Below are 72,089 nucleotides of genomic sequence, written 5' to 3' on the forward strand. Positions count from 1 at the left end.
GGTCCAGACTTGGAAGGTGACGTATGACAGCTAACGGTGGAGACGTATTTCTCCCACACTCCTGCTCCCGTCGTTTGATAAACTGGCGTACTTGGGCGTGGAGCTGTTTAAAGGCTATGAGGTGATCCAGGGAAGTATGCCGCTGTAGGGCTCGCCGACACTTCTTAATTGCTTCAGCGACTTCTGGCGATCAGCATGGGAGTGCTTTTCGTCAGGGGCACCCTAAGGAGAGAAGTATCGTGTTTTCTGCCATGGAAACGATTGTTGTAATCACCTGCTCAACCATCATCGATGTTCCTGTGTGGGGGAGATTCATCGGTGACAGCAGAGGTGAAAGTTTCCCAGTCCGCCTTGTTTAAAGGGCATCTTGGCAGGCGTCCACGGGCCTCACGCTGGGGCAGTGTCAGGTGATGGGGAGGTGGTCACTACCAGGATGATGGGGAGGTGGTCGCTACGACACAGGTCGACATGTGCTCTCTAGTAGATAGATGGGAGAAGTCCTGGGCTCCAAACTGAAAAGTCAGTGGCCGAGTAACTACAATGAGCCACACTGAAATGTGTGGCGGACTCAGTATTTAAGAGGCAGAGGTCGAACTGAGACAGTAAAGTTTCGACATTTCTGCCTCGGCTAGTAAGTACGGTGCCACCCCACATTGGGTTATGAGTGTTAAAATCTCAGAAAAGTACGAAAGGTTTTAGGGGTTAGTCCATCAATGCAGTTAATACATTCAGGGATACTGCACCATCTGGAGGGCGGTATACATCGCAGATTGTTGTTTCCTGCGTCGTCCTTATTCTGACAGCCACAACTTCAAGAGGGGCTTGAAGAGGCACAGTCTGAGTTTACAACAAAACGCAAACTCCACCTGACACTCGATTATAGTCGCTACGGTTCCTGCAGCATCCTTTATAGGGAAATGCAGAAAGCAGGTATAAAGCTTAACAGTTGCCTTGGCTCAGCCAGATGGTGGAAAAAACCACCGCAATTCCACTGGAGGATGACATCATCGTGAAGCTGAGAAGACATGGTACATTCAAAGAGGCAGTTTACGCCTCAGGGTCACCTGCTGCCACCGACTATTTGCCTGAGCAGTCTATGAGGGTCCAGCGAGATCTAGATCCTCAACAAACGCCAGAATCTCCACCTCATCCGCAGATGCAGAGCTTGTAGGTAACGGTGGTGTGGGTGCCACCGCAATTCCCTTGGTCTTGGGGACCTTCTTTTTGGATTTCTCTAGGTGCTTCTTGGGATTCCCTGGCTGGGAGGACTTCACTGACACAGTCTCGGGGATTGAGGATGAGCGTGAAGCCCTATGAACAGCTTCTGTTGGGCTCTTCAGCCACTGGCGGGTGTCATCTTTCCCACTGGCTAAAACATGGGAAGAGAGTGACCCAAGGGACCCCTTCCTAGCTAGAGGAGCCAAAGAAGACTTACACTTTTCCGGCTCAGAAGTGGGGACTGATATCCCCAATGGTTGGGGAGGGTGTTACACCAGAAGTAGGTGGTGCAGGAGCAACAGGTAGGGAAGTGCCCCCCACCATCAAGGGATCAGGTGTAGTCTTCTGATTCTGAGAGGAACTGATGGGGTGACAACTATTCTTGTAGCGGTGTCGTAAGAGGAGGTCGTAGCCACAATTGTAGGCACTCAAATTTCGTCTTAGCCTCAGTGTAGGTCAGGCATTCCAGTGTCTTATATTCCATGATTTTCTTCTCTTTCTGTAAAATCCTGCAGTCTGGCGAGTAATATGAATGATGCTGCCTGCAAAACTCACCCAGGAAGGTGTCCTCGCCCAAGAAATGGAGAATTAGCGGGACTGCATTGCGATGACGAGAAAGTGGGCTAAAGATCTTTAATGCACGATGGACACGATGCACCATGCAAGGCGCCTTTCCCCAATTGGTTCGCTCTTCGGGAAAATTTAGAAAGATGGAGTTCAAACCCGACAGGGGACCATCACATAAAGGCCAAAACGTGTGACTCCTTTTAGTCCCCTCTTACGACAGGCAAAAATACCTATTGTAACCCCCAGACCCACGGGGGGGGGGGGGGGGGAGGGGAGGTATCAAGAACGGAAATACATGTTAGTTACAAGTACTTACAGTATGCTTAGGAAAGCTCGTATAAATGAGCAATACAAGAGGAACATACAGCTTCATATATAATTGCTGTTACACGGTATTTAAGAATGATGTTATTTGGAGAACTTCGCATGCCAGACTGAAGATAGAGACTCAAGGACTGTATTATATCCCAGTAATTCAATGTCTGTTTCCAACTGACCACTACCCTGCCCTTCGTGCTCGCCCCTCTGCCCCCTCCCCGCAGTATTCCCACTCGTTCCTGTCCCTCCCTAGTCCACCCTGACACGGTGAGAAAATTTGCTATTCGCAATATTTTTGTTTTTTTGACAGGATCCATATGTGGTCTCAAAGGGTTGAAGCTTGCTTGATTGGAAAATTGTAATTAAAAATTGTAATGTCTTCCTTTTGCAATGGCGGTCTTCACGATACTTTTTCTTTCGATGTGCCTAATTGCCTTATGTACTGAACGATCTTGTTTGTGGCCTGTGACAGGTTTTGACTCATAAAAAAATCTTAAAAAAGACTTAATGTGGTAGAAATACTTACGCTGTTTTAGGTATTATAAAAGCTATGTCTTCTATGTCTTGGTTTGTCTCGATCTTTGACATCAACGCCATCTTGCGACAAGTTAATGTAATACGGTCCTTGAGTTTGCTATCTTCACTTTGCTATGCGAAGTTCTCCAAATATCTTTTGCAAATATCACCTAACGCCAACAGTGTATGTGACCGTACGTTTTTCTTGTATGAGTTTGCTATGTATGTTGTAAGTACTTGTACCTAGTATGTACATCCGTTCCTCTCAATACATACTACAAAGCATGGAGACTCCACCCAATTGCAGCAAAGGCAGAAGTCTGCTTATTCCATCTAAACAACAGAATTGCAGACCAGCAGTTGAATGTGAGCTTCTGCCAACAAAAGGTTAGACACAATTTCCAGCCTAAATACCTTGGTGTCAAACTAGATCGGTCTCTGGCGTATGAAAAAAACTTTGAAAAGCAAACCAAAAACTAAAGACCCGAAACAACATCGTAAAGAAACTAACTGGTACAACATGGGGTGCCGACGCATCGACTCTACGTACTACAGTACTTAACGCTGGTGTACCCAGTGGCCGAATACTGTGCTTGAGTAGGCAACATAGTGCCCACACGAGGAAGCTAGAGGTACACCTGAACCGAGTCAATGAGGATTATTATGGGCACATTAAAATCCAACCCGATAATCTGTCTACACACCATCAGCAACATCCCACCAACTGAATTACGACGCCAACTAGCAATTAATCGATAATGGAGCAAACTACGCCACCCCGACTACCCACAAGACCTCCCAATTCATACAGTCTGAAACAACCCTCCCCTAGACCTCTTAAAATCTCGCAATCCGCTGTAGCTTAATACAAGGAACGATAAGAAGTTCGACATTAAAGAAGAGTGGCGCAAAAGTTGGAATGCTGCAACAATAGCACATCGAGGTATCCACGACCCAACTGCCAGCCTACCAGGATTTCATCTGCAGAGAAGTGAGTGGACAAGGCTGAACAGAATAAGAACGCCAGGTGCAACGCTATGATGCACACGTGGGGACTCCGAGATTCTCCAGCCTGTGATTGTGGAGCCCAAGAACAAACTGTTCAACATATTATTAAAGACCGTCCTCAGAGGAAGTATCCTGGACCATATAGTGACTTTATTAATGCTACTCCCTCTGCTGTCAGCAATTGTTAGATATTAAACTATAATTAAATGTATCTGCCTTTTTAACTTGCAATAATATCCGCAAATTAGTAATATTAAGTTAGTAATTTTCGCAATTTAAAAATGTGTATAAAATTTGTGCCAAGAAAGTAAAACTAAAGTATATGTAAATACTTGCGACGGGGCGGTAAATAAAGAAGAAGCGGTTGCGAATGTTTACACGCGACTGTGCATACACAAATGTTGGTTAAAAATGTTGTTGCAAATTTTGGCTCTAGCGTAAGTCTCATGGGATGATTTTACACTTGGTGCATTAGTACACATCCACACCCGCGCATTGTTATAGTTTTTGAATTAATTATTCACTCAGGCATAAGTACAGGGAACATGAATTAGGCGATTATTATTCTAAAATAAGTTTTTCACGACACAATTGAATCACTATTTATTGGCGTTGTCCTTTTCTTTCACACAATGAAATTAGCACTGGTGAAACGGTTTACAATTTTACTTTAATAATAATTTGACTCCGAGCCCCCAGCAGCAGTAATGTAGGCTGCTATAAACGAAAGTTATTCAAATAATTCGAACAGAACCACAAGTCCCACTGTCCTCTTTGTTCTAGCAGTTTTGGCGCGAAATCACAAATGGCCGTATGTTCACTTACACCGATGTATGCCTCGTAATTCGCACTCACACAAATAATCGTAGGACTTCCAGTTCACCAAATATATGCTTGCCCACTTGCACTATTAATCAATACCCTTTGTCGAAATAAATCGGCGCAAGAAGAAATTCTCAAACGACCACATGGGCCACCCTAAAGTACGGCTTGCTCGCCACCCACCCTTCAAAACGACTGACCAACGACTGACCCCTGGCCAAGATGGCCTCTCGCTTATATAGGCTGGGACGTCAGGCCCCTGTTTATGCAAGTACCAATCTCACTAGTTAAGGTTACAAATTGTGATACATACATCCCTCAACAGAAATAAGTACACCATTGGAACCGCGCTAAAAAGTACATCTTATTTAGTATCTTACATTAATTTCTAGGATTATTCTATCGGCCATAACTCAGGTTTTAGTTTTTGCAAAAGTTCGTCACTTAGCGCAAATTTGATTGTTGACATCTGTGCTGCAAAGTTTTAACATAGAACTGCATATAGCACCGTTTTTAGACGTAATCTACAGCGATCCACACATTGCGCAGCTCAAAATCTTCATTTCTGTAATAATTAATTAATTATGGGCGAAAAATGTTAATAATAATTCGCAAACAATGAAAACTATTGCAAGTTAAGTGTATGGTATAACTTAACTAGTTTAAAATACGTGTGATGCCACCCAAAATATTACATAGTGCCGTTCTTTACGTCATGAATTTTCTATTGAATTTAATAAACAATTTTCCCTCAAAATTTGTTTATTTCTCCTTATGGGCTTAATTATTTATGAATCTTAACATATGACTACGACAATCGATCCGCTATGAGGAAACGTTTTTAACGAGTGCTCGCTCATCCCTGTAAGTTGATATTTACTATTTTTATTAATCTTTCAGTAATCGTGATATTAACCGATTTTTAGGTTACTATAACCTTTGCGTCTCGTGACTTGAAATAAAGATCGATCTTTCAGAAGCTGCATATTGCCGACCACAATCCACTGCCACATCGCTCTTCACCGTAAGTTACATAGTATTCTCGTGATGCGCGTAAAACCAAACAATGCCCCAAGCTGCGGGCCACGTGGAGACATCCCACCGACCGTTGCAAGTCTCGCGCGGGCGCGCCACGCGCTTCCGCGAATCGCGCTCGCTCTCCACAAAGCCATCCTTGCATACTACACATTTTCATCTAGTAACGGGGGTTTGTATCGTCACGTAATTAACTAGATATACGTGTAAAATTGATCTTTATGTACTTGTCAATGATTGCCGTTGTTGCCTTATGATAAATAATAACGTAAATAAAAACTTCCGTTCCTGTGGTTACTCGTAATTATTATGTAGTAGCTTTCCTAATTTGTCTTTTGTGTAAATTTTCCCGCAGTCATTTTAAGATGATGACTCGAAATGCTTCTTAAATAAAGTTTTTAGCCATAAAGACGTTTCCATGGAGTTACAGCATGCCAAAAATCGCAGTGGAGAAATGGTTCAAATGGCTCTGAGCACTATGGGACTTAACATCTACGGTCATCAGTCCCCTAGAACTTAGAACTACTTAAACCTAACTAACCTAAGGACATCACACAACACCCAGTCATCACGAGGCAGAGAAAATCCCTGACCCCGCCGGGAATCGAACTCGGGAACCCGGGCGTGGGAAGCGAGAACGCTACCGCACGACCATAAGGCAGTGGAGAAGAAAGAAAAAGAACCTAATTCAGTCGTGTGAAAATTTTGCCGCAGTTATCTGATGATGATGATGACGAGAAATGTTTTTAGCGATCAAAACTCTTCCATGGCATTACTACATACCAAAAATTACAATAGAAAAGAACGAAGAAGAATCTAATTCAGTCGTGTGTCCCAGAAAACTGAAAGAAAGAGGCAGTACATCGAAGAGGTGGCGGTAACGTTTCAAAGGAAATCGTGGCCTGAGATCTGTGGGTAATGATAATAATCAGATACTTCTTCAACCCACGTGTTGGCATTTAAATGATCGTGGTACGTAAACGTAATTAAGGATAAAAATGTAGTAAATAAGTGTATCTGTCCTTAATAATTGGAATGTACAGTCGACCATACAGTGACGAACAGTCGTGCACAAGTGATGTGTATCGTATGTTTGTGGGTGAATGATTAGCGGCCGTCGTGCCGATATCCGCCGCTACACGGCAGGGAGCGCAATGTCGGCGAGTGGGCGGACGCCGGCGCGGCAGGCGGGTAGTTAACTAGTGAAAAGGTGCAATTAGTGCGCGCCCGCGGCCGCCATTGTGAGCTGTTTAGGGGCCATTCTCTGGCCGTACCTGGGGTCAAGCGACACGCCAGACGCCGCGGGCGGCCGACAACAGAACATCGCCGTGTGTGTACCGGGTTAACACGCCGGAGAGGCACGGCTGTTTGCGTTGTCTACCGCCTCGCCTCGGCCCGGTATTCACGCCGGGATTTGCGTAATCCATCTGCAATCAGGCGGCCACCAATTAGGGCGGCTGATTCTATTTACCGGCGCGGCGGCGGCAAAGACACGGCCGCCGGCTCCACACCTCACGAGCCGCTTTCACGTCCGGCACAATGGGTCGGGCGGCGCCTGCGGGCAGCGCTCCTGGCGGCAGCGCTGATAACCACAGCTCACACGCCACCGGCCATGTCACCGTGTCCTCCACAAAGGATCGACGTCGCGCACAACTGTGCTGGTTAAATGCAATGCATTTGGTACACACGATATATGTAAGTTCAGTTTTACTATCTGCTGTTTTAGCCTAAGCTTTGTGGGTGTTGTTATTTAAGTTTTACTTATACATTCTTTTACAGAACTAGTCTCAGTTGTCAAAACTTGAAACCAAGCCACCTACATTGGTGCGTTCCCTCTAGGAGGAGGCAACCACTACCTATTTGTGAGAAGTTCAAATAATGCTCCTCTGATTCACGTGAAGGTTAAATTTTATATTGTTTTTATTGTTTCCTATTGCCTCTTGTAAGCTGGTGTTCAAATGGTTCAAATGGCACTGGGCACTATGGGACTTAAATTCTGAGGTCATCAGTCCACTAGAACTTAGAACTACTTAAACCTAACTGACCTAAGGACATCACACACATCCATGCCCGAAGCAGGATGCGAACCTGCGACTGTAGTGGTCGCGCATTTCCAGACTGTAGGACTTAGAACCGCTCGGCCACCCCGGCCGGCTAAGCTGGTCTAATTACAGCTGTTAATTGACGTGTTAACCATGCGTGTATTCATGCTTGACGTATTACTGTGAAATATTTGTTGATGGAAATATTTTACTATTCTTCTTGTAGCATCTGGGGTCATACTGTACTTTATCGAAATTAGTTTCAGACAGCACCACGTGAGTGATGTGGACCTTTATCTGAGGTCACGATTTGAAATTTTAATATAAAATCCATTAACGTAGGCGGTTTGTCAGCTACACAGGTAAAGAGATTGTACCACACTTACAAGTTCATATCAAAGCATTGCAAGCGTTAATCCTACCTCGATCATCCCCCCCCCCCCTCACCCCATTCTAAAGCTTAAACCTGGTGTGGGAGGAGGGACCAGGAGTAATTGGCCTGAGCAGCTTCATTCTTTCTTTTATTGTTGATCCCGTTTGGCCAAAAACATTAGGAGGACTGCTAAGGTTAGAAAGGCCGCTAATCTCGACACGACTAAGATGACCCCTACAGAGTTGACAGGTAGCAACATTTTTAACTCGGTGACTAACCAGGGTAGGTGTGCTGAGAATCTGACGCGGTCCAACAAAATGCGGCAACAGCCCAGCAGAAATTTCCTCTGCCCTCTTGCTCTGGACCCAGAAATTCATTATTGATACAAAAACCTCAATATTTACCGAAGCGGACTGTCTATGGTCACTATGTTTTCGGGCCACTGACCTCCATGTGCAAGATGAATGTTATTAATCACCCTGTTTCAGTTTCTTTTAATGGTCTAAGAACCAATTTTCTCAGGGAAGTGGGCGTTGGTGAACCAGATTTTGGATATTGGAAAGTTAATCAGGTACACAAGCATTAATGTAGCAGGTGCAGTCTTATGCGCCTCATGTACAGTGGAACTGAAATCGAAATGAAGCCAGTTGGTGCATTTATTTCAGTTATTCTGATATTGGCAATGATGTACTCGTATAATCAGCACTGGTTTAAGGTTCCGATTAACATGTTATGTGACATATGGTTGAGAATAATATGGGGTGGAGGTGAGATGAGATATGGCGCTTTTGAAAAAATATTTCCCAAATTCTCCAGAAGTGATGTTAGATGGAGTATCACTGACTAATGTCTTGAGGAGCCAAAGTAAGAAAATATTTTACCAAGACGCTAATCTGACAAACCTGCAGTCCCACCCATGGGGTCCACAACTCTTTTGTGGATACGTGTGCAGCGAGCACGGGACCCCAAGCTAGTGTGGCCCTCCTTTCTTTCTGGGCTGCATACCTTCCTTTTCCACATCCTTCCCCATCCCCCATCTTCCCCCCCCCCCCCTCACCTCCGCCTCTTCCTTTCCCTTTCTCCCTATCTGGGAGTATGTTTAGTGCCTACGTCTGGAGACGCTTGAAACTGTAAAACACTCTCTCTTCTTCGCTTTCTCTGCTGGCAAGTCTTTGTCCTTCCTTTGTCCTCTTTTTCCTTACCTCTTCTCTTTACCATTTTCTCCGCTGTGGCGTTTGAGACCTCTATTCTTTCCTTTCCTTTTCTTTGTTCCTCCCATTCTCTTTTTTCTTCCCTGTGCGTGTCTGAAGGCCGACCCAAGCATTCCCACACGTAGCCGGTGATGGGCAACGCCCCAGGTAGACAGGTAGGACACGTACGTACCCCCTGGTAATGGCCAGGCCCAGGGAGGGGTGATTACCCGACCTGATACCTTCCAAAAGTGCCGATTGGTCCCTCTGTCCGTTTCTTGGGAGATGTGACCTGAGGTGTGAACAATCACCTAAGGCGGGAGTGCCCTCAGAGAGGGCCCCCACAAGGAAGAAGCGCACTATCAGAGACGCTGGCAATCATGGGGGATACTTCCGCAATGGTTTCCTCATCATCTACTATGTCTGCTCACAAACTAAAGTTCAATGAGTCTCAGCCACGGACAATTCTTCCATTGTTGCTACAGTTCCTTGTTGTTTCTCGGTTGGACGAAGGTCAAGACTTCTCCACAATCAACCCTTTCATTATTCAGAAAGGTGTCGACGCAATTGCAGGTCCTGTAAAGTCTTGTTCCCGATTACGAAATGGCACCTTGTTGTTAGAAACAGTCAGTGCCCTCCAGGCAAAAAAATTGCTGCGTACTTACTGTTACGCACCTTCCCTGTCCTGGTGGAAGAGCACCACACTTTAAATTCATCGCGTGGGGTCGTTTATACACGCTCCCTCGACGGATTGTCCGACGAGGAAATTCAGAACTACCTGTCTGACCAGGGCGTAACGGCTGTTCATCGAGTCATGAAAAGGGTTGACAAGAACATCGTTCCAACCCGTATTGTCTTCTTGACATTTGACAGAGTTCAACTTCCATCGAACATAAAAGCGAGCTATGAGATATTTTCCGTTCACCCTTACATCCCAAACCCTACGCATTGCTATTGGTGTCAGCGGTTCAATCATACCAGCCAGTCAAATTCCAATCCGGCCAAATGCGTTACGTGTGGCAAGGATGCCCATTAGGGTGCTTGTCCACCTCTGCCCCTCGTTCCATCAACTGTATGGGTGACCACGCTGCTTCCTCTAGAGATTGCTCCATTTTTAAAGACGAACGGCCCATTCAGGAAATCAGAGTGAAGGAAAAGGGGTCGACCTTTGCTGCTCGAAAGTTATTCGCCAGTCGAAAGCCCACTGTGGCTCACGCAGGTAAATACAGCACTGTCCTTGCCTCTCCTCGTCCAACAAAGGAGGCAGCCACGCAGACTTGCGATCTCACCTTCAGTGCCATGGTTGTCAGATCGGCCAGCGCAAAGATCGCCTGTTCAACCTCCCCACTCTCACCTGCTCACTCTATGGCTCACCCTTCATCTGGTTCTGCTAAATCCCAAGCCCCAAAATCAGACCCTCGGACTTCCAAAAAAGAGGCTACTCGTGTAGATTTTTTACGTACCCCAACTTCACAACCATCGATTCCTCCTTCATCTCAACGTCCTGTTTCCAAGAAGGCTAATAAGAAACTCAGTTCGTCTCCTTCTCGGCCACGGCGTGTCTCATCTACAGCACCATCTGGCGGTAACCGCCCTCGGACGTCTTCTGTGTCGCCGAGGAGCACTGCTGGCGGCCGATCAACCGGCCGATCGGTGGTGGCAGGAGCTGCTCCCGAACAATCTATGGATCAGGAATTTCTGCCTCCGGCTGAATGCCGTTCCACGCTGTCGGTCGCCGGCTCTGAGCAGTCGTTGAGTTGAGGGCAACCTTGGTCACATTCTTCCCTTTTCTGTCCACCCTATGTCCATTATCCATTGGAATATCCGCGGCAATCGAGCCAATCGAGATGAATTGTCGATCCTCTTACGATCCTACTCGCTGGTCATCTTCTATCTTCAGGAAACAAAGCTGCGTCCCCACGATGGCTTTGTTTCCCCCCATTTTCAGTCAGTCCGATTTGATCTCCCCTCTGTTGAAGGCACTTCAGCACAAGGAGGACTCATGTTTCTTCTCCATGATACTCTCCATTATCACCCAATCCCCTTAAACAGTTCCTTCCAAGCTGTCCTTTTCTGGATACACGTTCTCTCTTTGTACTGTATACATTCCATCGTCTACACCAATGGCAAGAGCTGATCTCCTTCATCTACTTGGTCAGCTTCCGCCCCCCTATTTGCTGGTTGGGGACTTCAATGCCCACCACCCGCTTTGGGGATCTCCGCGTCCTTGTCCGCATTTTTGGCTCACTATTGATAGACGTCTTCCACCAAGCGGATCTTGTTTGCCTCAGCACTGGGGACCCTACATTTTTGTCTGCCTCTACGACAAATTTCTCTCATTTGGACCTTTCGGTCGGTACTGTTCCGCTAGCCCGGCGCTTCGAATTGTTCGCTCTCACTGATACACACTCGAATGACCACTTTCTCTGTGTCCTTAGATTGCAGCCACAACTTCCATATATGCGCCCGAGACGCTGGAAGTTTGCACAAGCCGATTGGACACTTTTTTCGTCTCTAGCGTTATTCGATGACCGTCACTTTCCTAGCGTCGACGATCAGGTCACTCATATTACAGAAGTTTTTCTTACGGCTGCGGAACGTTCAATACCTCGCACCTCCGATTTGCCCCGGCGCCCCCATTTCCTTGGTGGAACGAGGCATGCCGTGACGCAATACGTGAGCGGCGAAGTGCTCTTCGCGTTTTCCGGCATCATCCTACTTAGGCCAACTGTATCCGCTATAAGCAGTTCCGTGCGTGATGCCGTCGCGTCATTCGTGATAGCAAGAAGGCAAGCTGGGACTTCTTTACTAGCTCATTTAACATCTTCACTCCCTCTTCGGAAGTTTGGAGTCGGATTCAACGGTTATCTGGCGCGCCTAATTTCTCCCCGGTCTCTGGGCTCACTGTCGCGCATGATACATTCGTGGACCCCGTTGCAATTTCTAACTCATTGGGTCAACACTTTGCTGAGATTTCGAGCTCTTCAAATTACCCTCCAGCTTTTCTCCCGAAGAAACGTGCAGCGGAAGTGCGACATATTGCTTTCTCCTCTCAAAATAGCGAAAGCTATAATACTGTTTTCTCCATGCGGGAACTCCAACACGCACTCTCTTTTTCTCGCTCTTCCGCCCCAGGACCGGATGGTATCCACATCCAAATGTTGCTGCATTTACGAGTATCATACCATAGTCTGCGTTACCTCCTTCGCCTTTATAATCGAATTTGGACCGACAGTACTTTTCCCAGAAGATGGCGGGAAGCTATCGTCATTCCTGTTCCGAAACCTGGAAAGGACAAACATCTCCCCTCTAGTTATCGCCTCATTTCTCTCACGAGTAGTGTATGTAAGGTTTTGGAGCGTATGGTGAATTGCCGTTTAGCCTGGTGGCTGGAGTACCGAAGTCTTTTAACACCTGCCCAATGCGGTTTCCGAAAGCGTCGTTCTGCCGTTGACCATCTTGTTGCTCTCTCCGCTTATATCATGAACAATTTTCTCAGGAAACGCCAAACTGTAGCAATATTTTTTGATCTGGAGAGGGCATACAATACCTGTTGGAGGACAGGCGTCCTCCACACACTGTTCTCTTGGGGCTTTCGAGGTCGGCTGCCCCTTTTTCTTCGTGAATTTATCGCAGAGCGCACATTTAAAGTGCGGGTGAACACTACTTTCTCCCAAGAAAACGGGGTACCCCAGGGCTCCGTGCTGAGTGTTGTACTGTTTGCCATTGCCATAAATCCAATTACGGATTTTCTCCTTCCTGATGTCTCGGGCTCTCTATTTCTGGACGATTTTGCGATCTACTACAGCTCTCAACGGACCAGCCTTCTTGAACGACGTCTTCAAGGATGTCTCAATCGCCTCCACTCTTGGAACATCGAAACCGGATTCCGCTTTTCTCCCAGTAACACCATTTGTGTCAATTTTTGGCGTCGTACAGAGTTTCTTCCGCCTTCCTTACATCTAGGCCCTGTCAACCTTCCGTTCGCGGACGTCGCTAAATTCTTGGGTCTTATGTTTGACAGAAAACTGTGCTGGTCCATGTTTCCTATCTTTCGACTCGCTGTCTGCGATCCCTCAACACCCTCCGTGTCCTGAATGGTACCTCCTGGGGAGCGGACCGAGTGGTCCTTCTCTGTCTCTATCTCGCCTTAGTGCGCTCGAAATTGGACTATGGAAGCATAGTTTACTCTTCTGCTCGGCCGACTATTCTTCGGCGTCTCGACTCTGTCCACCACCGTGGATAACGTTTAGTGTCTGGAGCTTTTTACGCCAGCCCTGTTGACAGCCTTTATGCTGAGACTGCTGAACCTCCGCTGTCCAATTGGCGAGCTGTCCTTCTGAGTCTTTATGCTAGCCATCTGTCTTCCATGCCTGCTACTCTGGCCCATGACATTTTTTTCGACGCCTTCTTGGATTTAGGGTATGCAGGCAGCCCTTCCTCCCTACTACCACTGGGAGTTCGCTTCCGTCAACTGCTACATTCTCTTTCCTTCCCCTTTCCTAAAACTTTCTTGACGACTTGGGGTACAGCACCGCCTTGGCGCCGGCCCCTTCGTCAGTTTCCCAAGGATGGTACCCCTTCTCTTGTTTATCGTCAGGAATTTGCTGCTCTATGTGCACAAATGAAGGATGCCATATTTATTTACACTGATGGCTCAAAAACATCGTTTGGTGTTGGCTACACCCAAAATCGATTTCGGCTTCCCGACCAGTGTTCGGTTTTTACTGCGGAGCTTTACGCTGTTCTCCAGGCTGTCCAATACATCCGTCGCCATCAGAGGATACAGTATGTTATCTGCTCAGATTCGCTCAGCTCTCTCCTCAGTCTCCAAGCTCTCTACCCTGTCCACCCTCTGGTCCACCGGATTCAGGAGTGCCTCCACTTGCTCCACTTGGGGGGCGTCTCAGTGGCGTTCCTCTGGATCCCAGGACATGTTGGTATCTGTGGAAATGAGGCGGCCGATATAGCGGCCAAGGCTTCAGTCTCTCTTCTTCAGCCCGCTATTCGCATGATTCCCTTCTCCGATGTACTGAGTGTTTTATGTCGTCGTGTTGCTCTTTTATGGCACACACATTGGTCGACACTTCCCAATAATAAATTGCAGGATGTGAAAGCTCTTCCCTGTGCTTGGACCTCTTCCTCCCGAACTCGTCGTTGGAAGGAGGTAATTTTAACTAGACTCCCGATAGGGCATTGTCTTTTTAGCCATCGACATCTTTTAAGTGGCGATCCTCCCCCACTCTGTCCCCACTGCTCTCAAATGTGGACGGTGAGACACCTTTTACTTGAGTGCCCCTATTTTACTCCGTTACGCGGTCGTCTACAGCTGTCGCCTGATCTATCTTCCATTTTAGCAGATGACACGCGCTCAGCCGATCTCGTTCTCGAGTTTATTAGTGTCAGTGAGATGACGTCAGTCATTTGAAGCTCTATTTGGGGACAAACAACCCCCCTTCCATAGTGGTTTTTTAAGCTTTCCTTCTGTTTTTAGTTTCCAACTTTTTGAGTTTCGCTCCCATTGTTGCTGGTTTCCAGTCTAGTATTTTTCGATTTTTGCCAAGTTACAGACTGGGCGCTAATGACCTTAGCAGTTTTGCGCCCTAAAACCATAACAAACAAAAAAAAAACCTGCAGTCGTACTCGTACATAGGGTAAGACGCAGAAACTGGGTGAACGTCTCCATCACAACAAAACTGTACTTGTTGCCACTCTTAGTGCATGGAATCAGCCTTAAATACTGCGCAGACAATTTGTCTGTTGGTGTATCTTCCTGACTAGATTGTAACAGGCCACGATGACAATTGGGATTGTGCTTATTAGACTGACAGTCCGACATACGTTGCCTAACTTTCTCTGGTCTGTATGAATGAATGGCCAAGTAAAGTCATTTTTAACCTTCATGATGGTCTTAAAACTATCCAAATAACCACATACAAGTAGCAATGAAATAAATACAACCAGTAGTATTTTATATGGAGACAAATCCTTAACTTTCCATATAGCAGATAAAATATCGTAGGAAATGATACTCAGCTACTCACTTCCCACTAAGGAAGCTCTCTTGAGTGCTTGACCCACTCTTGCTGCCCTTTCAAATTCCTGCTCAGTGATGGAATCTCACTGTACTTACATTGTAGATTATAACCCGACTGCATTATTCCAGTGGATTTCTCATCCCCACTAAACATATGGTTCTATGCATCGTTCAGAAGGGTGGTAGAATCCTTAACGTATTTAACAGCAAAGTGAAAATCTGAAATTCGAACAGGGCAGCGTGCTATCCTGCCGGTACCCAACTTAGTGCATAATAGTCTATTTCTAATAGGAAATGTCGATGCTCTAAACAGAAGTCTCTTTATGGCAAATAAAATTGCCAGTGCTTCAAAACTGTGTATGGAGTAATTAACCTTGGCGAAAGAGTGAGTTCTTGATGCATATGTGACCGGCTGACAGTCCCCATCAGATTCTTGTAACAGGATGGAAGCAACTCCATGATGGAAGGCATCAGTCTGGAGAATAAACTGATGCTGAAGATCCAGAATGGCTATCACGACTGCATTCTTGAGAGTGTCAAAAGCTGACTGCTGTGTATTCGATTGCTGAAGTAGCTCCCTCTTACAATGAAGTTGGTTTAAGGGGTTGATAGCTACGCAAAGTTTGGAATGAACTTTCTGAAACAGTTGATCTTTACAACAAAGAATCCAACTCCCTTCTTATCCTGGGCGAGGCAGAGAATTATAAATGGTCTTAGTATGCATGTTATCAGTTTTAACACCATTTGCTGAAACTAGATGAACCAGAAAATAAATCTTGGCATGGGCTGAACTGACCTTAGTAGGTTTCAGTGCTAATCCCACTTCCTTAAAATGGGACGGCAGTTGCCTAAGATATTGGTGCTCACCAAAGGTATTGCCCTAAACAAACACATCATCATTTCATTTCTGTACACAACAACACTTCAGTTCTCCCAAGACAGAATCTAGAAGATGTGATAAGACTGCTGCACAAGTTGACAATTTATGACAAGTTGACTGTAGAACTCAGACAAGTTCCAGTCCACGCAATAGTCATTCAGAAGCTTAAATTCTTCAGATAAATGTATTTGGTTGTAAGGTTGCCTTAGATCCTAAATCATGAAGTAGCGCACTCCAGCAAAACAAGTAAAGCACATGTGAAGACCAGTCAAGGTCATCGACTCCAAAACTAGATATTTCGTTGAGGCGTATGGAGAGGTAGAAGATCTAATGACACCCTCCACGAGCAATTTATCAATACTGTATCCAGAATGAGATTTCTACTCTGCAGAGGAGTGTGCGCTGATATGAAACTTCCTGGCAGATTAAAACTGTGTGCCCAACCGAGACTCGAACTCGGGACCTTTGCCTTTCACGGGCAAGTGCTCTACCATCTGAGCTACCGAAGCACGAGTCACGCCCGGTACTCACAGCTTTACTTCTGCCAGTACCTCGTCTCCTACCTTCCAAACTTTACAGAAGCTCTCCTGCGAACCTTGCAGAACTGCATCGGTAGCTCAGATGGTAGAGCACCTGCCCGCGAAAGGCAAGGTCCCGAGTTCGAGTCTCGGTCGGTCACACAGTTTTAATCTGCCAGGAAGTTTCATATCAATACTGTACTTTAACTCATGCGTTTCTGGCATCGATAATAGATAACGAGCATGACACACTGCAACCACGTCGATGAGTTTGATTTGATTCGACTTTACAGATTACACTCAGTTCTTTTTTTTCCAGTCTTTGATCACAATATCTGTACTTTTGACGATGACCCGTTTCAGTCAGTAATGACAATCCTCAGACCTCAGTACTGATTTTCTGCTTCAGTTTACAGAGCCTTTTGACTCTTTCGTAAACCAGACATGGCACTAGTTTCACCAGCTGCGACATATTCGCGTATATGAACAGTGATCCAATACTGTCAAATGTTTTTTATTCCAGTCTTTGATTACAATATCAGTTCTTTTGGCGATGACCGGTTTCAGTCAGTAATGACCCTCCTCAGATCTCAGTATTGATTTTCTGCTTCATTTGATAATATTGGATCACTGTTCATATAAGTGACTATGTCGCAGCTGGTGAATCTAGGGCCATGTCTGGCTTACGACAGAGTCAAAAGGCTCTGTAAACTGAAGCAGAAAATCTGTACTGAGGTCTGAGGATAGTCATTACTGACTGAAACCTGTCATCGTCAAAAGAATTGATGTTGGGATCAAAGACTGGAATAAAAAACATTTGAGAGTATTGGGTTACTGTTCATATACGTGATTATGTCGCAGCTGGGTTACACTCAATCGTTTAATCAAAACATTCAGAAATTCATTTAACAAATTTAATTAGTATAGAACTTCACCTTCTTCCAAAGATCATACATCAGTTTTGAATTCAACTTGAGGAATTTGCACATGTCTACATAACACATAGCCCTTCCACACATGAAATTTAATGAAAACTTGTTTCAGGAGTAGTCTAATACACAACCAATTTTGTCTATGAATTCGCATTCAAATCGGAAGTCGCTAGAAAATTGTTCAGGAAAACAGCTTTTAACAGTCCATAAGAATTGCTGAATTTTTAAACTAACTCGTGTTTCCTCCAAGCTTAATTACAAAGAGAGACTTGGTAAAGCGATTTAGAGTGTTCTGTGTTAAAGGAGCACGAATATGATTGTATACCATAAATTTTGATGTGGAAGGCGGAACGATGATAGAGGCAGCTGGTTCCCTACTTTTCTGTCAGTCTTTTAAAAAGGGGCATATTCGCCTTTTATGTGCTGTGACAGGAACATTTTTTCGTTTGTGTAGTAACATTTTACTCTTCCAAAATACAGTTAAAGAAACGTGTCGTGAAATCCTTGCTATCAGTAAGATGAAACGTTTTAAAACTCCCCTACACTCTTTCCCTCGTTTAACTCTAAGGTAAACCAACATATGCTCGGTGATTGGTCAGAGAATCCAGGAAACGGCGAATGTTTCTCTTACGCAGTGGAAACACGTCCAGCTTGCGTATTAAGTGTACTGTTGTTACATCAATACGACCGAAAGTCTGAGAGACTCTAAAATCTAAATTCTTAAAAGCCTTCAAATTTTTCCTGATCACTATATTTATATCGAAAAAATCAATAACCAGTTGCATAAAAGAAACGGTTTCTGGCACTTAGTTCCCTTCCTTAGAAGGCTACCGCATGATTTGCGAGTGTCAACAGTAAGATGCATACAGACAACAGTTGTTGTCTTATGGTTCATAGTACCTGTACAAAAATGAAATAAAGAAGCCATACCATTTTTGTACAGGCAATATGAACCACATGAGAAAGGCATTTTGCTGTATGCATCTTATTGCTGACACTCCCAAGTAATGCGATAGACTTCTGAAGAAGGACACCAACTGCCTGGAACCGATTAAGAAATTATATTTGTTTTATGCAGCTGGTTATTGATTATTTCTATGCGAATACAGTATAGTGATCACCAAAAACTTGAAGACTGTAAGACTTTACATTTTAGAGTCTTTTAGAGCTGCATTCGTACTGATGTAACAGCAGTACACCTAATACTCAAGTTGGAAGTATTTCCAGTGAGTAATGAAATCCATTCACCTAATACTCAAGTTGGAAGTATTTCCAGTGAGTAATGAAATCCATTCACTGTGTCCTGGACTCTCTGACCAGTCATCGAGCGTATGTTTGTTTACATTAGGGTCAACCGACGAGAAGAGTCTAGGGAAAATTTAAAAGGTTTCGTCCTACTGATAAGGATTTTACTGTACGTTTCTTTAGCTACATGTTGGAAGAGTAAAATGTTATTAAACAGGCGGAAAAATGCTCCTGTCGCACTACATAAAAGGTGAATATGCCCCTTTTTAAAAGACTGACAGAAAACTGGGAAACCAGCTGCCTTAATCTTCGTTCCACCTTCAACATCAAAAATTATGGCTTGCAGTCATAATCGCACTCCTTTAACACGTAACATACTAAATTGCATCACCAAATCTCTCTTTGCAGTTAAGCTTTTATTCTCAGCATCTTCCTCTTTTTGCCATTATCTATATACGTCTGTCGCCCACTATCTCCTTTTTCTCCTACTGCTTTACAGTATATCCATCCGCCACTGTCTCCTCTCCCACACTATATCCTTTTATCTTTCTTTCCCCGTCATTGTCTCTATCACACCTCGGCAGCTCATAATTTCTTGTCCTATATCAACTTGTTTATTATTTGGGTCCAAAATTCGCCATCCCCTATACCTACGTTTTTAGTTCTCTGCTCTGGGAGATTTCAGATCCTCCCAAGCCTATGTACAGTCACCTGTATTTTTCATTTCGACTGTCTCCTCTCTATTTCGCTCCCACTCCTGTCTCGATCCATCCGTCTATCACGGACCATACTCTCACTCACCATCAACATCTCCTCTCAGTGTGGCTCTCACTGCTATTGTTTTCATCCATGTCTCATTCCCTTCCTCTTTCTCTCTCCCATCATCGCTGTCTCCTCTCTCTTTCCCTGATCAGGAATGAGGACTGAGGTAGCTGGTTCCTACATTTCTCTCAGAGTCTTTTTTGCGCTCCGACAGCAGCATCTTCCTCTGCTTCCCTTCCTTTCCCTGCTACAGTAGGGTATGCTGCTTATATAAAAAGAATTCTATAGGTCAGCAAAGTTTCGACAGTTTATTTATATACTTGTACTTCTGACAAATTCATACTCGTATACTTTGACACATATAAATAATAAATAAGTACGCATAATATAAGGTTAAAACAAATGCTTTTGCCTTACATTTTTTCTGAATACTTTGCTCATCGACTGCAATTCGTCGAAAAGTCTGACATATGATTTACATCTTATAAGAGTAAAAATGTTATTAAAACAGTTCATTCAACATATACAATTTATGCCAATAACTTTAAGTCTTTTCGGTCATATAAAGAGCCTTTTTAGCCTATTTTTTCACTGTGGGGCGCATTTGTATGGGTGAGGGGTGCCCATTATACAGGGACAATTCGTCTAAAAAATTTGTTGGTGAGAAAACGCTGCCTAAAAGTATAGTTTGGTGACCTCGGAAGCCTTGCGATGATTCTAGAATCCTTTGCCATGTACGCACTAAGTGAGTTAAAACTACATTTCTGCCTGAAACTGGATAGGCCTATAATGTGTATTTCTTCGCGGTTAAGTATGATAATTTTGAGCCTCTGGATCTTTGGAATGGATAATGACATCAAAAAACGGTTTCAAAGTTCCCAGAGAACATCATATTAATAACATATGACACGAATTTCGACAATTTTCCGTAAACAGAAATGATATAAATGGCTATCCCCACAGCTGAATTTTAGTACCCAAAATTCTTGGTTTTTCGGGTCTAGGATCAGATCTGCACGCAGGGGGAGGGGAACTACAGGGGACCGGTGTCCTCCCATGAAATGTTTGTGCTTGTACTAGATAAAATGGAAATTTTCTAGTACCAAAATGCTTTCTTAATATTATTCATTCTTTGTTATGACTGAAAGTAAAGTGAAAGGAGTTTCAGTTCTAAATAAGTTGATGAAAAACAGCAGAGTAAGTTTCATAAGCCTGAATGAGGCTTCAACTCTTGTAAAGCAGAGTAGGCAGTGAACAGTTTCATAACATTGCTAAACATGTATTTGCATAAAGATTTCCATGTAGTTGAAAATAGATCACCTAAAGACAGGTTTGAGCTAATTAGCTTTCTTTGTCCCCAGCAGCGATCTGAGGTGCCTTGTCACGGTTAGCGCGGCTCCCCCCGTCGGAGGTCAGAGTCCTCCCTCGAGCAGGGGTGTGTGTGTCGTCCTTAGCGTGAGTTTGATTAAGTAAGATTAAGTAGTGTGTAAGCCTAGGGATCGATGACCTCAGCAATTTGGTCCTATAGGAATTTCCACAGCTTTCGTCGGTTATTTAGTTATCTGCGGCCCACGGTGTAGAAATGGCTAAACACCGATTTTTGCGGGTTTCATTATACATACGATAACTTTGAACCCTTGGGGCTCGGTAACGGAAAATGATGTAGAAAAAAGTTTGAAAGTATCCCGAGAATATCATATTAAGAACACATGGGAAAAAGTTAGACGAGCTGCTAGGAATAGAATGTATAGAACCAGCCATCCTTAGAATTACTATTTTAGGTACCCAAAATTCATGGTTTTTGGGTGTTTCTCAGGAACTACCCATCAACAAAAGGTGCTTTATAAGCTGCCTAAAGTTAACTCTGCACTGAGACCCTGTGAGGCCATCTGAAGAGTTTCTTGACTGAGAAGTAGCGGTAATGGTCACGAGAACTGACAACGGGTGGGGGAGCAGGTTCAAAATCAAATGGCTCTGAGCACTATAGGACTTAACATCTGTGGTCATCAGTCCCCTAGAACTTAGAACTACTTAAACCTAACCAACCTAAGGACATTACACACATCCATGCCCGAGGCAGGATTCGAACCTGCGACCGCAGCGGTCGCGCGGTTCCAGACTCCAGCGCCTAGAGCCGCTCGGCCACTCCGGCCAGCGGGGGAGCAGGGTGCTGACCACATCACATGCCCTCTCATATCCACATCCAGGCTGAGAATGACATGGGGGGCGGTCGGTACCGCTGGGCCATCAGTGACCTGCACGGACGGAGCTAATGGAAAAGAACCAACCGATTTGCTCAATTTGCCCGGACAGGAGAATGTATGTAATATTTAAATCTTGACCCTGTACTGTACCTGTACTGTAGGATAGCTACAGCATGCCTTTTCTTCCGATAGGTATACAAGTGGTCGGTAGGGGGAAGAGGGGAGGTCACAAAGAAGCCACCTTTCAGTTTGGCATACGTGAATATACAATTTCGCCTTCAAACAATATTACATTTCGGTAATAGTTCCAAAGTGCTAGCCGTCATTTCCCTGCTAGGTGACAGTTATAATTATGCTCAGAACATACTTTTGAGAATATTTTCAATTTATATTTACCTGAAAGCAGCAAAAATTGGTAACATGATGAAACAAACTGGAAACTGTTGAATACGTTGAAATCACATAAATCCACTATGACGGTACTTAATATTTGTATCATCTCAGCGGAGAGCGAGGGGAATGAAGTTGGTTGGTCGGTTTAAAGGAGGGAGGGGGGGGGGGGGAGGGACTAAACAGCGAGGTCATCGGTCCCCTGTTTCCGGTAAAATAATTACGCGATGGAAAGAAGAAAAGAAAGGAGACGTACAGCACAATAACAGGAGAAAGGAAGAACCAGAAAAACGACAGAAGGACAACCAACTCTGCTACGGACCAAACAGAAAAAGGAAACCACAGACAGAAGCAAGAAACAGGTAGAAGGGATAAAAGCAAGAGAGCAGATGACCACGGCTGGCCGACCACGAGAATAAAAAGGGAAAGCCGGCCACTCTGTGACACATTAAAACATCCAGCCTAAAAGCATTAGAGTAGAGAACACAAAGGGACAGCCGGCCGGGGTGGCCATGCTGCTCTAGGCGCTTCAGTCTGGAACCGCGCGATCGCTACGGTCCCAGGTTCGAATCCTGCCTCGGGCATGGATGGGTGTGATGTTCTTAGTTAGGTTTAAGTAGTTCTAAGTTCTAGGGGACTGATGCCCTCAGATGTTAAGTCCCATAGTGCTCAGAGCCATTTGAACAAAGGGACAAACGACATGCACAAAAAGTTACATAGAATCATAAAACCCACTGTCACATATAAAAGGTAAAACTAAATTAGCCGATGAGGCGTTGTCAGCTAAAATTAATGGTAACGAGTTTGGTAACTGATGAGTCCGTCACAGGGCAGACAAAGGCTCAACAACATATGGGCCATTGTCAGCCTGGCGCCGCACAAACACTGAGGTGGGTCATCATGGCTCAGGAGGTAGCCATGTGTCACCCAAGCGTGGCCAATGTGGAGCTGACAGAGAACCACAGAGTCCCTGCGAGAAGCTCCCGTGGAGGTCTTCCACATATTCGTAGTCTTCTTAATGGCACAGAGTTTGTTGTGCATACTGCCATTCCGTCTCCCAAAGCTGCAAAACTTTTCGGCGTAGTACTGAACTCAGGTCAGTTGCAAAGAAGCCGATCTCTTGGCCAGCCTGTTGGCAAGTTCGTTTTCTGGGGTTCCAACGTGACCTGGGGTCAAACACCACTGAATGACTGGACCATTCCAGAGCATAGATGGACGACTGGATGATCGCTACCAAAGAATGACGAGGGTAGCACTGGTCGATAGCTTGCAGGATGCTCAAGGAGTCTGTATACAGAAGAAACGACTCCCTAGGGCATGAAAGGGAGCAGAGCACGAGATATAGCCACCAGCTTGGCAGTGAAAACACTGCAGCCATCGGGCAGGGAATACTTTTCAATATGTCCTAGATGGACATACGCGAAGCCGATGTGATCATAGCCATCGAGCCGTCAGTGTAAAACACTTCATGGCCTCGGTACACGTCAAGAATCGAGGGGAAGTGACAGCGGATAGCCACGGGGTTAACTGAGTCCTTAGGCGCATGCGAAAGGTCCAGGCGAAGCTGCAGCCTAAGTGTACACCATGGATGTGTATGTGAATGGACCTCAAGTATAGGTGGTAAAGGCAAGGACTCCAGTGCCGAAAAAACGGATCGGACACAAACTGCAATTGGAAGCCCTGACCTGGGCCTTCAATGCAGGAGATTAACCGCCGTGGGTGGGAAAAGGAGACGGTAATTCGGATGTGCAGGAGAACTATGAACGTGTGCAACGTAACTGGCCAGCAGCTGTACACGCCTAACCTGCAGTGGAGGGACTCCAGCTTCCACCAGGACGCTGGTCATCAGACTCGTCCTAAAAGCTCCTGTCGCTAGATGAACGACACAGTGGTGCACTGGATCGAGTAAACGCAATCTGAGGGCGCCAGCGAACCAAAAACCAGACTCCCATGGTCAAGGAGCGATTGAAAAAGGGCTCTGTAGAGCTACAGCAGCGTAGAGCTACCTGCACCCCAGTTGGTGTTGCTCAGCGGATGGCATTGAGGTGCTGCCAGCACTTCCACTTAAGCTGACGAAGGTGAGGAAGCCAAGTCAATTGAGCGTCGAAAACCAATCGTAAAAATCGATATGTCTCCACTACAGTGAGTGGATCGTCATTAAGGAAAAGTTCTGGTTCTGGATGAACGGTACGACGCCGACAGAAGTGCATAGCACACGACACTGCGGCCGAAAACTGGAAACCGAGGGGCTAGAGCCCATGACTGCACCTTGTGGACGGCTCCCTGTAGGCGCTGCTCAGCTACACCAGTACTGGTGGAGCAGTACGAAATGCAGAAGTCGTCTGCATACAGAGAAGGTGAGACAGACAGCCCTACAGCTGCTGCTAGACCATTAATGGCCACTAAAAATAGAGAGACACTCAATACAGTGTCCTGTGGGACACCACTCTCCTGGATCTGTGGTGAACTATGGGAGGCACCAACTTGGACACGAAAAGTATGAAGCGATAGGAAATTTTCGATAAAAATCGGGAGCGGGCATTGGGGACCCCACTCGTATAATGTGGCAAGGATACTATGTCGCAAAGTCGTGTCATACGCTTTTTGTAAATCCAAAAAGACGGCAACCAGGTGTTGGATTCTGGAAAAGGCTGTTCGGATGGCAGACTCAATGGTAGAGCGACCCTGGAAGAAGCCACCCTGACATGGAGCCAGTAGTCCACGAGACTCCAAGATCCAACCCAATCGCTGACACACCCAGATTACAAAGAATGTAGGTGAGGCTGATGGGCCGATAGCTATCCACATTAAGCAAGTTTTTACCCGAATGATGGTGCTCTCCCGCCATTGCGATGGAAAGACTCCATCGTATCAGATCTGGTTGAAGATGATGAGGAGATGTCACTTGTAGTCAGATGAGAGATCTTTAATCATCTGACTGTGGATCCGATCTGGCCCAGGAGCAGTGTCGGGGCAATGTGCACGGGGCTATGAGGAGCTCCCACTCTGTAAATGGTGCGTTACAGGATTCACTGTGGTGTTTACTGAACGAGAGGACTTTCCACTCCAGCTGCCGTTTGAGAGTGTGAAAGGCAGGGGGGTAATTCTCTGACACAGAGACTGGAGCATAGTGCTCAGCGAAATGCTCGACAATCGCGATTGCGTCGGTAGATAACACGCCATTTATGTTAACACAGGAATACCAGTTGTGGCCTGGTACCTGAAAAAACGTTTGATCCTTTCCCAGACTTGAAATGTGACGTATGTCACTCAATGGCCGACACGAATCCCTCCCAACACTCCTGCTTCCATTGTTCGATAAGTAGGTGAACGCAGGCACAAAGCCGTTTAAAGTCTATGAGGTGCTCCAAGTTAGGGTGCTGCTTATGCCGGTGTAGAGCTTTCTGACGCTCCTTAATTGCTTCAGCGACTTCCGGCTACCACCAAGGGACTGCCTTTCGCTGTAAGCACCCTAAAGAGCGAGGGATCGCCTTTTCTGCCACAGAAAGTTTTGTTCTAGGCACCTGCTCAACCAAGACATCAATATTCCCGTATGGGGGAGATTCAACGGTGACAGCAGAGGTGAAAGTTTCCCAGTCCGCCTTGTTTAAAGCCCATCTGGGCAGGCGTCTGTGGTCCTGACACCTGGGCAGTGACAGGAAGATGGGGAAGTGGTCACTACCACACAGGTCGTCATGTGCTCTCCAGTGGATACATGGGAGAAGTCCTGGGTTTGCAGATTGATAAATCAATGGCTGAGTAACAACAATGAGCCATACTGAAATGTGTGGCGGCCCCATTACTTAAGAGGCAGAGGTCGAACTGAGACAGTAAAGTTTCAACATCTCTGTCTCGACCAGTAAGCATAGTGCCACTTCGCAAGAGATTATGGGCATTAAAATCTCCTTAAAGTAGTAAATGCTTAGGGAGTTGATCAGTCAGCGCAGCCAATATGTTCAGGGGTATCGCACCATCTGGAGGGAGATATACATCACAGGCAGTTATTTCCTGCGTCGTCCTTATTTTGACAGCCTGCAGCTTCAAGAGGGGTTTGAAGGGGCACAGTTTCACGAAAAAATGGCTGACATCGAAATAAGTGTCCAAGGAATAGAAAAGCAACTGGAATCAATCAACAGAGGAAAGTCCACTGGACCTGACGGGATACAAATTCGATTCTACACAGAGTACGCGAAAGAACTTGACCCCCTTTTAACAGCCGTGTACCGCAAGTCTCTAGAGGAACGAAAGATTCCAAATGATTGGAAAAGAGCACAGGTAGCCCAGTCTTCAAGAAGGGTCGTCGAGCAGATGCGCAAAACTATAGACCTATATCTCTGACGTCGATCTGTTGTAGAATTTTAGAACATGGTTTTTGCTCGCGTATCATGTCGTTTTTGAAACCCAGATTCTACTCTGTAGGAATCAACAAGGATTCCGGAAACAGCGATCGTGTGAGACCCAACTCGCTTTATTTGTTCATGAGACCCAGAAAATATTAGATACAGGCTCCCAGGTAGATGCCATTTTCCTTGACTTCCAGAAGGCGTTCGATACAGTTCCGCACTGTCGCCTGATAAACAAAGTAAGAGCTACGGAATATCAGACCAGCCGTGAGGCTGGATTGAAGAGTTTTTAGCAAACAGAACACAGCATCCAGAATGAGATTTTCACTCTGCAGCGGAGTGTGCACTGATATGAAATTTCCTGACAGATTAAAAATGCGTGCCCGACCGAGACTCGAACTCGGGACCTTTGCCTTTCGCGTGCAAATGCTCTACCATCTTTTTTTTTAACAGACACACACACCCATGCCCGAGGGAGAACTCGAACATCCGCCGGAATCAGTCGCACAGTGTTGGGGAGCAGTTGGGTGCAAAAATTTTATTGTGCATTTATCTTATCCATGCGTCATAAAGAACCGGTAACAGCGCAGTACCATCGAGCTTGCGATATCTATGTCTGAACATGTTAAAGATACGGTCGTGATGGCAGCATTTCAACCTGAAACACATTTCTGAACGAAAACTATATGGTGCCTGTCTATTGCGTAGTCTTGTTTCATACCACTAAGAGACCTAAAGGTCTCATCATCTAAAGCGTCGAACATAAAATATCACCTCTTTGTATGGGGAATAGAATCATGACACAGTGGTAAATATGAACGAATGTGAGAAGCTGAAGAAAATTAAGCGAAATTGTGAAAGAAAAATCTCATCGACCGTGACAGGATTCGAACCTGCAATCTTCGGTCCGACGTCCGACGCCTTATCCGTTTTTTTTACCATCTTTTTTATTTGGATCTAGCATCGCTGAAACAAAAGTAGGATAGACGGGTCTCGAACCAGGGTCGCCTAGACGAGAGTCTAGCTCGCTTGCCACTTTATTTTTTTATTATTTTTATTTTTTTATTTTTTTTATCCAATGTCAGGCTTACCACCTTTGCTGACATACATTTTGTTGTACTATCGCATAAATAGTGCCTACAAAGTTCATATGTTGACAAATAGTGGCTAATTAGAAAATTAATTAATTAAGGAAATGAATAAAATTGAAAATGCCCAAATGAAAGACACGAAGACATTGCGGATAGTACAAATACAAAAGAAACATGCTCCTGTAGCAATGAAATGAAATTAGTGTCGGGGACGACACCTGCTCACGACCCGACGTTCGATAGAGCAAGAGAGCCATCTATCGACTCGTTCTCCAGACGTTGGTGTAAGACTGGGTCGTCTTCTCGAAATTAAACTAAGGGTCCGTAAGTGTGCTCGATGTCTATCTCGGCTTCTTCGTCTATCTCATCTCTCACCCGTCACACCCCATCTGGCCGGCGGGTCGGTAAATGTAAGTCGCAAGTAATTAGCGAAGTCTTGCCTATATTTCTTATGCTGTTGCAGCTTCGTGTGTCTATCTAGGAGAAAATGCCAAAAATCAATTTTGTCCTTTTCCGATTCGTTGTACACGTAGCCCACCACCATTCCGCGCACCCATGTCACTGCATTGGTTTTTTGGACCGGGAAATAAGATTCTTGGGGGAAAAAAGTGTGTCTGATGAAATTGTGTGAGGGGCGGAGCGTAACAGGAACGCCAATATCTGCTGTGCCAAGTGTCACACTGGAGCCGTCCCACTACATGCTAAACGATGTTCATCAGTGTCCACTGTTGCGCAGCCTAAACATAGTGGAGCGTCTGCCAAATGAATCGCGTGCCGCCGTGGATTCGTTGCGAACTTCCTATTTACCACCACATACCATGTTGAGCGTACCGACGTTGGGAGGTAAACGTTCCGTATGACGCGCCATATCTGTCGCCAGTTCTTGTCTGGGTACTTCTTTTCCAGGGTATTCCTGGGGCACCGGCGCAGTAAGAGTTGGTATACGTCTCGTGTCGTCGGTAGTCGTGTTGTTGGGAAGGAATCTCTGACATAGCTAAGCTCCAAAAAAAATGACTTGAAATGTGACAGCTTCGGTGAAATATGGCCCACATTGACTGGGGGCAGCATTGAAGTGGGCGCTAGTACATCGGCCAATGCACCCGAGATATTGCGGAATTGACCGCGCCACTGTCGGAAAATCGTACTGACGAATAACGCCCGTGCCTTTTCATATACGTTCACTAGACCAAGTCCACCCTCTCCAGGTGGTAGCGTAAGCGTTGTGTATCGGATCTTAAACAGGAGTCCCACACTCACGTAGGTTCCGAAAGTTGCTTGTATCCGTGATGCCATTGTGCGCGTTAAAGGCAGGACATGCGCTACGTGAGTGAGTCTCGGTGCTAGGTATACGTTAACATAGGTCACCCTCTGAATCATATCCAACGCTTTTAATTTCTGTAACAGCGCCATTGTCCGCATCAGCTTCAATATGCGTCGGTAGTTAGCCGCTGCTGTCCGCTGCACATCCGTGTGGAACGTAATACCTAGGCATTTTATGGTCTTAACTAAGATGAGCAGGCCTTCCTCCCCCGGTTGTAATCCTCGACCGACATTCATGCAGCGTGATTTTTGTAGATTAAGCACGCTTCCTGCCGCCATCCCGTATCGCTGTATCCATGCCAACGCCGTACGTACTTCTTCGCCTGTCCGTGCCACCAGCATCACATCGTCAGCATAAGCGCGGCAATGAAAGGTCAGTTGTGGCAACGGCACTCCCTCCAACCGTCTTCGGAGACCATATAGACAGGGTTCCAAAGCGCATACAAAAATATCGAAAGGGGGCAACCTTGACGAACTGACCTTGAAATAACAATGTAGTCAGTGCCCCGCCCATTCACCGAGACCTTTGATCGTACGCCGTGTAACAGTCGCATGATCACTAGGATGAAGGCCTGTGGGATTCCCAATCTGCCAATCACCGCATGCAAAAAGGTATGATCCACTCTGTCGAACGCATGATCGAAGTCAATAGCGACGAGTGCCCCACGCACTCGGCATGCCGCTGCTAATGCGATGATATCACGGTAGTCACCGAGCGCCGTATGTACGTTACTCTTGCCGCCGAGGCAAGTTTGATCTATGAGGAGTCTATCAGAAAGTGAAGACCGCAGGCGAGCCCCAAGGATGCGCGCGAAAATCTTATAGTCGCAGTTCAAGGGAGTGAGTGATCTATAATCTCCTGGATTTCTGACACCGCGTGGTTTGGGTATTGGGATGATGATACCCTCCGTGAATTCGGCAGGTATCTCAGTCTGCGGTAACAGGAGTTCGTTGTACATGTGAATCCAGGTCCGTCCCATGAGGTATGCAAAGGCGCGGTAAAATTCAATTGGGAAGCCGTCCTGTCCTGGGGACTTGTTCGGAGCCCCCCTGGCAATTGCGTCTGTCAGCTCGTCCTCTGTTATCGCTGTGGTGAAAGTCTCTGCATCCAGTGGTGGTCCTCTATCTGGCATTTCCGAGATGACATCATGTAGTGCCTCGTGGTTCACATGTACAGGTCCATATAACTGGCGGAAATAGTCGGTAAACACATGCGCAATATCACGCTGGTTCACAACTTGCTGGCCAGTTTCAGAGATTTGTTCCCTGATCAATGTCCTGCGTCGTCGTTGGCGTTCACGTTCTACGTGGTGCATGGAGGGGCTTTCGGCAGCAACTGTGTCCGCCAATCTCGCCCGGACCATTATACCTTCCATTCTAAGTCTCGTCAGCTGTAATAACTTGGCTTTTATCCTGCGCGTGGCCGTGTGCCTTTCCGGCGATGGTTGTTGGGTCATCAGCTCCCTCAGGGCTGTAAAATAAAAATCAGCCGTCGTGAGGTTCCACTGCGATTTGTCCTGCCCGTATCGTATCAACGTTCTCCGTGACGTTGGTTTTGCGCATGTAGTCCACCACTGGAGAACCGAGGTGTATGCTCGTTGGCGGCGAACGCAGGTCTCCCAGGCCGCCTCTATCGGCCGGTGACATTCAGTGTCACGTAAAAGTGCACAATTCATTTTCCAGTGACCCTTACTACGCCATATCTTCTGACGCGTTAGTGAAATCGTACAGACGTACGCCATATAATCCGTAAAAGCCGCTGGCAAGATTTCGGTATCCAGTATCGCCGTCCGTAGAGCTCGTGTCACTTACACTCTATCAAGTCTACTCGCCGAGTGTCCCGTGACAAACGTATAACCCGGTCTGCCACCATGCTGCAGTTCCCAGGTATCCAGAAGCGCCATTTCGGTAATCAAAGCACGCAGTTCCATGCATGGCACATAATGAGGTACTTGGTCCTTTTTGTCGACGACACAATTAAAGTCGCCGCCCACTATATAGTTATCATAGCGTCCAGCGAACAACGGTGCTATCTCTTCGGTGTAAAAAGTCGCCCTTTCTCTTCGTTTTGTGGAGCCAGATGGTGCGCATAAATTGATGAAACGAACGCCGTCGACAGTGATCGCTATGCCACGTGCCAAAGGGAGAGACCTGACGTCCTCCACTCCTATTCCTTGCCGGGTGAGAATCGCCACACCGCATCCACTTTCATCGTGCACTGAATAATGTGCCTCGTAACCGTAGAACTCTGGCGGCGATGTGAAACGCACTTCTTGTAGGAGTACAATATCCACGTCCGCAGCGCGTAACATATCTTTCAGCATTTGAATTTTAAGCGGTGTCCGTATGCCATTAATGTTTATCGTGGCAATGCGGTACGCCTGGCTTGTGTTCATCAGTTGTAGGGCGGTGTCATTAAGCGTCTACCTGCACCCCCGGCGCTCCCCAACACAATAAGTTATTCAACATTTCCCGACCCCTCCCGGCCTCTGGCCAGGACTATCCTCAATCGTCGCGTTCGTATTTTCATCCTGTTCCTGTTGGTCCATTTCTTGCGCCCAGTTCCCCAGCATATTTCCGGAACTGGTCGAAGGATGGGAGGCAACGTTGTCATCGCTCTGGACAGTTGTCATGTCTACTTCCGCCTTCCGGTCACGAGAAGGAGAGTTCAAGTTATCGTCGCTGTGTAGTTCCTGCATCGTCATCTCGGTATCTGTTGAATCCACTGGTCTCAGGTCGATACTGTCGTTGTCGTCCACTGTCCCCTCGGGACTATGGCTATCGTCAGCAGAAATCAGTCGACGCTTCTTTCGTCTCTTCGGCGAACGCTGTTTCCGTTGCCTTGCTTCCGCATCGGCTGTTTGGGTTGCGTATCCTCCGTCTTGGGTCTGGCCTATCACGCTCTGGCAGCCACCACGGATGAGCCTGGAGCGGCCGTCAGCTGCATCTCTTGTGTGGTGTCCTGTGTCTGCTGTGGTGGAACCGGTGGTCGGAGTTCCAGTCCGTTGGTGTCCACGTTCTCTATAGGGGGCAGCTGCTGGTGCCCATCGGAAATCTCCCTCACGTCGCCTCTCAGGGCGTCCACAAAGGTTAACGGAAAGACAGTCGTCTGTTGTAGCGCCTGAACGTCATCCCGTGGAGTTTGCACTAAACGTCGCTGGAGGCATTCCGAGCGGACGTGACCTTCTTTCCCGCACCCCGAGCAAGTGCGAGGTTGCCCATCATAGATTATAATCGCTCGACAACCTCCTATGTACAAATAAGAGGGGACGTGCTTTCGCAGTTCTATCCATATTTGTCTCACCCCATTTACAACGGGGTACGTGGTAAAACTCGTCCATTTTTCAGCCACATGGGATAGAACTGTACCGTATGGTCGAAAGGCGTCGGTAACAAGTTCAGACGGGACCTCAAACGGAAGTTCGAAGACTCGTATAGTGCGGATCCCCATTCCCGCGTGATCGACTGTAACCGCACCAACATTCCCGTCGGCATGACAGAAACGATACCCGTTCGGTGATCGTTGTAGAAGTCTTTCGCAAGCAGCCTCGTCAACAAGCTTGACATAGACGACGCTTGAAACGAGCGATAAATTGATTCCCACGATTTCCTGTGGATCGATTTTTTCCTCTTCTTTGAAGAAACGTTCAATCTCGTGTGCCTTTGGTCGTGTATAGTCGTTCGCAAAGCTGAACTTCAAAGTCGTTTTCTGTAGGGGTGTGCCATCTCGTTCTAGACTCACAACACCGCACGCGCGAGGCTGCTCCGGCGTAAACAAACAGGTGCGCGTACCACAGCGCGGCCGGCAGGCAACACGGTCCGCAGTGTGTCACTGCCGAAGGCAGACTGCCATCTGAGCTACCGAAGCACGACTCACGCCCGGTGCTCACAGCTTTACTTCTGCCAGTACCTCGTCTCCTACCTTCCAAACTTTATAGAAGCTCTCCTGCGAACCTTGCAAAACTAGCACTCCTGAAAGAAAGGATACTGCGGAGACATGGCTTAGCCACAGCCTGGGGGATGTTTCCAGTTTCCACACAGTTTTGATCTGCCAGGAAGTTTCATATCAGAGCACACTCCGCTGCAGAGTGAAAATCTCATTCTGGAAACATCCCCCAGGCTGTGGCTAAGCCATGTCTCCGCAGTATCCTTTCTTTCAGGAGCGCTAGTTCTGCAATGTTCCCAGGAGAGCTTCTGTAAAGTTTGGAAGGTAGGAGACGAGGTACTGGCAGAAGTAAAGCTGTGAGCACCGGGCGTGAGTCGTGCTTCGGTAGCTCAGATGGTAGAGCACTTGCCCGCGAAAGGCAAAGGCCCCGAGTTCGAGTCTCGGTCGAGCACACAGTTTTCATCTGCCAGGAAATTTCATACCAGCGCACAATCCGCGGCAGAGTGAAAATCTCATTCTGGAAACATCCCTTAGGCTGTGGCCAAGCCAAGTCTCCGCAGTATCCTTTCTTTCAGGAGTGCTAGTTCTGCAAGGTTCGCAGGAGAGCTTCTGTAAAGTTTGGAAGGTAGGAGATGAGGTACTGGCAGAAGTAAAGCTGTGAGCACCGGGCGTGAGTCGTGCTTCGGTAGCTCAGATGGTAGAGCACTTGCCCGCGAAAGGCAAAAATTCCGAATTCGAGTCTCGGTCGGGCACACAGTTTTAATCTGCCATGAAGTTTCATATCAGCGCACACTCCGCTGCAGAGTGAAAATCTCATTCTGGAAACGTCCCCCAGGCTGTGGCTAAGCCATGTCTCCGCAGTATCCTTTCTTTCAGGAGTGCTAGTTCTGCAAGGTTCGCAGGAGAGCTTCTGTAAAGTTTGGATGGTAGTAGACGCGGTACTGGCAGAAGTAAAGCTGTGAGCACCGGGCTTGAGTCGTGCTTCGGTAGCTCAGATGGTAGAGCACTTGCCCGCGAAAGGCAAAGGTCCCGAGTTCGAGTCTCGGTCGGGCACACAGTTTTAATCTGCTAGGAAGTTTCAAAACACAGCATGTTGTTATCAATGGAGAGACGTCTACAGACGTTAAAGTAACCTCTGGCGTGCCACAGGGGAGTGTTATGGGACCATTGCTTTTCACAATATATATAAATGACCTAGTAGATAGTGTCGGAAGTTCCATGCGGCTTTTCGCGGATGATTCTGTAGTATACAGAGAAGTTGCAGCATTAGAAAATTGTAGCGAAATGCAGGAAGATCTACAGCGGATAGGCACTTGGTGCAGGGAGTGGCAACTGACCCTTAACATAGACAAATGTAATGTATTGCGAATACATAGAAAGAAGGATCCTTTATTGTATGATTATATGATAGCGGAACAAACACTGGTAGCAGTTACTTCTGTAAAATATCTGGGAGTATGCGTGCGGATCGATTTGAAGTGGAATGATCATATAAAATTAATTGTTGGTAAGGCGGGTACCAGGTTGAGATTCATTGGGAGAGTCCTTAGAAAATGTAGTCCGTCAACAAAGGAGGTGGCTTACAAAACACTCGTTCGACCTATACTTGAGTATTGCTCATCAGTGTGGGATCCGTACCAGATCGGGTTGACGGAGGAGATAGAGAAGATCCAAAGAAGAGAGGCGCGTTTCGTCACAGGGTTATTTGGTAACCGTGATAGCGTTACGGAGATGTTTGACAAACTCAAGTGGCAGACTCTGCAAGAGAGGCGCTCTGCATCACGGTGTTGCTTGCTCGCCAGGTTTCGAGAGGGTGCGTTTCTGGATGAGGTATCGAATTTATTGCTTCCCCCTACTTATACCTCCCGAGGAGATCACGAATGTAAAATTAGAGAGATTAGAGCGCGCACGGAGGCTTTCAGACAGTCGTTCTTCCCGCGAGTCATACGCGACTGGAACAGGAAAGGGAGGTAATGACAGTGGCACGTAAAGTGCCCTTCGCCACACCCCGTTGGGTGGCTTGCGGAGTATAAATGTAGATGTAGATGTAGACGTAGATGTGTTTGACGGCCAGGAAGAGATGAAGTACTATGCTTAATTGCATGTCACTCACCCTGATCCCACCCATACCGACCAGGGGCCCTCCCCACGGGCGCCACCCAACCACAGCAAAGGCCACCTGGCAGGATAGCCATTGCCGGGAGTCCTGATGCCCCAGGGTGATGGGCATCTACTCCTCAGCATACATGGGGAGCTAATGCCGCAGGCATCAGCAGAGTGCCAGCCGGGGTGGCTGAGCGGTTCTAGGCACTACAGTCTGGAACCTCGAGACCGCTATGGTCGCAGGTTCGAATCCTGCTTCGGGCATGGATGTGTGTGATGTCCTTAGGTTACTTAGGTTTAAGTAGTTCTAAGTTCTTGGGGACTGATGACGTCAGAAGTTAAGTCCCATAGTGCTCAGAGCCATTTGAACCATCAGCAGAGCGATCCCAGTGTGGTCAGGGGGCTACAACCAATAGAGAACATGACAGCCCCACCACAACAGGTGTACTGTGCTGGATATCAGATGCAACCAAGCAAACAAGTCCATTATCATTGTCAGTGTAGAAAACGATACTGCACAGTTGATGGGAAAATACGCACCAAGGAGTGTGATATCGCCCAACAGTTGGAGAATGAGCAGAAGTGCAGATCCACGTCGATGAAGGATGCAATAGGTCTCAGCACATGATAGACAAGATGCACCATGTAAGGTGCCCTTCCACAATAGGTTCGCTCCTCGGAAAAATTTTGAAAAATGGAGGTCAAACCCTACATGGGACCATCACATAAAGGCCAAAACGTGGAGATTCCTTTTATTCACCTGTTACAACAGGCAGGAATAGCTCAGGCCTGTTGTAACCCCTGGACCCGCAGGGGGTGGGGAATGAGTCGTAGGTTCAATACTATTGCCCATCGTGGCAAGAGGAATTTTGTGGGTCGAAATCTTCCTCAGTGCTGGCAATATTTGCAGCTCTCATTACAATCTGACCACTTGCTGTGATAGAAATGACACACTTAGTAACAAGGTCTCGTGAGAGCGCATTACAGCGACGTTTATGTTCACATGTGGTACTTATTTGTGGTTCGAATTTTGAAAAGAAATTAAATAAATGCCACACCACAAGGTCAAGCAGTTAACTGTGTAATGCCTAGTGCAGTGCCACTTAGTGTCAGCTCATATAGATTGGCAAGCATCACGCCAAGCTTCACGAAACTGCAACTGGTTGGCTGAATTTTCAACCTTTTCCATGAAAGCTTCCAAATTCTGATATATTTACTCCTTCCCCATCCTCCTTTCTCATGCACCTTCTGCTCCTCACCCTCCTCCCCCATTTCTCTGTCCATCGCTTCATTCCCCTCTCTCAAACCATCTCTTCCTCCCCCCCCCCTAATCTCTCTCTTTCCATGTCACTCTCCTCCACACTCTCTCTGGCTACCTCCTCTTCCCCTTTTCTCTATTTCATCCTCTCCTCCTTCTAAAAATCCTTGTTCTCGCCCCTCTTTATACTCAGCTGTGCCAGTCCTTACGTTTAGACCTGCAAGGCATGCCGATACTACTCACACAACACACCTCTACCCTCACTCTACATCCACGTCATCCTCTTCGCGCTCTCTCCTCCTTATCCTCCACACTCTTTCACAATCCAGCTGCCTTCCCCATCTCTCTGCTAACCTATGCCCATCTGCATGTATAGTCCCCGCAGGGCATGCCAATTCTACCTGTAGAACATGTCTTTTGTGGAAGGACCCAGCAGGTGGGAACTAGGAGGTTATAACTCCCAAAATGTTCTCATTTTGCAAGCAGTTTGTGTATCAAATTTGGTTGAAATCGATACAATGATGTAGGAGTACATACTAGCCTTTTCACTGCAGCTTTGCCCACACATGCGTTCAGCAAACTGCTCACACATACTCCTCCTGCCTCTCTGTGTCCACCTCCTCCTTCTTCTGTCGCTCTGTACATGTCATCCTCCCAACTATATTTCTGCATCTCCTCCTGCACACACTCTGTCTCGTAATCTCGCCCTGATCCATCTGTTCTTCCTTCTCCTCGGCTCCTCTGCCTGACCACGTCTTCCTCCCCCCATTCTCTCTGTCCCTATCCTCCTCCCTCTAACTCTGTTCATCTTCTTCACTCCATCTTTCTACTTCACTTGTCAACTACCCCACTACACATTCCACATACATCCGGCACCTACCCCTTTCCTCTGACCATCCCCTCCTCCCCCATTTCTTCCTCATCCCTGTCTACATATTCTCAACCTCACACTATGTCCACCTCCTTCCCCTCCACACCCTCTCTGTTCATCTCCTCTGACTATCCCTAGTTTACAAAATTGTTAAGGCTTTCGTGGCCACTTGTTGACAAACAGCCTATTGGCTTCTGTCTCGGGTTCTTCGGCCGACGTTCATATAATGATTTTTCTGACGTTTCGCCAGCACGAGTGGCTGGCATTGTCAAAGCTTCACCCTCCATTGCCAGTGGTGAACTGGAGCCGAGCTCGCGGGCGCAGACTATATGTACCTGGCGCGCCAACGTCCGAGGGCTTCTTTGCGGTCATTTCCGGTGCGGTTATCCTCTTTCCACCTGCGACGGTCGTTCGCTGCAGTACGGGAAGCCAGGATCCTTTTACCTTAAGGCTTTCCTCTTTCTTGTTCAAACTGTTAGCGTGTTTTTGTATTTCTACAGCTTCTCTGAACAAGCGCGTGTGATAGTGATTCTCTACAGCCAGAACTTCCGTGTCGGCGAATTTTATTACGTGGTCGGTCTCATTCAGCGCGTGCTCTGCCACGGCCGATTTCTCCACCTGCCCCAACCTGCAATGTCGCTTATGCTCTTTGATCCTGATGTTGATGGATCGTCCAGTCATTCCGACATAAACTTTTCCGCATGTGCATGGTATACGGCATATTCCCGACATTGCAAGTGGGTCTCTTTTCTCCTTCGCCGATCTAAGACACTCTTTGATCTTCCTTGTCGGTTTGAAAGTCGTCTTTACGCCATGTTTGCGCAATATACGGCCGATTCTGTCCGTCACTCTGGGAATGTATGGCAGAAAGGCTGTACCCGACATTTCTTTTTCTGGTTCCTTACTTCGCCGAGTGTTTGGCTCTGTTACACTTCTAATATAATTTGTGGAGTACCCATTGCTCCTCAGGACAGTTTCCAGGTGTTGCATTTCTCGTTTGAGGTGTTGCAGCTCACATATTCGTCCTGCTCTCGTTACGAGCGTACTAATCATGCCTCTTTTCTGGCTCGGGTGGTGGTTTGACAGTTTGTGCGGGTTTCGGTCCGTGTGTGTCGGTTTTCGATACACGCTGTGTCCCAGGTTTTTGCCGTCCCTTGTGACCAGCACATCTAGAAATGGCAGTTTCTTGTCCTTTTCTACTTCCATGGTAAATGTTATGTTGGCATGGAGGCTGTTCAAGTGTCTTAGGAAGTCACCGAGCTGTTCTTCACCGTGACTCCACACCACGAAAGTATCATCGACGTACCTATACCACACCTTAGGTTTGCAAGTCGCCCAGTCCAGTGCCTGTGTGCCGGCCGCGGTGGTCTCGCGGTTAAGGCGCTCAGTCCGGAACCGCGCGACTGCTACGGTCGCAGGTTCGAATCCTGCCTCGGGCATGGATGTGTGTGATGTCCTTAGGTTGGTTAGGTTTAAGTAGTTCTAAGTTCTAGGGGACTGATGACCACTGCAGTTAAGTCCCATAGTGCTCAGAGCCATTTGAACCATTTGAACCAGTGCCTGTGCTTCAAATTGTTCCATGAAGAAGTTGGCCACCACTGGACTGAGAGGACTACCCACGGCGACGCCTTCCAGCTGTTCGTATAAATCTCCATTCCACGTGAAATAGCTCGTGGTGAGACATGCATGGAAGAGCTTTCTGATGTTCTTCGGGAAAATTGAACCGATGTGCTCCAGAGCGTCACTGAGTGGCACTTTTGTGAATAACGAAACAACATCAAAGCTGACCAAGATGTCGTTTGGTGCAAGTTTCAGCTTCTTCAGCTTCTCAATGAAATGTCCTGAGTCCTTAATATATGTGTCAGTCTTCCCCACGTGTGGCTGGAGCAGAGAGGCCTAGTGTTTTGCCAGTTTATATGTCGGTGATCCAGGAGCGCTAACGATCGATCTCAGTGGAACGTTGTTCTTATGGATCTTGGGTAATCCATACAGCCGAGGTGGTAGGGCTTCTGTGTTGCGCATGTTTCTCTGTATGTCCGCCGGCAGAGAAGACGCCTTGATTAATTGATTCGTATTCCGTGTGATACGCTGTTTCGGATCTGCGCTTAGTTTTCGGTACGTCGTCGGATCTAATAGGTCTCGGATCTTTTGCTCATAATCTTCGGTCTTCATTACGACGGTCGCATTCCTCTTATCGGCAGGCAGTACCAATATACTCTTGTCGGCGTTGAGATTCTTAATGGCTTGTACGTCTTCTTTCTTCAGGTTGCAAGCTGGTGGTTTTGCTGGGCGCAGTATCCTGGCTGTTTCCGTGCGTATTTCCTCTGCCCTTTCACAAGGAAGGGTCCAAATGGCTGCTTCGGTGTTGGCAATGATATCCTCCATAGGTATAAATCTCGGGATGATAGCGAAATTCCCTCCTTTTTGAAGAACAGACACTTCCTCTTCGGTCAATTGTCGTTCAGTGAGGTGGACCACTGTGTGGGACATGTCGGGAATCGCCTTGTCGGTCTGCTTCCGGCATCTTTCAAACTTTTTCTTCTGTCGCTCGATGCAGCGCTCGAGTTCGTTCTGCATGCTCCTGTGAGTGATGCTGTCGATCTTGCCCCAGTCGTCTCGATGCATTCTGCTACCTAGTTGATAGAAAATGTCCAGAAGTTCCTGATCCGTTCTTGCCAAGTCTCTCCGTGTTGTATGTATTCGCTCACGAAGAAAAGCTCGTCCTATTCTGTCGTAGATACGATGTGCTTGGGCGGTGGTGAATAGGCGCTTACATCTCAAGAACTTCGGTGTAGCACATTCATCTCGGCACCGTGACAGAAAGGCGAGAGAGGACATCAGTCGCGCCTTCTTCTTCCGTCGTTGGTCAAGGCGTCGGTACAATCTGCAAATCTCCTCCCCGTAGAGGCGTAATACAAAATTGTTAAGGCTTTCGTGGCCACTTGTTGACAAACTGCCGAGAACCCGAGACAGAAGCCAATAGGCAGTTTAGCCCTATTTTATCCATTGTAACCATGCACATGCTCGTTCGTACCTATTCTGATGTCCATGCCTACCTTCAAGTGTAGACACTGTAAAACAGGTGGAGAAAGCAGGGTGCTACTATGCCCACAAATCACCTGTATTACAGGTCAGTGTATGTGGCATGGGCCGCAAAAGCACGTTTTTCCCCCTATCTTTGCTCCTACACAATCTGGGAGGCTTTTAACCTCACAGAACTGGTACTCATGAAGTTTGCTGTTTGTGTGCCACATCTGGCTGAAATCGATCGAAGGGTTTGGCAAGATATTTTAGTCATACAAGTCATCCATAGAACAATATACTTAGTATGTACATCGTCAACACTTCTTATTTATATTTATTATTTATATTTTTTATATTTAGCCTTAAAACACTTCTAGGATAAACATTTTTGTGAAGCAGTAATCCTCAGGCTGACTAACGATTTCTCATTTTACTGAGATGTGTGCTGTTTTTGTAAAGTGTTTCTTCGTAAATCAACTACGCTGAGAAGGGAAGCACTTGATGTGGACTGTCGCATAACATACAGTTTACAGACACTAAATGAGAGAACATTTAACATTGCAGCGTGTCAGCAATCGTGAATAATTTAATGATTATAAAAAATCCGCCTCGACTGCAAATGGAAACCGGATGTTGACCTAGGTTTCGGCGCGGATTGCCACGCCTTCTTCGGAACACACTAAAGCTACAGAATGCCTAAAGAGGCCTCTTTAGGCAGTTTGTAGTTTTAGTGTGTTCCGAAGAAGGCGTGGTCATCCGCGCCGAAACCCTGATCAACATCCGATTTCCATTTGCAATCGAGGAGGATTCTTTACAATCATTACACTAAATAAGCGTGGTTTATGGTGCGATTTACGTCAAAATCAACAAAGACCGTAATTTTTCTACTATTACCCTTTCATTTCCATTCACTTGTATCAAAATTTTCACTACATGCAACCTGTGTTCCAATCCTAATTGTTCAGCTGCTAATATCTTGGAATATTGCTCTGGATGAAGATCTTGTAATTGAACAGAACTGGAATCAACCCCCTCCCCCCCCCTCCCCCCCCAGTAGAAAAAAATTATCCCTGGTACTGTTTCTTGGTGTGGGGATATCGACATTTTTAAGCTGCTATTTACAGAAAGTGTGCCGACGGAGTGACTTAAACTGTTATGAGATTTGACGATGCGATCTTCCTCTTGTTCTACACAACGACATACTTTGGATGACGGACTTTTCTACGAATACCTTTAGCATCTACGAACTGGATGGACACTCTGATGTTTTATAGCCGCAGGCGTGTAGTATGGCATCTGTTGATGTGAAGTCAGCTTGATATACAGTGTATATAACACTAGTGTCGATATCAATGATACTTATTTCAGTAACTTCTTTGTCGGCTTTTATTTAATATGACGTCTGTATAACCATGTTCTTTGCTGTAACATTGATACAAACGTTTTTCTAATAACTTATATCATAAATGAGAAGCACCAATTTATATCAGTATAAATAAACTACGTAAGTAATTTTAAAAGTAATGTTCTATAAAAGTACTGAAATGTTAAAACTATACTTATAGCGATGGTTCAGGGCACAGGGAAATTAGAATTTTAACCATGTAAAACCTGGGGGGAGATCCATCCGGTACGAAACCCACATGGCACGAATAGGAAAGATGGATATGGCAGTCGAACAGCAAGGCTCCTTTGTGGCAAGAGTTAGTTCGTGGCTAGCAAGCAAAGTGTTCGCATTTTATGCGATGAATGAGACAAGAAGAGCAGCAAGATTATTTAATATTGCCTCGGATTAGAAGACTTTGTGCTCGTTATTCATGGCGGATAATGGTTAGCTGTGTACTACGAAAATATGACGCTAAAAAGAGAATTTTCAGAAATTGTTATACAGCAAGAAGCATAGATACATTTGCCGCCTTTTTGAGTAGGGACAGTAAATCGCCACGGCCACCACCTTCGTCTCAAATAATCAGTTAACTAGTGTATAAATTCAAGGACAAATTATGTGGTTTCTTATTCAATGACAAACTTGTATTCTTTAAACTTTGCACTGAGCATCCATATTTTATCCTTAGTCGTTAACCTAGAGATGGCTCTGTTCCAAGTGCTACGGTATTTATGAGTATATTACTTTGTTGAACGGAAAAGAAATTGTTTTCTGTAATAGCACTTAATAACCTTTGTGGAGTATTAGATTTCTTTAACATTCAGTAAATGTTTTTTTAAGTACGTCACGTGTTTATTTTTTATAAAATGTAGTTAACCGCAAGGAACTAATACAAAGAGTTCTGTTAACTGCCACCCTTGCTGAATCTCAGTTCAGTACTGAAGTCACCTGTATAACGCTGTGATTAGTCACAACAGTTATTGGTTACTAAACCTCACGGTCAGCTTTAGGAACAGTTAATGTACAGGTTTGCAATAATATATGTATTTAATTTGCTTGCAGTTAATCAAGTTTTTCCTACTGCGTTGTAAGAAAACTTGTTAGCCATGACCTTCGTCAATGATAGAACAGTTTCTGTGCTTTCCATGCTAGAAGTTGCGACAGCTTTGCTTTCCATATTTCAGTAACAGTACAAACGAAATGTAGCTATCAGTTTCATAACGTTTGTGTGGTGTAATAAGTAACTGGCTACTATTGTTCAAACTACTACATATTCAGGAGCCACGTGTTTATTGGTACCCAGTCTAGTAAAAAGAAATGAAGATTCTCTAACAAAACATATAGTTATCAGTCCAGGTAATATCACTATCTGCTGTCCATTTGTTACTCATTATATTTGCGTTAATGTGGCAATAATAATCAGTTTTGTAGTATTCTCTGGCTTTTGGTTTGGTTGTGGTCAGAAATAAAGCTCACTGACATTCAGTGACAGCAGCTGTGACAGACTATCAGTGAACTTGTTATTTCTACTGCTGTCTGATTGTTCACTGATTAAATTATTTCGTTGTTATTGCAGTAGTAATTGGTTGTATGTTATATTCCGGCATTTCATTAATAATACTCCTAAATACATTTAATTTTCCACTGAAATTTATTCCGACATTTCATTAATAATACTCCTAAATACATTTTATTTTCCACTGAAATTTTGTCGCAGCAATTATGTCATACGATAAGCGATATTGTATGTTTAAGTATAACAGCAAAATACTGCTGATTATCTGATATAATTACTATCTCACATTTTAGAAAGGCAATACATGGTTCTGAAAAGGTACTCGGTAAAAAGTATCAAGTTGCGAACAGAGGTGTGATCAAAACACTTCGCAAATTCAAGGGAACAGTTTTGATCTTGAAGATAAAATTGAAGACAGCCCTAGTTGTTTGACTTATAAAATACCTTATAATAAACTCTGAGATGCCGAAGAACGAATCCTGCCTAAAGACATACTGGCTGGCGTCACTGGATTACGTGAAAAATTGCGAAATGACTTTTTCTGAGTATCTAACAGACCAGGAAAAGATCAATATAGTTATCAGAGCATTAGCAGGTAATGCTAAATGATGGGTACTTAATTTGAATACGGATCAGATAAAATGTGTTGAAATCAAACAAAAATTTACTGAAACACATTGTCCAGAGGAAAAACAAGATTTTTTTATGGTGAGAGCTCATAATGGCCAGAGTATATCACAACAGGGGCAGAAACTGAAAGATTTCTGAGAACCCTAATGCTGAAAATTTACTCACTTAAGAAGTAGACGGTCCAAACCCTCACTTTTGGAAGCTATGGAAAACGCTGCCAGAGGATTCGAAGAAATTTGTGGGAAGCAGTCACAAAAGCTTTTCTGCATTTCCGGAAATAGTTGAAGATAAAGATCACTGGCGATAAAATCGTGATTGTCGCCAGAATAACAACAGAGCTAGTCACAATGGCAAGTAACAAAATGGCGACGATAGATATTGCTTGAACATGGTTCAAAGAGGAAGAGGTAAAAATGTTTCAAATGGCTCTGAGCACTATGGGACTTAACTTCTGAGGTCATCAGTCCCCTGGAAGTTAGAACTACTTAAACCTAACTAACCTAAGGACATCACACAAATCCATGCCCGAGGCAGGATTCGAACCTGCGACCGTAGCGGTCGCGCGATTCCAGGCTGAAGCGCCTAGAGCCGCTCGGCCACAGCGGCCGGCGGAAGGGGTAAAGGTTGAGGTACTTCAGCAGCTTGCGGTAAATGGTTTGCACCGTGACATTACCACGCCAGCAACATCTCTCAAAAATTAAGAACACCTATGTTGCGGACCAAACTAACGAGAACAGATTGTCGTGGCCCAAACGCAAGAAACAATACGGGAGTCTACGTAGTGAAATTAGTAGACGAGAGAGCGACAGCGAAGCACAACAGGTCGCTGCAAGGGAAGTGAAAAGCTGTGCTCACAAAGGAAACTCCCCTTCGAACCCCCTCAGATTTAGTGGTAAAATGGCCCAGTGGTCAGCGCGTCAAAAACTGAACACAGATCAAGCATGAAAGTAGGAAGAAGGTGTACTGAACTACGAAAAAAGAAGAAAAATAGAAACAATGAAAAGTCCAAGCTCAAGAAGTGCAACTTCAAGAAAATTAGAAATGCCACGGCGTCGTGGTTATGTGGTATACATCTACATCTACATCTACATCCATACTCCGCAAGCCACCTGACGGTGTGTGGCGGAGGGTACCTTGAGTACCTCTATCGGTTCTCCCTTCTATTCCAGTCTCGTATTGTTCGTGGAAAGAAGGGTTGTCGGTATGCCTCTGTGTGGGCTCTAATCTCTCTGATTTTATCCTCATGGTCTCTTCGCGAGATATACGTAGGAGGGAGCAATATACTGCTAGACTCTTCGGTGAAGGTATGTTCTCGAAACTTTGACAAAAGCCCGTACCGAGCTACTGAGCGTCTCTCCTGCAGAGTCTTCCACTGGAGTTTATCTATCATCTCCGTAACGCTTTCGCGATTACTAAATGATCCTGTAACGAAGCGCGCTGCTCTCCGTTGGATCTTCTCTATATCCTCTATCAACCCTATCTGGTACGGATCCCACAGTATTCAAGCAGTGGGCGAACAAGCGTACTGTAACCTACTTCCTTTGTTTTCGGATTGCATTTCCTTAGGATTCTTCCAATGAATCTCAGTCTGGCATCTGCTTTACCGACGATCAACATTATATGATCATTCCATTTCAAATCACTCCTAATGCGTACTCCCAGATAATTTATGGTATTAACTGCTTCCAGTTGCTGACCTGCTATTTTGTAGCTAAATGATAAAGGATCTATCTTTCTGTGTATTCGCAGCACATTACACTTGTCTACATTGAGATTCAATTGCCATTCCCTGCACCATGCGTCAATTCGCTGCAGATCCTCCTGCATTTCAGTACAACTTTCCATTGTTACAACCTCTCGATACACCACAGCATCATCTGCAAAAAGCCTCAGTGAACTTCCGATGTCATCCACAAGGTCACTTATGTATATTGTGAACAGCAACGGTCCTATGACACTCCCCTGCGGCACACCTGAAATAACTCTTACTTCGGAAGACTTCTCTCCATTGAGAATGACATGCTGCGTCCTGTTATCTAGGAACTCCTCAATCCAATCACACAATTGGTCTGATAGTCCATATGCTCTTACTTTGTTCATTAAACGACTGTGGGGAACTGTATCGAACGCCTTGCGGAAGTCAAGAAACACGGCATCTACCTGTGAACCCGTGTCTATGGCCCTCTGAGTCTCGTGGACGAATAGCGCGAGCTGGGTTTCACAAGACCGTCTTTTTCGAAACCCATGCTGATTCCTACAGAGTAGATTTCTAGTCTCCAGAAAAGTCATTATACTCGAACACAATACGTGTTCTAAAATTCTGCAACTGATCGACGTTAGAGATATAGGTCTATAGTTCTGCACATCTGCTCAGCGTCCCTTCTTGAAAACGGGGATGACCTGTGCCCTTTTCCAATCCTTTGGAACGCTACGCTCTTCTAGAGACCTACGGTACACCGCTGCAAGAAGGGGGGCAAGTTCCTTCGCGTACTCTGTGTAAAATTGAACTGGTATCCCATCAGGTCCAGAGGCCTTTCCTCTTTTGAGCGATTTTAATTGTTTCTCTATCCCTCTGTCGTCTATTTCGATATCTACCATTTTGTCATCTGTGCGACAATCTAGAGAAGGAACTACAGTGCAATCTTCCTCTGTGAAACAACTTTGGAAAAAGACATTTAGTATTTCGGCCTTTATTCTGTCATCCTCTGTTTCAGTACCATTTTGGTCACAGAGTGTCTGGACATTTTGTTTTGATCCACCTACCGCTTTGACATAAGACCAAAATTTCTTAGGATTTTCTGCCAAGTCATCCGCATAGTCCTCCTCCCACTACATTTCGCTTCGCGTAATTTTTGTTTGTCTGCAAGGCTTTGGCTATGTTTATGTTTGCTGTGAAGTTCCCTTTGCTTCCACAGCAGTTTTCTAACTCGGTTGTTGTACCACGGTGGCTCTTTTCCATCTATTACGATCTTGCTTGGCACATACTCATCTAACGCATTATGTACGACGGTTTTGAACTTTGTCCACTGATCCTCAACACTATCTGTACTTGAGACAAAACTTTTGTGTTGAGCCAACAGGTACTCTGAAATCTGCTTTTTGTCACTTTTTCTAAACAGAAAAATCTTCCTTCCCTTTTTAATATTCCTATTTACGGCTGAAATCATCGATGCCGTAGCCGCTTTATGATCGCTGATTCCCTGTTCTGCGTTAACTTTTTCAAATAGTTCGGGTCTGTTTGTCACCAGAAGGTCTAATATGTTATCGCCACGAGTCGGTTCTCTGTTTAACTGCTCAAGGTAGTTTTCAGCTAAAGCACTTAAAAAAATTTCACCGGATTCTTTGTCCCTGCCACCCGTTATGAACGTCTGAGTCTCCCAGTCTATATCCGGCAAATTAAAGTCTCCACCCAGAACTATAACATGGTGGGGAAATCTACTCGAAATATTTTCCAAATTATCCTTCAGGTGCTCTGCCACAACAGCTGCTGAGCCAGGGGGCCTATAGAGACATCCAATTACCATGTCTGAGTCTGCTTTAACCGTGACCTTCACCCAAATCATTTCACATTTCGGATCTCCGTCAATTTCCTTCGATACTATTGCACTTCTTATCGCTATAAACACGCCTCCCCCTTCACTGTCCAGCCTGTCTCTGCGGTATACATTCCAATCTGAGTTTAGGATTTCATTACTATTTACGTCTGGTTTCAGCCAACTTTCTGCCCCTAGTACTATATGAGCGTTGTGACCGTTCATTAATGAGAACAGTTCTGGGACCTTTCTGTAGACGCTCCTGCAGTTTACTATTAGCACATCAATATTGTTATCCCCTGTTGCATTTTGCCTACTCCTACCTTGCTGCGTCTCAGGAGGCGTCTTGTCGGGCCTAGGGAGGGGATTCTCTAACCTAAAAAACCCCCATGTGCACTCCACACGTACTCCGCTACCCTTGTAGCCGCTTCCGGCGTGTAGTGCACGCCTGACCTATTCAGGGGGACCCTACATTTATCCACCCGATAGCGGAGGTCGAGAAATTTGCACCCCAGATCTCCGCAGAATCGTCTGAGCCTCTGGTTTAAGCCTTCCACTCGGCTCCAAACCAGAGGACCGCGATCGGTTCTGGGAACGATACTACAAATAGTTAGCTCTGATTTCACCCCGCGAGCGAGGCTTTCCGCCTTCACCAATTCCGCCAACCGCCTGTACGAACTGAGGATGACCTCTGAACCCAGACGGCAGGAGTCATTTGTGCCGACATGAACAACAATTTGCAGTCGGGTGCACCCAGTGCTCTCTATCACCGCCGGTAGGGCCTCCTCCACATCTCGTTTGAGACCCCGCGGCAAGCAGACAGAGTGAACACTGGCCTTCTTCCCCGACCTTCCCGCTATTTCCCTAAGGGGCTCCATCACCCGCCTAGCGTGGGAGCTTCCAATAACTAATAAACCCCTCCCCCCGTGTGGCTGCTCGGACCTTGCTGAAGGAGCAGCCACATGTCCACTCACAGGCAGAGCGGGCGATGCCACACGGCCAGCCTCCACATTGACCCTCCGCCTCGTGCGCCGCGAACGCCGCTGAACCCGCCACTCCCCTTGGGGAGAGGGTGGCCCAACCGCGCCCAGTACACGCGAAGATGTCGGGACAGCAGGGACAGTGGGTGAAGCATGTAACACCTGGGGTGTACCTTGCGACGCACCAGACTCCCCACTGCCGCTACACTCCGAGGCAGCAGCCTGAAGACGGCTGACCGCGGCCATCAACACGCTCAGCTGTTCGCGAACAGTGGCCAGCTCCTCCTGCGTCCGTACACAGCAGTCACACATCCTATCCATCCTAAGGAATCAATTTACTGAAGAGAGTTAATCAACCTATAACTAGACTGCTAATTCACTAAAGGCGGCTGTTTATTCACTAAACTGTGGTTGCTAGGCACTTCTTGTAGAAAACAATGAAAACAGCACTACCTGTCTCTGGACTGTATTGCAAACAAACACTAGCACTACTGGCACTATGGTTGACTAAAGTGACTCTCTCTGACTGTATTCAAAACAAACACGAAATCTATGGAACACTATTAATAGCACCCGACAATTAAAGCTTCCTAAAAGCAAATACTCACGGAAGAAGAAGTGACAAGTGAGAAAAATACAGTTAATACTTAAATTAAGGTAGCTCGCTGCACAGCAGACGTGAAGCAGACGGCAGTTACGACGACACTGGTCTCGATGTTGAAACGCGGAAAGGGAGATACGTGTTCAGATCTCCGTTGTTCCCCATTTTTTTCACAACATTATGAACTTTCGGTCCGGTCACTGATGTGTCTGTTCACTGTATTCAAATTTGTGTGTGTGTAGTGGTGTAACGTTCCGTTTGCAATAGCGAAGTGTAAGGAAGGGCCTTTCAGGCATGAGTACCTGCGATTTGTTCTACAGAAATATGTTACGACTCTTGCGTCCCGATTTGGAAATTTTGACACTTGAATTCCTGTGTTGTAACATATTTCACACCCGTTCATGTGTTGTTTTCATTTCTAAGAGGTCTTTGCGGCACCTCGCCTGCTATCACTGTTCATCACATTTAGTTGCGTCGATAATACACTCTTACCAAGTGACTCATTCTATGAGCAGTATATAATATGACAGCTGCTAAGCCTACAGGAGGAGAACAGCCACGTCAGTGACCGGCGTAAAGTTCATAATTTTGTGGAAAGGAAAATGAGTCACGAGGGAGATGTGAACACGGATCTTCCGCTTTGCAAGCGAACACCGGGACCACACTGTCGCGACCCCATGATTCTTGCGATTCCCTCGATGTTGCACATCTTAAGCTTGAACCATTCACCGTTTCTACTTTGCTTCTTTTTTCATAGTTCAGTACAAATTCTTCCTGTTTTCATGCTTGATCTGTGTTCAGTTTTTGACGGGCCATTTTATCATTAAATCTGAGGGGAGTGTGATGGGGAGTTACCCTTGTCAGGAAGGAGTCAGGGCTGGTAGGTAATGAAACGAGTACTACACTGAAGCGCCAAAGAAACTGGTATAGTCATGAGTATTTAAATACAGAGATATGTGAACAGGCAGAATACGGCGCTGCGGCCGGCAAAGCCTATATAAGGCAACAATTATTTGGCGCAATTCTTAGATCGGTTACTGGTGCTACAGTGGCAGATTATCAAGATTTAAGTGAGTCTGAAGTGTTATAGACGGCACACGAACGATGGCACACGGCATCTCCGAGATAGCGATAAAGTGAGGATTTTCCCGTATGAACATTTCACGAGTGTACGGTGAATATTAGCAGTCCGGTAAAACATCAAATCTCCGACATCGCTGCGGCCGGGAAAAGATCCTACAAGATCGGGAGCAACGACGATTGAAGAGACTCGTTCAGTGGGACAGAAGTGCAACCGTTCGGCAAATTGCTGCAGATTTCAATGGTCGGTCATCAACAAACGTCAGCGTGTGAACCATTCATCGATATGGGCTTTCGGAGCCAAAGGCCCGCTCGTGTACCCTTGATGACTGCACGACACAAAGCCTTACGCCTTGCCTGGGCCCGTCAACGACGACAATGGACTGTTGATGACTGGAAACATGTTGTCTGATCGGATCGGTCTCGTTTCAAATTGTATCGAGCGGATGGACGTGTACGGATATGGAGACAACGTCACGAATCCATCGACTATGCATGTCAGCAGGAGACTGTTCAAGCTGGTGGAGCCTCTGTAATGGTGTGGGACCCCTGATACGTCTAGATACGACTCTGAGAGGTGACACGTACATAAGCGTTCTGTCTGATCACCTGCATTCATTCATGTCCATTGTGCATTCCGACGCACTTCGCAATTCCAGCAGAACAATTCGACACTCCACACGTCCAGAATTGCTACAGAGTGACTCCAGGAACACTATTCTGAGTTTAAACACTTTCGCTGGCTACAAAACTCCCCAGAGATGAACGTTATTGAGTATGTCTCGGATGCCTTGCAGCGTGCTGTTCAGAAGAGACCTCTACCCTCTCGTAGTAATACGGATTTACGGACAGCACTGCAGGATTCATGGTGCAAATTCCATCAAGCACTACTTCAGACATTAGTTGAGTCCATTCCACATCGTGGGTCCTTGGGGGGGGGGGGGGGTAGGGGGGGGGGGCTACACGATATTAGGCAGATGTACCAGCTTCTTTGGCTCTTCAGTGTAGCTTCTAGGTAGAGCGCCTGCCAGCAACGAATGCATTAGGTCGATCAGTTGTCCATATGGAAGTTGCGGTTACGGCAGCAGTACAAAAAGATGACGTCACAGTAGAAAGCAATGAACCCACTCCGGTTGAGAATGACACTATAGCAAGAGAAAAAGTGAACATTTCATAGACGAAGAATAAAGCGCCGACAAAAGTTTAAATAATGATTGCAAAAATGAGTTGCCAGGGATTGAAACTTGGTATGAGTAGATTGATGACATATACCAAAGAATAAAACAATGCAAGTGGGAGGATTTCAAAAGAAATTATGCGACAAGAAGGTTAGGTGGTAATAAAGGAGGAAAAGAGACATCAAGAACAGGACGTGGGCCAATAATAAGGAGGAAATGGACGTATTTAGTTCCTCACAAAGCTATTGTGAGACAACTGATAAAGAGGTGAACAGTGATCCAGAATGGGTAGATGCAGGGAATAGTTTAGATGAAGAATATCTTGAAGTAACAGAAATCGAGGAATATATAACGCAATATTGTTTTTATTTGTATCATCTGACGAAGCAGTTTCAGAACAAGAACCAGATGTAAAGACTAAACGAAGAAAGAAAGAAGCATCGGATGATTCTTTATACTGTCAAGAACAGATTCAGGTTGTGGAAGACTTTGAAATACCAAAACAAAGACGCCCCCTAATATAGACAAATTACGCGTATACAACATCCCTTGGGATAGAATTATACATCTTAAAAACTTGGTATGGAAAGAACAACAAAAGGAAATTATACTGTTTACCGTAGCATGGTCCGCCCCCGGTAGCTGAGTGGTCAGCGCGACGGAATGTCAATCCTAAGGGCCCGGGTTCGATTCCCAGCTGGGTCTCAGATTTTTCTGTACTCAGGGGCTGGGTGTTGTGTTGTCCTAATCATTAGCACTTCACACCAACCGACGCGCAGGTCGCCGAAGTGGCGTCAACTCGAAAGACTTGCACCCGGCGAACACCCTACCTGACGGGAGGCCCTAGCCACAATACTTTTATTTTACCGTAACAAATAGGGCCGTCTTAAGTTTCTTCTTCTTCCGTATCCGGATGCACCAATTATATCTTCCCTTCCCAGTAATTAGCAACGTAGGTTGCTTTGTCATTGACTTTCAAAATATCGTCTTTAGTGCATGTTATAGACATATCTGGGCAAATCAATAGGTGGTCCAAGTCCTGTAATGCTCCGCATTCACACCTGTCGCTATCATTGTAGCCCCATTTAAATAGGTTTGATTTACACCCAGTTACTCCAGTGCGCAGCCGGTTTAATGACCTCCAAGTTGTAAAAGGTAGTTGAAATCCTGCAGATCCCTCCTCAAGTAGTTCCATTGTGGAGTGTGGCACCATGTCTTCCCAAAGATATAGCCGCCTTGCGACGTACTTGGTGGCGAGCTCTTCAGTAGTTTCAATGAAACTCCTGCGGGATTTCAGCCGGACACGTTGTTTGCGGTGCATATGCATTGGGTGTCGAGGATCATTCTTTTCTTTTGATCTTTCGATCTCGGCGGCTACTTGTTTGCGGTTAGTGGCTGGTGCTATGCCTATGATGGGATAAATTTTGTCTTTGGGAGTTGGTTTGAGGCATCCTGTGGCAATACGTACAGTTTCGTTTACGGCGACGTCAACTTGCTTAGTGTGAGCAGAGTTCCTCCAAACTGGCGCCGCGTATTCCGCTGCTGAGACACTCAGCACCAGACCTGTGGTGCGAAAAACCTGTGGTTGAGCTCCCCGCGATGAACCTGTTAGCTTCCGCAGTATGTTATTCCTGGCACAGACCTTTTTTTTTTAGTGTTGTGACAGTGCTGCTTAAAAGTAAGCGCTCTGTCCAATGTTACTCCCAGGTATTTTTGGCTGTTTGTATGCTTCAGCTCTTCCCCTTGCCACATGACTCGGAGTTTCCGTTTGGCTTGTTTGTTCCGAAGATGGAAGGCGGATACTTGAGATTTACTAGGGTTTGGTTTGAGATTATTGCCGTCGTAAAAGGTAGCAAGTTCTGTTAAGGCTCCTGTGAGATTCTCCTCAACTTGTTCAAAGGTTTTACCCTGTGTGGCCACTGCTGCATCATCGGCATAAATGAACATTCGTATCTGGTGGCTGATGGGAAGGTCATTCGTATAGATGTTAAATAATATTGGAGCCGAGACACTATCCTGTGCAAGTCCATTTTTCTGTGTCCTCCATCGGCTGTTTTTAGATTGTAAGGTTACGTAGTAGCGTCTGTTCTGTAGCATGCATTGCACGAACATAGAAAGGGTGTAGTTCTTAGTGACATTTTACACTTTCTGGGTAAGCAACGTATGGTTAACTATGTCATATGCGGCACTGAGATCCTGGAATGCGACCCCAGTAACTTCCTCTCTCTGATAGCCGTCTTCGATGTACTGTGTGAGATTAACTATTTGGCGACAGCATGATTTTCCTGGTCGAAATCCAGCTTGTTCCTTAATGAGGGCTTTGTCCACATAATCAGCTATGCGTTTGAGGATCATTCGCTCCAGCACTTTAAATAGATGACAAAGCAGTTGTAACGCCGGAAATGCATATCCTTCTATTTCCATCTATTGTACTATAGAGTTTTCCTTATTTTGTTACCTGAAGATATGACATTTCTGTGTCTTTATATATCGTAATTGTTTTACTATTTGTATATACATATATATGCATTTATGTCGAAGTATAATTGGTTTGTTTTGTAAATACTATTTGTATTTTTAAGCTGGGTCTTGCCTAGGGAAAACTATGCTATCGAACGAATACATCGATAGGTCGTGTGGAGAACCAAAGCGTTTAGGATCTTTGGTAGCGTTAACTCTGCCGCGTGGAGCGCGGGCAGAGCGGAGTCTGGCTGGAGTAGGGCGGTGGAGCAGGTGTGTTGTGTGACGCTCCCGCGGTTTGTCGCGCTTTCGGGGTTTGGCAGCATGTAATTGCGCTCGACTTGCTATGATAGTTTCTGACACGGTGTCGCGGACGGGAAGCATTAGCTGGCGCACACCAAGAGCCCGTTTCGCCTGGTGACCGTGTCGAGAAGAAGGCGCGCCAACATCCGGCTTCAGCAACAGCGACGGCCGACAATGAGTGACTGTCGCCACCTCCTCAATTGACGACTTCAAACCTTCAACCAACCAACAAGGAAGACTGGAAGCACGTTTTAGAACTGTATGGCAGACCTCAGCTTTTCAAACTGTTTCAAAATTACAGCAATGTAGCATGAAACTTTGTTGCTCATTGTCCCAATTGCATTACCCAGCAGGGTCCCTTCCTGTTCTGGAATGAACCCGAGTGTCGTTGAAATTCAAACGCCAGCATTAAAGTAATATCATTCCATTTCACTGCTTTAATTTCAAAATTCAGTTAAAGTATTCATAGCTGGCTACAATATTTAGATTACAGAAGCACAAATTAAGAGTGCGAGTTTTGTTACCACATTTTAGCTTACCTGTGACTGCAGCCCAGCTTGGTACATACTAAATTTTACTATTGTTAATTGTTCAGAATCATTTAATTCAAGTTCAAAGTTAAATCTCTTATTTGTAAATTGCGTAGATTCAAGTAGCTTTTGAAATGATTGTTGAGGTAGCCCAAGACTAACCTTATTTTATTGAATTTCGTAGTGCTTCAGAAACAAAGTTCACTAATAATTTCAGTCACTAAATTAACTTTCAATTTTCCTGTTTTATTAATTCTTTTACTAAATGAAGTCAGAGTGTGGCGAAATTTATTACTTCTGACAAACATTCAGTTTTCACATGACACGTGTCAACCTTCAGTTGCGTCGCCTTTAGTGCTAATTATATATGCATTTATCTTTCATTTTCAGTTATTATAGTAGTTGTCCATGGGACAGGCGACCGTAATTTTCCCCAAATCTCAAATATCTGATTAACGCCAATTAATTGTTAACGTGACGACCACACATTTACTTTCTGTATCAACTTTACCCCTTTTCAAAATTAATCTCCACCAATTTCATTTGCATTTTTCTTTTCATTTAGATGTAACCCTTTCCTCCCTCCTTACCGACAAATTAACTTCGGTGACGATTGCCTTTCCAAAATTTCCATTAGGTGCACGCGGTTTAATTTTTCAGCATTTTTCTTTTCATTTAGATGTAACCCTTTCCTCCCTCCTTATCGACTAACTTCGGTGACAATTGTTTTTCCCAAATTTCCATTAGGTGCACGCGGTTTAATTTTTCACTGCCATTAACGTCGATAAGTGAGGGCGAGGTTACACAGTGGGACAGGCCGGAAATTTTTAGCTTCAGCTGGGTCTTTCCCTGGTTTTAGTAACGCAACAACCTGAGTTTTCCTCCACAGTTTAAGAATTTGCATTGTTATAATACAGTTATTCATTAGCTCTAGGATCCATGCTTGTATTCTCGGTCCAAAATGTTTAATTTGCTCAGATCTCAGATCGTCGAGATCAGCGGCCTTATTGCTTTTCAAATCGTTGATGGCGTCTTGTAGCTCCTGAAAGAAGAACAGGCGAGCTAGGAAGCTAATCTCCTCGTGCAACTTTCTTTTGATTTTGCCATTTCTGTTCTTCCTTTTAGTTTTTACGTTCATGAGCAGTTGGTGAGCTATCTGATCAGGTGTAACTTCACTGTAATTTGGTTGTGGTTCTGTTGGGTCGTTTCTCAGACTTTAGAATATTTTCCATGCCTTCCTACTGCTGTGCTTCATGTCCGTCTCTTGTAGGAGGTTGCACCACTTTTCCTTTCTCACTTCGGAGGTACCAGACATCAGTACCTCACCTGTCTGGATCGTTTCCTCTGAGAAGGGGTCCTTATTGTAATGTTCTTCATACTTTTTCAGCCCTTCCTTGCTGCTACCATTGAGTTCAGCAATATACTGAGTGCGGCACCCTCTAGATATGCGCCATCGAGAGATTTTATTGATGAGGTCTATAAAAGTTTCACATGATTGTACTTCTGGTTTACTTTCCAAGATCTCCTTATTAAGGTCCTCTGTGAAGAGTTCCCAATGAGCTGTTTTGAAGCTGAAACGTCTCTTGAAGGGCATTACATCTCATTTGATTACTGCCGTAATGCAGCAAGTTATTGCTCTGTGTTGCGATCTTAGAATTGGGTCCTCGATTTGCTTTGCAGTTTGCAGGGATACCTTCTCGGAGACAAAGATGTTATCTGGATTATATCGTCGTTTCCATCTTCCGCTATTTAATGATGCAGGCAACTTTGGGTCATGTATCAATTTCAGTTTAGCCTGGTCTGCCCAGATCTCCAGCATTTCGCCATCGTTATTTGTCTCTTTATACGAGACCGTGACAGTTAAAATCTCCTAGTACAACTTTAATGTTTTTTGAACGGAAATTTCCAGGCGCCGTAAATTTGAACCGCGCACTGGGTGGTTTTTACACGGATGTTACAGTACATGAATGTAGCTCAATAGTTAAAATTTCTATATTTTCTTCGCAGATCAAAGCACAGGAGCATACGTCTAAGTTCGGTTTCACAAATTTAGCACTTCCGTATCTTTCGTGTGGTCTCTCAAGAACTAATTTCATGCCCTGTATTTTTGGTCTATGGCTAGTTGGTGCTCTGTGTGTTTCTTGTAACACTAAAACATCTCAGTTGTTTCGTTTGCACATGTCAGATAATAAAATTTCTTTATTTACAGATAAGCCTTCAATATTGCAGGAAGTTGTCACTAGTGATGGTCTTGATAAAGGCCATTTTTGGGACTCTTCGGAGAGCTGTTTTGGCATCTATGGTTTCGGTGCTCCGGTGTTTGCAGGATTGGCCGAGTAGGTCGTTTCCAGGGCACGCCCGATTGCTTGTTGTTCGTGTGGTGAACGCAATCTTCGTGGAGGCTTCTGCTGTGTCCCTCCGTCTTAAGTTGAGGATGTGGGACAGGTTTATTTCCAAATTAAAATGTATTTGCAATTAGTAATGTCAAGCGCAGGGAATTCCTCACATTAATGCGTACTGTATGGTGTAATCAAGATCAAAGAAACCATTAGGTATTCGTAATATAGTTGACCTGAAGTCTTATGTCCACAGAAGCGAATAACAAGAAGCGCTATCTGGAAACAAGACCTGAAAAAACTGTGTAAAATACGTAAGTAGCCTGTTTGCGTGTTGGCAGCGCTACAGACTGCGTTAATATCGCTGACAGCTCTCTGTGCCCTCGGCAAGAGATTCTGTGGTTGGGCGGACTAGCAGTTAGCGAGTGGATAGTGGTGTGTATGGACATGTTTTTACTAGTGGAGACTGTGTTGATAGGACACGCAGTGTGAAGTGAGATGAAATTTCTTATAAGAAAAGATGCAGGGAAACGTATGATGATGGATGTATGGTTGATAATGTTTGGGTAGTGGAATTATTGACAACTATAGAATTTTTAGAACTAGATTTTAAATGAATAAGGTAAAATTTTCTAAATACACTGTTTGCTCTTCAACAAAATCTTTCTTTTGCTAACCATCTGCTTCCTAGTATTTATAGCCTCAACCGGTATTACCTCGGCGTTATCATGAAATGCCCAAAGAACTAAGAGGAAGGACTGGACCTTAGGACAGGGGAGCATTCACCTTTTATTGTTCACAATATTTATTAAAGTCAATAAACAGAAATACAATTTGTCATGACTTCAAGTGAGAACATACGTACATGAAGCCTGTCAGTTGACTTTCAGTACCCAAGCAAATATAACAACCCTTCAAATGAGAAAGACAGTACCTTAAAAAAGGATAACTTTACACATGAACTGTGAATAACTATTTTGTATTAACAAATAGTGAAAAAATAACATAAATAGTAATAAACTCGCAGCCAGAGAGCATTTACACGCAAAGGCCATCAGTGCACTTCATTTACTACAAACGTATAACAAATTGTTAAATGAGAAAGGTAATACCTTTTTATAGAAAACAGTATCGTAAGTACACTTACAGGGAGTAGTAAAACCTTGCCCAAATATACTCATTTAAAAAGAGAGCAACATTTCATAGGGGCTCTCAATTAGACAGGCAGTAATCTGTATCAGACACTTCTCTTACAAATAGTTCCCAGCTCTCGGCATCTGCCAGGTGTGGACATGAACGTCCTGCGGAGTGGCCAACACCGGCCACACCTGGTTGTGCCGTTCAGACCCGATTTATCGGCCCGACCGAGGGCGCGGAGTACAGTAGGCGCGTCCGACTTAACTTCCCGGGTGCTTGTCGCCCTCAAACGGTCAATTCAGAGGCCTGTTATTGGGTGCACCTGGGTCTTAACGGATCGTTCAATTCCGTCATATTCAAGAACAAGCGAGAACCGGAAGGTGTAGCCCTGACCCACCACCTGTAGAACACAATCATAGTCCAACAAATCGCGCATGTTGACGCAGCAACAACACACTACAATTAAATGTCTCAAGCAGGGCTATGTTAATAAAACCAAAACCAATCACTTAAAACAACTTTAGATAAAAAGGCATAGCAGCAGTATTGCAAGAGTTAAAACAGGTTGGGACTGCTAAATTTAACTTACAAGTAACTGCTACACAAACTCAGGGTTCAGATGTTTTAAGTAACCGACTGAGCTCACTGGCACACGTGATGCCCCAGAAAAAAAGAAAATCAAATGATATTTTATCCTTACGATAATCGACCCCTTGGTGGATGCTGACATTGAAACCTCTGCACAAGTGTCTCACGGAGTTAGCGTACCTTGGTACATCATACAGTACAAGATCCACCAGATCGTCTGGAACAATCTAAACTCTCAGTTTTAAAACATTAAGCAAAATAAGCCCCACGGCTGGGATGGTAGGGCAGAATGCCGACACTGCTAGACACCAAGTAACAAGAGTTCCATCAAAATGGTGCAACAAATTGCGTAGGGTTCGACCACACATGTATTACTAACAGATTTTCATAACTCAACACTCGCTAATAGTTTCTCAGGTGAGGTATACTTGCAATGTGGGAGGTAGAAGGTACATGGCCAGTGAAAAACATGAATAGAAAGACGTCACCTTATCACTCCAGCGAAATAATCGTCCAGCAGCATCAGAGAAGCAGGTCGTCACTACAATCTCCCAATAAAATGTCATCGGTTAACGGCCACCAACTGCCTGGCTGCGCAGGCCATGTCAAGACACATCCGTTACAATTGTCGCATGTACAATGCCTTTTCAGAAACATTCACCGACCGGGTTACCTCCCCTCCGTGGGCAATCGCACCGTCTTCGCTCCACCTCCCAACTCAACTCGCCCCCACTCGCCTGTCCATCCTCTCACCGTCGCGCCACCTCGCGACCGACTCACAAGCGCCGAAAGGTTAACATCTCTGAACAAATATCGATAGCCGCAAAGTCGGCGTGGCTCAGAGTCTATTGTAGCCTGAATCTCTTTATATAGCTGACTGTTGTTGCTACTTGCTATAGTTCGTGTTGTGAAGATTTTCTGTGAGGTAGGTGACTTATGAAAAAGAATGGGGATTCGTGACTGAAATGAGTTAAGGTATTAACAGAGTTGGAGGTAGTTTCTTATTTCTTTAGTTTCATATTAGTTTGGGTTCCTATTGTTGTTAGGATTTCTTGCAATTCAGGGCCATTCTTTTGTGTTCATCATTGGAAATCGAGCCTTCATTGTATAGCAGTCAGATTGCGTCGGGCTTTTATATTGTGGGTAATAAATGAATAGGTTAAGTTTGAGTTGTCTTTGCCTTAGTCAGTGCTTAATAAAAAATAATGAAAGAGGTAGTTTCAAATAAGTGTTAAAAATAATTGCTTTTGTAGCTACAATATATAATGTAAGGACTTGACATTCAAAAACGTCGAACAACAAGCTAAACACTGCACTGCTTCTGATTTGGAGCCTAATAACGATATAGATTGTCATCATAGGAAATTTCCTGCAGTAAAGGAGTTTCAATAGGACTGCCAAAAAATCTCGGTGGGCAGTGCAGTGTTTCCTGGATGAAATGAGAGTTGTAGTTTAAAATGGTTGGTGTGGAGAGCCCGAATAAACGAAAGGGCAGTGAAAAAGTTAATGTTTATTATAAATGATGTTGTGCTATTTTCTTTAAGTACGCAAAAATTCACGCAGCGAAAAGCACCTACATGGCTAGAGTAATAATTTCTCATAGTTATTTTTGCTGTACACAAACTGAAAATAAAATCTGCAGTAATATTTTTAAAGTTTCAAAAAGTTGAAAAGTTAAATGTTTCCTTTAAAGCAAAGTAAGCGAGCTGCTGAAGTTGTAGTAAACAACGGAATATAGTGAACATATTTAAAATAATGTTTATGTAAACGTCTGTACCATATTTTTCTTTAGTTTATATAGTATGTATTCTCTTATATACAACATGTTTTAAAATTCATTTTACACACTTCTGGAGGTCGCAGAGGGGACATAACAGATCAAGTTTTAGATAGGACAGTGTGTGACAATAAAATGTATTTGCAGAGTTTTCTGGCCGAACACTGTTTCAGATGTTTCACTGATGTGTTCTTAACAGGAAACACCCTGGGGCTCATGTAACACTAGTGTCGATGTCACCTGTACTTCTTTCAATAACTTCTTTGTCTGCTTTTGCTTAATGTGACATCTGTATAACGATGATCTTTGATACAACAACTAAGTAAATATTTACCTAATAATTTTTGTCAATATAATTAATCTTTGTACCTATTTTAAAAGTAATGATATGTAAAAGTATTGATCTGTTAAAACTGTACTTGTAACAATGGTTCACACTTAGTGAAATTAGGACTGTACTCATGTAATACTTGCATGGAAGTCCCTCCGCAACGACATCTGCATGGCGGTAAGAAGGGAAAGATGTATATGGCGGTCTAACTGCAAATCTCATTTGTGGTAAGAGTTAGTTCGTGGCTAGTAAGCAAAGTGTTAATGCCATCTGTGATCAATGAGTCAAGAAGAACAGCAAGAGTATGTAATATAGCCTCTGAGGTGCAAGAATTTGGGTTCTTTATTCGTGGCATACAATGCTCAGCTCTGTACTACGAAAATCTGACGCTAAAAACAGAATTTTCAGAGCTTGTTTGTACAGCAAGAACCATGGATACTTTTTGCCACTTCTATGAGTAGCCAAGGGAAATGGCCAAATCTATCACTTTTGTCGCAAATAATTATTTTAGTAGCGTATAACTGCATGGACCAGTTACATGGTTTCTTATTCAATAATAAATTCGTGTTCTATAAACTTTGCGTTGAGGGCTTATATTTTATCCTTTACCATTTACCTACACAGAGTCCTATTTCATGTGCTACGATATTTTCGAGTATCCTTTTCTGTTGAAAGGAAAAGCAATTAATTTCTGTAGCAACACTTAATAACTTTCGTAGTGTATTAGATATCTTGACCATTCAAAGTGTGTTTTTTCTTAAGTATTTCAATGTCACTGAAGTAAAATCAAAGATGTTTTGCTTAATTGTCATCCTTATTGAATCTCAGTTGAGTACAGAACATTTATTGTCTAGTAAACTTCAAGAGCCAGCTTAAGGAACAGTTAATGTGCAAGTTTGTAATAATATTTATATTTCATCGGTCTTGCAGTTAATAGTGTTTTTCATACTGTGTTGGAACAAAAATAGTTAATCCTGATCTTAGTCAGTGACAGAATAGTTTCTGTGCCTTCCATGCCAGTTGTTGCTTTCCATATTTCAGTAAGAGTGCAAATGAAATGCAGCTATCAGTTTTGTAACGTTTGTGTGGTGTAATAAGTAACTGGCTACTACTGTTCAAACTTCTACAGATTCAGGGCCACATGTCTGTTAGTACCCTGTAAAGTAAAAAGAAGTGAAGGTTCTCTAAGAAAACATATAGTAATCGAAACGGGTAATATGGCTACCCAAAACCATTTCTACATCCCTCAATAAAATTCTTCAGGGTATCAGACCGCATCGTCATAATTTAAAATGCGCCAACGTTTCGGCCAGCGTTGCAGCTAGCCTTCATCAGGGCCTTACGTTAACTGCTAAAAGAACACACTTGGTTCCTTAAATAGCTGCCCGAGAAAACCGTGTCGTTACTTGATTGGCTGTAAAAGGAGGAGGAGGAGGGGTGAAAGGCATGCTTTATTGGTGTTTATTATCTGTCATTGGCTGAAATAGCTGTTTTCTATTGGTCTTTATATTAATCCACCCCATTCGAGGAGACGGACGAATAGCGAACAGGTGATGGCTGTGACGTCACACTGTTTCCATGCTGTACCGAAGCCGGCTGCGGCGTGCCATTGCTTTGTGTGCTCGCGACCACTACTGCGGCTCTCCGCGTGTCTGCATGGGCCGCCACGGCTCTGCCGCCGCTCAGTAGCCCTGCTATTGCAGGCAGCCAAGACCTCGGAAGCTTGTACCCGTCCTCTCTATTCATGTTGGCGGGTCTTTTGGCTATTTCTATCGCCTCTCTAATCTTTCTTTTGAAAGTGAGAGGCTGTTTCGCCAGGACGCGGGCTTCTTCAAAAAATATTGGTTTCCCGCACTCGTCTCGGTGTTCCGCCACTGCTGACTTAGTGTGTTGTTTCAGGCGGATATATCTTTCATGTTCCGAGAGCCTTGTGCTAATCGGACGTCCCGTCTCACCTATGTAGACTAATCCACACGCACAACCAATTTCATACACGCCAGCTGTGTGTAGTTTGTCAACTGCATCCTTGGTAGAACCGAGCATGTCTGATATTTTGTTTCTGCTTCGGAAAATTGGTTTGATGTCGGCTTTTCGTAGAATTTTGCCAATACGTTCGGCGACCCCTTGTACATATGGTAACACAGCAATGCTCTGTGCCTCCTTCTCCTCTTCCCTATTAGTCTTCTCCCTTGTCGACATGGTGCTGTCTATCATCTGCTTCCCATAGCCATTAGTTCCGAAGATGGACCTGAGGCGTTCAAGTTCTGTCTTCAGATGTTCTTCGTCGCTTATCCTGTACGCTCTCTTCGTTAGCGTGTGCAGGGCGGACTTCTTCTGCGTGGGGTGATGGTGGGAGGAGGCGTGAAAGTACCTGTCCGTATTGGTTGGTTCCTGTACACTTTGTGGCCAAGGTTACCATCAGGTTTTCGATAAACTTCCACGTCGAGAAAAGGCAGCACCCCATTCTTCTCTGTTTCCATTGTAAACTGAATTTTCCTATACTGTTGGTTAAGGTGCTTGTGGAAGTTCTGTAACTCCTCTTCTCCGTGGGGCCAGATGACGAAAGTATCATCGACATAGCGAACCCAACAATTTGGACGTAATGGTGCGGACTGGAGGGCTGTTTCCTCAAATGCCTCCATGAAAATTTCTGCTGCGATAGGCGATAGGGGTGAGCCCATAGCTACACCGTCAGTTTGTTCATAAAATTGACCTCTCCACTTGAAATAGGTGGTCGTCAGACAGTGGCGCACAAGCTCACATATATCAGGTGCCGCGCGTTCTTCTAGGATGTTCACAGTATCTGACACTGGGACGTTCGTGAATAGGGATTTGGCGTCGAAACTAACCATCAGATCTTGGTCCGTAACACGCATTTCCTTTAGGAGAGGCACGAAGTGAGTGGAATCCTTAACGTAGGACTCGGTTTGATGCACTAGGTGTCGGAGCCTAGGTGCCAGTTCTTTCGCTAGGTAGTAGGTCGGCGAATTTATACTGTTTACTATGGGCCTTAAGAGGAAGTCGGTTTTGTGTACCTTCGGTACACCATATATCCTTGTTGCTTGTGTCACTTGCGGGATGAATCTTCTGGCCTTGTCGAAGTTGATTCTAGAGTGCTTGAGCAGTGCCTGCGTCGTTTTGATTACCTTGGCCGTCGGATCTCCCTGAAGTTTCTTGTAGATAGGTTCTGCGAGAATATCTTCCATTCGTTTGTTGTAATCAGTTGTGTCCAAGACTACAGTGGCGTTTCCCTTATCTGCCTGTACCACTACTAAGTGGGGGTTGTCCCTGAGTTCCTTGATGGCATGGTATTCCTCAGCGTTGATGTTTTGCTTCGGTGGCTTTGCTTTATTCAGAACTCTGACCGTTTCCTGCCGGATCTTCTCCACCTCGGCCTGTGGCAGATGACGTACCGAAGCCTCTACGGATTCTATGATATCTTCTTTTGGAACTCGCTTAGGTGCGACTGCGAAATTCATCCCCTTGGCCAGAATTGCTGTGGTTGCTTCGCCTCCTCCCACCATCACCCCACGCAGAAGTAGTCCGCTCTGCACACGCTAACGAAGAGAGCGTACAGGATAAGCGACGAAGAACATCTGAAGACAGAACTTGAACGCCTCAGGTCCATCTTCAGAACTAATGGCTATGGGAAGCAGACGATAGACAGCATCATGTCGACAAGGGAGAAGACTAATAGGGAAGAGGAGGAGGAGGCACAGAGCATTGCTGTGTTACCATATGTACAAGGGGTCACCGAACGTATTGGCAAAATCCTACGAAAAGCCGACATCAAACCAATTTTCCGAAGCAGAAACAAAATATCAGACATGCTCGGTTCTACCAAGGATGCAGTTGACAAACTACACACAGCTGGCGTGTATGAAATTGGTTGTGTGTGTGGATTAGTCTACATAGGTGAGACGGGACGTCCGATTAGCACAAGGCTCTCGGAACATGAAAGATATATCCGCCTGAAACAACACACTAAGTCAGCAGTGGCGGAACACCGAGACGAGTGCGGGAAACCAATATTTTTTGAAGAAGCCCGCGTCCTGGCGAAACAGCCTCTCACTTTCAAAAGAAAGATTAGAGAGGCGATAGAAATAGCCAAAAGACCCGCCAACATGAATAGAGAGGACGGGTACAAGCTTCCGAGGTCTTGGCTGCCTGCAATAGCAGGGCTACTGAGCGGCGGCAGAGCCGTGGCGGCCCATGCAGACACGCGGAGAGCCGCAGTAGTGGTCGCGAGCACACAAAGCAATGGCACGCCGCAGCCGGCTTCGGTACAGCATGGAAACAGTGTGACGTCACAGCCATCACCTGTTCGCTATTCGTCCGTCTCCTCGAATGGGGTGGATTAATATAAAGACCAATAGAAAACAGCTATTTCAGCCAATGACAGATAATAAACACCAATAAAGCATACCTTTCACCCCTCCTCCTCCTCCTTTTACAGCCAATCAAGTAACGACACGGTTTTCTCGTGCAGCTATTTAAGGAACCAAGTGTGTTCTTTTAGCAGTTAACGTAAGGCCCTGATGAAGGCTAGCTGCAACGCTGGCCGAAACGTTGGCGCATTTTAAATTATGACGATGCGGTCTGATACCCTGAAGAATTTTATTGAAGAAGACAACGGCCGCGGAAGCCTACGCTTACGTTTCTACATCATTAATTTCAAAAATTAAAGTGATAAAAGATACTCATGTCCAAGACATATGTCTCTTTCATCAGACATCAATTTCCTGTAATGGTTTTTTGCTTTCCTACTGTTATGTGCAGATAGTTTGTGTTATTGAGAGCTAGCTGTCACTAAGAACTTACTTATTATTTCCGTGTTATTCATTTCAGACGACTGGTACATTGCTCGCTAATGTATGTTGCTGTGTTGTGTCTTATAAGAAAAATAGAATTTCATAACAACTAAAGTAAATCTCAAGAGTTAACTACCTTTATTAACAGTACCAATGCTTGCCAGAACTCTGCCTAATTAGCCTGGCAACCGTTTCCTTTTACCTGATTACACTTTACTTTATTATTAACAGACCCCAGCTCTGATTCCCGTCTGTTTTGCTACTGCTCTCTTTCAATGCGTGTCATTTGAGAAACGAGAAATAGGTCAGTACCTTAACCATTAGTACACAGGCAGGGCCAAATCTAATTCCTCTCGCAGGAGTAACATTGTCAGTGTATTGTTAATTTTGTAGTAACTGGTAGTGGTGTGTGTGCTGCACTGTTTGGCCACACCAAGAATGTCTAGTTTCCTGTTATTAACTCTGAGTTTTCTTGAGGGTAGCATTTGATCTAGCCTTACATACAGGGTGTCCCAGCTATCTTGTCCACCCAAAATATCTCTGGAACAATAACAGCTATTGGAAAACGACTTTCACCGGTATCAATGTAGGGCTGGGGCCCATCAATGTACATATTTGGAAACATTCTAAACCGAAAGCATATGTGTTTTTTAACACAAACTTATGTTTTTTTAAATGGACATCCTGTATTTTTTCTTCAGCAATCCGTAGCATGACAAAGCACATACACAATGGCGTTGATTGCATCGCAATATTCCCATTATATCCCGAGATATTGAGACGCGAAGTTGACGCTTGAAACACCCGACATTCGCTGGTAGCGCACGTCCTGAGGCTCAGGCGTGAACCCCATGCTGCCCGTAATCGCGATGTGATTGACATGCGTAATCACACTTCCATAGTTATCACGAGGTCCGAAACGAATAATACGGTCTGCTGCCATCCTGCATTAACGTCGTACATTCCAGCTGGTATTTATCCCATAGGCTAGAGGTGATGCGGTTCTGAAACATATCTGTGTTCCGCAACGTTAGTCACAAAGTTAACTTCGCTTATCGTTAATCCGTTACTAAAAAGGTAATGTCGTTGAACGTTAAAACTTTACTTTACTGTAGATCCAGCGCAAGTGACAGTTAATCATTCACTCGTAATAGTAAAATTCATGTTGATGGTTTTAGTGAAACGAGCAAGTGGACTAAAAGTTTTACCGTTGTTTAGGTAAAAATGTTTTGATTTGGGAAGTTCAGGTAGGACATAGAAGATGAATGTAAATATGTTTAATCAATTAGTTTTATTGTCACATAACTATCAATGTTATGTTTATCTAATGCGTTAAATGACAAATTGTTGCAAACAAATGTTTCTTAACATCACTGGGTAAAATGGCCCTGTGTAGAAACTTCCACTGTGATACCAGCACTACATACTACACATAGCGTTCACATCTCATGCTCAAAGTGATGCCCATTGGCTTGCATACATAGGGTCACTCTGCGGATGAAGGATGCCCTACTTCGTGCTACCGTTTCCTCTTTGATGGCTGTACAAGCATCAATAATCCGTTGCTTCATGTCCTCTAGTGTTGTTGATTCATGTTGGTAAACAGCATCCTTCATTGCTCCCCAAAGAAAATAATCCAGCGGTGTAAGGTCTGGAGATCGGGCAGGCCACCTAACTGGGCCACCTCATCCAGTCCACCTACCAGGGAACTTACGGTTCGTAAGTCGTCGTGCTCGTAATGCGTTATGTGCAGGGCATCCGTCATGCTGATACCACATGACCATTCTCCGGTTCAGAGGTACGGTGTCCAAGAGAACAGGAAGATTGTGTCGTATAAATCTGGAGTATTGTCTGCCATTTTGGATGCCATTTATAAAGAAAGGTCCGATAATGGTATCTCCAATAATCCCACACCAAACATTAACTTTCCACGGACGTTGATGCCCTACCTGACGGAGCCATTTTGGATTGTCTGCGGACCAATAATGCATATTCTTCGTATTGACAATTCCTTTGTTGGAGAATGACGCCTCGTCGGTAAAGAGAACATCCGCAAAAAAAAAAAAAAAAAAAAAAAAAAAAAAAAAAAAAAAAAAAAAAAAAAAAAAAAAAATTTGGGTTAGTCAGAAGTTTTTGCGGAGCCCACCGACAAAATGTTACCCTATTGCGGAAGTCATTTCCGTGAAGATCCTGGTGTAAATGAACATGGTAAGGATGAAATTTATGACGTTCAAGAATACGCTGTGCACTTGATTTCGACACACCAACTTCACGTTCAATTTGACGTGTGCTGATTTGAGGATTCACAGCTATGGTAGCGAGCACAGCAACTTCAGCACGTTCATCTGTGCGTGTTCTGCGACGTTGTCGAGGTCTTGGATTTAAGCTTCCCATTTCACGTAGACGAGATGTGAGACGACCAAACATCCGGCGCGAAGGCGATGGCTTGTCAGGGAATCGTCTTCTGTACAGTCGTTCTGCCTGAACAGCATTTCGTCCACCTACAACAGGGTACAGTACAGGTATGTAGAGTAGGGTAGAAAACAGACATACTAACTTAGTAATCATAATGTTCGCTAACAGTACTATCAACAAACAAGCAATCTCATAACGTATTTCCCGTCAACGTACATTCTCCATAGATCAGCAGCATTTCCACCATATCTTCATGTGTGTACATTATACCGTACAGTATAAGTTCCACAACACAACGTTTATTCACAATGTCTACTACCTCCGTGCCGTCACTAGATTACTCTGATGCACGACTACACTGGCAAGCGGTGTACTGCACGCCAAAGCAACAACAAATGGGATGCTCGGATGGTGGTGGAGTACAGGAGTTTGCATGGGTCGCAAATCATAAACAAGGCGAAGTGGTAACTGTGGCAGTAGTGGGAACTACGTTGGAAGGTAGAGCCAGGCCCTGCGCGACAGGCACAATGGGTCATATAACGCATTAGATAAACCTTATTTTGGGTTTGCAGGATAAATAAGACAACCTGACGGGTGTACACCGATCGGTACTGGTTCATATTGTGTACGTAGATACGTAAAACGTGCAAGAGGGAAACCATTATGTGCTTATGAGAGTTGATGGCAGCAGACCATATTATTCGTTTCGGACCTCTTGATAAGTATGGAGGTGTGATTACACACGTCAATGACATCACGATTACGGGCAGTGTCGGAACTGATCTTGCTGGAATGATCTGGTCTCCTGACAAGAAATGCTTCATTTCTAATTATTGTCATTGCTTGACTTTTATTATGTACAAAGTGAATATTCGACCATCCAGTGTAACGCTGCAGTGACCTTGATGCACCCGTTGTCTGATGCTATAAAAATTATGCTGAATTCTAAGTGAAGTTATTATCGACTGTCTTATTAGCTGTTTAATTTCTTCTGTCCTAAATTTGCTTCAGCTGCTTCTTGCTTAATGCTATTGGACACCATTGTAAGATTTCATTAACTTTTTGTGTCATGATCTTAAGGAGTAAATCAATTTAAAAAAATGTGTTTTCAATGAATGAATATTATTACACTGTTAATCAAACTATTCCAAACTTTTACTTTCCTTATGAGCCGCCTGCCATCACATTTCATAGCAGAGCGTGGTTGATGGACTGAGCAGAGGCGGGTATTTTGTCTTCAATAAGTTTTTCTAGTGATATAATGGATGGGTCTTATTTGAGACGCAAAGAGTTCTTCCATAAATTACAACAATGAAATCACGAGTTCCTTAGCGCCGGCCGCTGTATCGGCATCTGCGGCGTCTACACGTGCGGCAACAGCAGCTCAGCAGTTCAAAATGGCTCTGAGCACTATGGGACTTAACTTCTGAGGTCATCAGTCCCCTAGAACTTAGAACTACTTAAACCTAACTAACCTAAGGACATCACACAACACCCAGCCATCACGAGGCAGAGAAAATCCCTGACCCCGCCGGGAATCGAACCCGGGAACCCGGGCGTGGGAAGCGAGAACGCTACCGCACGACCACGAGATGCGAGCTCAGCAGTATCTGCCAACATGGCCTATAAGTAAAGTGCATGCGCCGATACTGTTAATATGTCTGAACCCTCAAGGTTGCCGTCAATGATGGGGTTTGCAGCGAATGAGCAACCACTGAGAGGTTCAGATAACATTTTCCTCCAAAATCCATATCGATACCAGTAGGCCATTTTGCAGAAGTCATACCATTGCATATTGGTCACATTCGTGCTGCAAAAGGGGCTCAATATGGCGCCCATCATTGTCCAGAAGATCTAGAATTGCAGGATTGCATTCTGCACAGCAGAACGAAGCACGTCCATAGGTACGCTAGCTATCTCTCTTGATATGCTGCGCTTCAGATCAGCACATGTGTCAATGTTCCCCTGGTAAACCCTGTCCTTCAGCTAGCCCCAAAAGCAGAAATCACATGGAATGAGATCAGATTATCGTGCCGGCGAAGCATTTGGAAACGATCGGCTGGTAATTCGAACGTTTCCAGATGTGTTTCGGAGAAGCTGGTGAACTTCACGAGCGATGTTCGGCGGGGCTCCATCTTGCATGAAAACTGCTGAGTTTAATGCGTCTCTCTCCTCTAGGTTGGGTATGACATGCTGGTGAAGCATATCGCAGTAACACAGCCCGTCGTGTTGCACGTCTTTGGTCCTGGAGCGCCAACCTGTTCAAAAAAGAATGGGCCAATGATGAATGAACGTAGCCGTGAAGCCACACCATACAGTGACACGTTCACCATACAGAGGAACTTCATGCACAGTGACTGAGGGTGAAGATCCAAACACTCGACAATTTTGTGTGTTCACCTCACCCAGCAGAGAAAAATAGGATTCGATTTTCCATAGGATGGTCCAGGGCCAGCCCTCGTCAGCCCCAATCCTTACGAGAAAGTGGAAAACGGAGTCTACACGTTGTCGTGCGTCCTGTCGTGCAAGCTGCTGCACGGTATATTATACCTTGTATGGATCCCATTTGAGAATGGTTCGAAGTACCTTCCGCCCAGGGGACCACGGGATGTTCAACTGTTGTGACACGGCACAAGCACTGTCTGACGATCGGGAATTGCGCGCAGCGTTGTCTGCCATAGCAACAGCGATTTCATCAACCACCAACCACCTGTGGTGCAACCGGTCGACGGCATCTTCCCGGAGCGATGTCCAGTTCTCCAGTTGGTTCCAAGTACTTCATCATGCACCGCACAACAGGTGGAGAAAGACGACTCTTCCGTAATCATCCTTTCAGCCGCTGCTTTCAGTTACTGCTGCACTACTATTGTTTTGATGATAGGGCTTCACCAATAACACCCTGCTTCTTTTGTCCAAGTTCATGCTGACACGTCAACAAGTGCACTGCGTTTGGTCAGGTGTGTGAATCACGTTGACTGATAACGGCACCTGGTGGCCACAGTTGGAACTGGGCGGTGGCGCAGTGACGCATGAAAATCATGCACACCATACACTGTACATTAATGGTACCAAGTTCGGTATTCGTACGATAATTAGTTTCCTTGTTATAACGTGTTAAATAGGGAAAGTATAATTATAATCATCCGGTATATTAGCTACTGGTGACTGAATAGGATAGAGTGCGAATTATTGCGACACAGATCAGTTAGTATCTTTAATCTTCATTGGTATTGCTGAAACATTTTGTAATGTACGCATCAAAAGGTGAAATATCTACCTTTCTTGGCGCTAACGCCCCTCACGTTTCTGTCCAGCGACTGTTGCTGTCCAGCTATTGACCACTGCTTCTTGCTCTTAATGGAGAGTGGTACTGGATGGACATAGACTCCGTAAATGATTATTTGGGCTAGTTATTTCCATCTTTAAAAGCGTGTAACATATTTGTTACAAGGCATGCAACTGTCAGCCAATGCTGGCCGCTATTCTGAAAACCAGATGTCCGAAGAAGGGGGTTATTCTGCAGTCTGGAGATAAAGGGCCAATTTTGCCGTAACCCGTCTAAAAGAGGGTAGTCTGGCACGACCCAGCTGCTTTCAAAGGCGAATGGTTTTCACCGTACGGCTGATGTTCCTTATAATCCTTCGGGGGAAACACTTTTGAAAGTGTCGCTCGACAGGTAGCAGACCGTTACAGCAGTACTTTGAGCGTTAATGGGAAGTAGCCAATTCAGGTGTCTACATTCTGCTCTGCAGGCTCATTGGCACGAAGACTTGCATGTTAATTTAGTGGAGCAGCTGGCAGTTGGAGAAGGAGAAATGAAGGTGTCAGGTGACAGCCGTCTATGGGTGCACGAGGCTAGTGTCCCCCCCCCCCTCCCCCCCCCCCTCCACCCCTCCCCCCCACCCTCTGGGGCGGAGATAGTGGTCTACGTGTATTTCGGAAGACGATAGCCAGCCATTAAGGAAGTATCTCTCCTAGTGTTTAAAATATTTTTGAAGATTAACTTTCGGTGGTTTTGGTTCAAATCCATGTAAAACGTCGTTCCTTATTTGCATTATTGCGATTTCTTTCGTATGACCATCAGTGATATAACTGTACTATAACACATCAGAATCTTAAAATCTTCTGACATGTGGTCGTCGTATCCGCTTGTCTTGAACGTGAATCACACTGAAACGGTACTTGTGAATTCTGTCTGTCTCACAACTAAAATAGTTGGCGGGAAAACACATTTAGAGGTCGTATTTTCTTGTCCGCAAACCATCTCAGTTGTCACGTATACAGGGTTCACAAGTAGAGATTTAGTGTGATTCATGTTAACTATATAAAATATCTTAAAAGACCAAACATACGATATGACGACGACGTGTATACATGTCAGAAGACTTTAACATTTGTGTTTTGAAGTGCAGTTGTACCAGCTGGCAATAGTGACTCGGTACGTCCAAAAACGCAATAGTGAAATAAATAACTTTTTCAGTCAAAGGCGAATACAAGTTGATTTACAGAAGTTTCGAAAGAGTTCGCGAATTTGTTCACGTGT

This window comes from Schistocerca americana, chromosome 4 (assembly GCF_021461395.2).
Source record: "Schistocerca americana isolate TAMUIC-IGC-003095 chromosome 4, iqSchAmer2.1, whole genome shotgun sequence".
NCBI classification, from domain to species: Eukaryota; Metazoa; Arthropoda; class Insecta; order Orthoptera; family Acrididae; genus Schistocerca; species Schistocerca americana.